The sequence below is a fragment of the Salmo trutta genome, chromosome 16 (genome assembly GCF_901001165.1).
Source record: "Salmo trutta chromosome 16, fSalTru1.1, whole genome shotgun sequence".
Classification (NCBI taxonomy): Eukaryota; Metazoa; Chordata; class Actinopteri; order Salmoniformes; family Salmonidae; genus Salmo; species Salmo trutta.
In genome coordinates this window covers 40493644-40565732 of record NC_042972.1, presented here as the reverse complement: position 1 = coordinate 40565732, position 72089 = coordinate 40493644, and positions in this window count along the sequence as shown.

Sequence of the window (72089 nt, the reverse complement as noted above, 5' to 3'; positions counted from 1 at the left end):
TTTTAAGTGTTCATTCTTTCATTAAACTTCAAATCAAATTAAATGTATTCATATAGCCCTTCTTACATCAGCTGATATCTCAAAGTGCTGTACAGAAACCCAGCCTAAAACCCCAAACATCAATCAATGCAGGTGTAGAAGCACGGTGGCTAGGAAAAACTCCCTAGAAAGGCCAAAACCTAGGAAGAAACCTAGAGAGGAACCAGGCTATGAGGGATGGAGATTATAACAGAACATGGCCAAGATGTTCAAATTTTCATAAATGACCAGCATGGTCAAATAATAATAATCACAGTAGTTGTCGAGGGTGCAACAAGTCAGCACCTCAAGAGTAAATGTCAGTTGGCTTTCCATAGCCGATCATTGAGAGTATCTCTACCGCTCCTGCTGTCTCTAGAGAGTTGAAAACAGCAGGTCTGGGACAGGTAGCACGTCCGGTGAACAGGTCAGGGTTCCAAAGCCGCAGGCAGAACAGTTGAAACTGGAGCAGCAGCACGGCCAGGTGGACTAGGGACAGCAAGGAGTCATCATGCCAGGTAGTCCTGAGGCATGGTCCTAGGGCTCAGGTCCTCAGAGAGAGAGAAAGATTTAAAGAGAGAATTAGAGAGAGCATACTTAAATTTGCACAGGACACCGGATAAGACAGGAGAAATACTCCAGATATAACAGACTGACCCTAGCCCCCCGACACATAAACTACTGCAGCATAAATACTGGAGGCTGAGACAGGAGGGATCAGGAGGCACTGTGGCCCCATCCAATGATACCCACGGACAGGGCCAAACAGGAAGGATATAACCCCACCCACTTTGCCAAAGCACAGCCCCCACACCACTAGAGGGATTTCTTCAACCATCAACTTACCATCCTGAGACAAGGCCGAGTATAGCCCACAAAGATCTCCGCCACGGCACAACCCAAGGAGGGGTCGCCAACCCAGACAGGAAGACCACGTCAGTGACTCAACCCACTCAAGTGACGCACCCCTCCTGGGGATGGCATGGAAGAACACCAATAAGCCAGTGACTCAGCCCCTGTAATCGGGTTAGAGGCAGAGAATCCCAGTGGAGAGAGGGGAACTGGCCAGGCAGAGACAGCAAGGGCGGTTCGTTGCTCCAGAGCCTTTCTGTTCACCTTCACACTCCTGGGCCAGACTACACTCAATAATAGGACCTACTGAAGAAATGATTCTTCAGTAAAGACTTAAAGGTTGAGACCGAGTCTGCATCTCTCACATGGGTAAGCAGACCATTCCATTAAAATGGAGCTCTATAGGAGAAAGCCCTGCCTCCAGCTGTTTGCTTAGAAATTATAGGGACAATTAGGAGGCCTGCGTCTTGTGACCGTAGCGTACGTGTAGGTATGTACGGCAGGACCAAATTGGAAATATAGGTAGGAGCAAGCCCATGTAATGCTTTGTAGGTTAGCAGTAAAACCTTGAAATCAGCCCTTGCCTTAACAGGAAGCCAGTGTAGGGAGGCTAGCACTGGAGTAATATGATCACATTTTTTGGTTCTAGTCAAGATTCTAGCAGCTGTGTTAAGCACTAACTAAAGTTTTTTTAATGCTTTATCCAGGTAGCCGGAAAGTAGAGCATTGCAGTAGTCTAACCTAGAAGTGACAAAAGCATGGATACATTTTTCTGCATCGTTTTATGACAAAGTTTCTGATTTTTGCAATGTTACGAAGATGGAAAAAAGCTGTCCTTGAAATATTCTTGATATGTTCGTCAAAAGAAATATCAGGGTCCAGAGTAAAGCCGAGGTCCTTCACAGTTTTGTTTGTGATGACTGTACAACCATCAAGATGAGTTGTCAGATCCAAAAGATGATCTCTTTGTTTCTTGGGACCTAGACCTAGAACATCTCTGTTTTGTCAGTTTTAAAGTAAAACATTTGCCGCCTTCCACTTCCTTATGTCAGAAACACAGGCTTCCAGGGAGGGTAATTTTGGGGCTTCACCATGTTTCATCGAAATGTACAGCTGCGTATTGTCCGCATTGCAGTGAAAGTTAAAATTATGTTTCAGAATGACATCACCAAGAGGTAAAATATATAGTAAAAACAATAGTGGTCCTAAAAAGGAACCTTGAGGAACACCGAAATGTACAGTTGATTTGTCAGAGGACAAACCATTCACAGAGACAAACTGACATCTTTCCTACAGATAAGATCTAAACCATTTCGTATACATTGTTTGTCTTTTTCTAACATTTTTGAGAGGAATGGGAGATTCGATTTAGGCCGATAGTTTTTATATTTTCTGGGTCAAGGTTTTAGTGAGTTTGGTACACATCCGGTGGATAGGGAGCAATTTATTATATTCAATATAGGAGTGCCAAGCACAGGAAGGAGCTCATTCCGTAGTTTAATTGGAATAGGGTCCATTATGCAGCTTGAAGGTTTAGAGACCAAGACTTATTTTCATCAATGTGTCAAGAGATATAGTATTAAAAAACTTGAGTGTCTCCCTTGATCCTAGGTCCTGGCAGTGTTGTGCAGACTCAGGACAACTGAGCTTTGGAGAAATACGCATATTTAAAGAGGAGTCCATAATTTGCTTTCTAATGATCATGATCTTTTCATCAAAGAAGTTCATGAATTTATCACTGCTGAAGTGAAAGCCATCCTATCTTGGGGAGTGCTGCTTTTTAGTTAGCTTTCCGACAGTATCAAAAATACATTTTGGATTGTTCTTATTCTCCTCAATTAAGTTGGAAAAATAAGATGATCGAGCAGCAGTGAGGGCTCTTTGATATTGCACGGTACTGTCTTTCCAAGCTGGACAAAATACTTCCAGTTTGGTGAAACGCAATTTCCATTCCAATTTTCTGGAAGCTTGCTTCAGGGCTCGGGTATTTTCTGTATACCAGGGAGCTAGTTTCTCATGACAAATGTATTTTTGTTTTTAGGGGTGAGACTGCATCTAGGGTAATACGCAAGGTTAAATTTAGTTCCGGTTTTTGAACTCTGACGTCCTTGCGTAGATGGATGGAATCTGGAAGGGCATCTAGGAATCTTTGGGTTGTCCGAGAATTTATAGCATGGCTTTTGATGATCCTTGGTTGGGGTCTGAGCAGATTATTTGTTGCGATTGCAAATGTAATAAAATGATGGTCCGATAGTCCAGGATTATGAGGAAAAACATTAAGATCACAATATTTATTCCACGGGACAAAACAAGGTCCAGAGTATGACTGTGGCAGTGAGTAGGTCCGGAGACATGTTGGACAAAACCCACTGAGTCGATGATAACTCCGAAAGCCTTTTGGATTGGGTCTGCGGACTTTTCCATGTAAATATTAAAGTCACCAAAAGTTAGAATATTATCTGTCATAACTACAAGGTCCGATAGGTATTCAGGAAACTCAGAGAGGAATGCTGTATACGGCCCAGTATGCCTATAAACAGTAGCTATAAAATGTGATTGAATAGGCTGCATAGATTTCATGACTAGATTCTCAAAAGACAAAAATGCAGTCATTATTTTTTTGTAAATTGAAATTTGCTATCGGAATTGTTAACAACACCTCCGCCTTTGCGGGATGCGCTGGGGATATGATCACTAGTGTAACCAGGAGGAGAGGCCTCATTTAACACAGTAAATTCATCAGGCTTTAGCCATGTTTCAGTCAAGCTAATCACATCAAGATTATGATCAGTGATTAGTTCATTGACTATAACTGCCTTGGAAGTGAGGGATCTAACATTAAGTCACCCTATTTTGAGATGTGAGATATCACAATCTCTTTCAATAATGACAGGAATGGAGGAGGACTTTATTCCAGTGAGATTGCTAAAGCGAACAACTCCATGTTCAGTTTTGCCCAACCTAGATCGAGGACCAGACATGGTCTCAATGGCGATAGCTGAGCTGACGACACTGAATGTGCTAGTGACAGACTCCACTAAGCTGGCAGGGTGGCTATCTCATTGTGGAGCTATGGATTGTCATTCACAAAATTCCATTGCGATTGAAATGGTACTGTAGGCTATACCCAAGTAAGTGCGGACCGACGCCAAAGTCTTTTTTTGGTACTGTAGGTGGTACTGTAGACCGGCCATCCTTTTTTTGGTGTTTTACAAACGGTAGGTTTACCACATCGATCGGCATTCCTAAAATTAAATTTCAGGCGACACTGTAGGCTACACCTCAGTAAGCATGGACTGACGCTGACACCTTTTGGAAACTTTTTTTTTCATCACATCCACGGACATTGTTTTTTGATCCGTTCCAGACCACCCTTGATTTGGCCCAAACATAGACATGATGTCTTTTCAACTTTCATACCGAACCAAAAATGAACCTGATTTCAATGTCCGGAAAATATGTATTTTCAACGTCTGGAAAATATGTATTTTCAACTTTAATTCAGATCTGTGAATGAACCTGTCCGGAAAATACGTATTTTCACCTTTCATTCTGAACCTAAATTGAACCTAATTTCAACGTCTGGAAAATACGTATTTTAGACATCTTTGTAATGTAATTTTGCTTACTGGCATTATTCTAGTTTTGAGGGGGGCAGCAAATTTTTTTTATCTCACCTAGGGTGGCAGAATGGCCAGGACCGGCCCTGTTGGGAAGGTTTTAATTTTTGTTGTGTTCCATCTGTGTGCACTGTATAATCTCTTTTCATTGATGTTGCAACATTAAAATCTGAGGTGCTGTCTTAATAAGTCAGAGAATTGTGATGTTTGTAACAGCACTGTGTCCGTATCCAACTTCAGATGAATCAAAGACATTGACATGCACACTTGAGCTTAAAGCCTATTAATGATTTATCCTACCTGCGAGGGTTGCCAGATGCCCCAGCCACAAATATGCTATGCACCTTCTTCCACTTTGCCAAGTTGAAAATGTTATGGTGAGTGTGTGTGTTTGCACCACAGCCTAACACAGCAGGTAAACAGGGGAACTGAGCATCTGCTCCAGAGCCTCACCTTTAAAACACTGCTGGATTAATAATGAATAGCTGCTAAGAGGCCTGCTAGTTTGTTTTACCCATTGATTTCTCTGGTGTTTGGCATTGATATATTTCCTGTCCCCCTCTGCTGTGAGAGAGTTAAGTTGAGCTTGAATACAGGTTTTTATTGCAGCATCACTTTTCCTAAGGCAAGTAAATTGGTTGTTTATACGTCAATCATGGTGCATTGAGGTGCCGAAAAGCACTTTTCATCCTAATGGCACCCTTGGATAAGAGAAAAATCTAGCTGTGAATATGATGCTCTATTTATGATTTGTCATAGTTTTAATGTGTTTTCCATGGTCTCTCAGGGTGAATTTAATGCAGCATATTCTCCATACACAGCTGCTTGTCCTCTGTTGATTAGCCACAGAGTTGCTTCGGGGAAAGTGAAAGATGGGTGGAATGTGAATCGCTCCATAGAGACATCAATGTGAGATAAAACCAAAGGGAGATAAGCGATCGGTCTCTGAGTACATCTATTGTCACTGACTCATTCTCTGGTACTTCGCCATTTGACGTTATGAAGTATGATGGCATGTCAACACACTTTATGCCTTTCTGAGACAATAAGTGACAACCATGCCCTCTCCACTTCCTCCCTCGCTGTTTGATGTCCCGCAACGCGTTGCCGTGACAGCAACGCCTGTGACATCAGTGTGACAGGCTCTGACGCATTTTATTGTTCCGATCCAGTTCCCACCTTGGAACATTGCACACAAAATATATAGGAACATACAGTATAGAAGTCACCTCTCTCTGTTCAATCTCACATGGACATTTGTCTTTGTCAAAATGTAACAGCAAGATGCTAGCTGGGGCATAACTCATTAAAATGGTTTAAAATAGGTATGAATATGGTAGAATACTGAATGCAGAAATATAGTAATAAGCAAAGTTTTAATCTATGAAGGCCATATCGCATGTATTGCTGTAAGGAATACTCAAGTGCCTTTTTTAGTACTGTACGATCTCCTTCTAGAATAGGAGGTGTTGTTGTCTGTCTCATACAGCTAATTGTTTGGGGAATGCTTTATTAACTGATGTTGAAAGTGACACTTCTTGTTTCTCCGGCGAGGTTAATTAGTTGTTGTTGTTGTTGTCCTACATGGCAGAACATATTCAGAATATCACTTTGCATAAGTGAGTAATTATTCCTTACTCAAGTGGACCCCTTATAGCCCACTGTCAAATGTCCATGTGTTGGGGAACTGTGCAAATTATAGGACTCTTATACCATATGTGACTGACCGACTTGATTTGGTCTTATGTAGCAAATATTGAAATTGTGTTTTTTACATTGGTTAAAAGCAGAGATACAGTGCTACAAAATGGTATATCATACACTGCATTTGAGGAACATTGGGAAAGTAATTCTGCATTGAAATTTGATAAACTTGTAACCTCACTTTTGAGAAAATGGCCTTTGAATGTTTTGGTACCTACAAGAGCGCTCTTCTTTGTCTACATCCATTCAGCATCGTTCACACCCTCGTAAGCTATAGGCTCACCCATCTCTTTAACCTCTCTAGTACATGTGGGACGAACTCGTCCCACCTACGTAACAGCCACTGAAATCCAGTGGCGCGATTTTTGAATCGTTAGAAATGCTATAACTTCAATTTCTCAAACATATGACTATTTCACAGCTATTTAAAGACAAGAATCTCGTTAATCTAACCCCACTGTCCGATTTCAAAAAGGCTTTACAACAAAAGCAAAACATTAGATTATGTCAGCAGAGTGCCCAGCCAGAAAAAATCTGACACCCATTTTTCAAGCTAGCATATCATGTCACATAAACCCAAACCACAGCTAAATGCAGCACTAACCTTTTATAATCTTCATCAGATGACACACCTAGGACATTGTGTTATACAATACATGCATGTCTGTTCAATCAAGTTCATATTTATATCAAAAACCAGCTTTTTACATTAGCATGTGACGTTCAGAAAAAGCATAACCACCGCAAACTTCCGGTGAATTTACTAACAGTTTGCTAAATTACTCACGATAAACGTTCACAAAAAGCATAACAATTATTTTAAGAATTATAGATACATTACCCCTCTATGCACTCGATATGTCCGATTTTAAAATAGCTTTTCGGATGAAGCACATTTTGCAATAATCTAAGTACATAGCCCGGCATTACAGGGCTAGCTATTTAGATACCCACCCAGGTCAGCATCCACCAAAATCACATTTCCTATAAGAAAGATGTTCTTACCTTGCTTGTTCTTCATCAGAATACACTGCCAGGACTTCTACTTCAATAACAAATGTTGGTTTGGTCCCAAATAATCCATCGTTATATCCAAACAGCGACGTTTTGTTCGTGAGTTCTAGAATGCTTCTTCGCGGTGTCGCGCATGGCGCATTGGCGTGTCAAAAATGTCTAAATATTCCATTACCGTACTTCGAAGCATGTCAACCGCTGTTTAAAACCAATTTTTATGCCATTTATGTCGTAGAGAAGTGATAATATTCCGACCGGGAGTATGCATTGAGCCTAAACAGCCGAATAAAATTTCTCCTCAGAAGCGACTCATGCACGCGCATCATTGAAAGGTCCTCCGAGCATCCACTTACAAAAGGCGATAATATGTTTCAACCTGAGGTTCCCTCGTAAACCTTCAGTTATTTCGCGGGCTCTGAGAGCCTATTGGAGCCCTGGGAATTGTCACGTTACAGCTAAGATCCTTACTTTTCAATAAAAAGAGGTAAGACGCACGACTCCTTGTCAGACAGGGTACTTCCTGCTTGAAACCTTGTCAGGTTTTTGCCTGCCATAGGAGTTCTGTTATACTCACAGACACCATTCAAACAGTTTTAGAAAATTCAGAGTGTTTTCTATCCAAACCTGAACAATAATATGCATATTCTAGCTTCTGAGTTGGTGTAGGAGGCAGTTAAAAATGGGAACATATTTTTTCCAAAATTCTCAATACTGCCCCCTATACCAAACAGGTTAACCTCTCTGGGCCAGTGGGACGCTTGCGTCCCACCTACTCAACAGCCAGTGTAATCCCGTGGCGCGATATTCAAATACCTTAGAAATGCTATTACTTCAATTTCTCAAACATATGACTATTTTACACCATTTTAAAGACAAGACTCTCGTTAATCTAACCACACTGTCCAATTTCAAAAAGGCTTTTCAACGAAAGCAAAACATTAGATTATGTCAGCAGAGTACCCAGCCAGAAATAATTAGACACCCATTTTTCAAGCTAGCATATAATGTCACATAATCCGAAACCACAGTTAAATGCAGCACTAACCTTTGATGATATTCATCAGATGACAATCCTAGGACATTATGTTATACAATACATGCATGTGTTGTTCAATCAAGTTCATATTTATATCAAAAAACAGCTTTTTACATTAGCATGTGACTAGCATTCCCACCGAACACTTCCGGTGAATTTACTAAATTACTCACGATAAACGTTCACAAAAAACATAACAATTATTTTAAGAATTATAGATACAGAACTCCTTTATGCACTCGATATGTCTGATTTTAAAAAAGCTTTTCGGTGAAAGCACATTTTGCAATATTCGGAGTAGATAGCCCAGCCATCACGGGCTAGCTATTTTGACACCCACCAAGTGTGGTACTCACCAAACTCCGATTTACTATTAGAAAAGTTTGATTACCTTTGTTGTTCTTCGTCAGAATGCACTCCCAGGACTTCTACTTCAATAACAAATGTTGGTTTGGTTCCAAATAATCAATAGTTATATCCAAATAGCGGCGTTTTGTTCGTGTGTTCAAGACACTATCCGAAGGGTAAAGAAGGGTGATGCGCCCGACGCGTTTCGTGACAAAAAAATTCAAAATATTCCATTACCGTACTTCGAAGCATGTCAAACGCTGTTTAAAATACATTTTTATGTCATTTTTCTCATACAAAAGCGATAATATTCCGACCGGGAGTCGTTGTTTTCGTTCAAAGAGAGAGAAAGTAAACATGGTGTCGGCTCGTGCACGCGCCTCCAGTCTCATTGTCCTCAGATCGACCATTATCCAAATGCGCTAATGTTTTTCAGCCATGGCCTGCAAAGCCACCATTCATCGTTCTGGCGCCTTCTGAGAGCCTATGGGAGCGTTAGAAAATGTCACGTTATGCCAGAGATCCCCTGTTTTGGTTAGAGATGATCAAGAAGGCAAAGAAGTAGTCAGAGAGAGCGCTTCCTGTTTGGAATCTTCTCAGGTTTTTGCCTGCCAAATGAGTTCTGTTATACTCACAGACACCATTCAAACAGTTTTCTATCCAAATCAAACAATTATATGCATATTCTAGTTACTGGGCAGGAGTAGTAACCATATTAAATTGGGTACGTTTTTTCATCCGGCCGTGCAAATACTGCCCCCTATCCCCAACAGGTGGGTTGATACGAGCGTTCTGCCATAACAACTGCAGTCAAGCACCCAAGCTAACTGGCTAACTTGCTAGCTACTTTGAGACACAAATGAGAGAACAGCTCACTGACCATTTTCCTCGCACTAGCAGAGCTGGTTTGGCTGTTTTTATGTTATCCAGAGCGTTGATGACTGCAACTGTGCTGCTGGCAACAATTTGCACTTTTTGCCAATGTTTACTGACACCAGCCATATTCAATGTGTGTTGAGCATTCCTAAATGCGTCAGTTATTCTGCGCTCTGGCACTGTCACGTCCTGACCAGTATTTAGGTATTATTTGTATTATATTTGGTCGGGGTGTGGCAGAGGTATGTTTGTTTTGTATGGCGTTTTTTTGTGTGTGTGGTGTAGAGGGGTGTTTTATTTATGTGCTAAGTATTATTGCTTTAGCCTGTGAAACGGTCCTTTGACTTTCTTGTTTTTTGTGTATGCTTCATTATATCTAATTAAAAGATGAGCATCCACATTCCTTCTGCGTATTGGTCCTCCCTTCAACACGGCAATACATGTGACAGAACTACCCACCACAAATGGACCAAGCAGCGGAGAAGGGAGCGATGGGAATATGATATGGATTGATATGGACTGGAAAAGGAGACATGAGCAGAGTTGAGGATGGGCATTTCCAGGGCTGTGGATGATTTAAGGGAGCCCGAGAGGCAGCCCCAAGATTTTTTTTGGGGGGGGCACACGGGTAGTTTGGCTGGGCGAGGAGTGAGCCCCAGGCCAAATCCCCGTACCTTTTTGGGCAACCAGTGACTGGACAGGTCCCGTGCTTCGGGGTAATGGGTACTGTGGTGAGGCCAAGTATTTTTAGGCCAGTACGCGCAGTACCAGTGCCCCGCATTTGCCAGGGGGAAGTGGGCATCCAGCCAGTAAGAGCGATGCCAGTTCTGCGCTCGAGACCGCCAGTACGCCTCTATGGTCCAGTGCGTCAGCCCAGTCCGACTCGTCCTGTTCCCGCTCCCCGCACTAGCCCTGAGGTGCATGTTCCCCGGCTGATACCTCCAGTACCAGCACCACGCATCAGGCTTCCAGTGCGTCAACCCAGTCCGACTCGGCCTGTTCCCGCTCCCCGCACTAGCCTTGAGGTGAGTGTCCCCAGACTGGCACATCCAGTACCAGTACCACGCATCAGGCTTCCAGTGCGTCAGCCCAGCCTCGAGAGTTCGGCAATAGTGTGCAGTCCAGAGGATCCGACAACAGTGTGCAGTCCAGAGTATCCGGCAACAGTGTGCAGTCCAGAGTATCCGGCAACAGTGTGCAGTCCAGAGTATCCGGCAACAGTGTGCAGTCCAGAGTATCCGGCAACAGTGTGCAGTCCAGAGTATCCGGCAACAGTGTGCAGTCCAGAGTATCCGGCAACAGTGTGCAGTCTAGAGTATCCGGCAACAGTGTCTAGTCCGGAACCGAGGGAGACTGCCTGTGACCCGGAACCGAGGGAGTCTGCCTGCGACCCGGAACCGAGGGAGTCTGCCTGCGACCCGGAACCGAGGGAGTCTGCCTGCGACCCGGAACCGAGGGAGTCTGCCTGTGACCCGGAACCGGGGGAGTCTGCCTGTGACACAGAACCAGGGGAGACTGCCTGCGATCCGGAACCGAGGGAGCCTGCCTGTGACCCGGAACCGAGGGAGCCTGCCTGTGACCTGGAAACAAGGGAGTCGATCAGCAACTCTGAACTGAGTAAGTCTGTTGACAATCCGGAGCTAAATATGATTAACTGTGTATCGAATGAGTCTGCCTACAGTGTGGAACGGAAGAGGTCTGCCTACGATCCGGAACAATGGGAGTCTGCCTATGGCCCGAAACTGTTTTTTTTGTGTGTGTGGTGTAGAGGGGTGTTTTATTTATGTGTTCCTGGGTTTTGGGTGTATGTTCTGGGTTAGTATGTTCTAGGTTAGTTTTTCTATGTGTAGGTTTGGGTGCTGGACTCTCAATTGGAGGCAGGTGTTTCTAGTTGCCTCTGATTGGGAGTCCTATAAGTAGGTGTGTGTTTGGTTTGTCATTTGTGGGTAGTTACATTTTGCACTGCTAAGTATTATTGCTTAAGCTTGTGAAACTGTCCTTCGTCGTTCTTGTTTATTGTGTATGCTTCATTATATCTAATTAAAAGATGAGCATCCACATTCCTGATGCGTATTGGTCCTCCCTTCAACACGGCAATACTTGTGACAGGCACACTCAGAAGAGAGTGCTCTGAAATCGGAGTAAATAGCCAGAGCGAATTTACCAGTTACATCTATCAACAGTTGTCACAGCGACATTCTATTGAAATTAGAGGTCGATTAATTAGGGCCGATATCAAGTTTCATAACAATCTGTAATCGGTATTTTTGGCCACCGATTTGCTGATTTTTAAAAAATATTTTTTAATGTTTTTTTTTTTTACACCTTTATTTAACTAGGCAAGTCAGATTAAGAACACATTCTTATTTTCAATGACGGCCTAGGAATTGGGGTTAACTGCCTTGTTCAGGGGGGATTCGGGGATTCGTTTTTGCAACCTTCTGGTTACTAGTCCAACGCTCTAACCACCTGCCTTACATTGCACTCCACGAGGAGCCTGCATGGCAGGCTGACTACCTGTTATGCGAGGGCAGCAAGAAGCCATGGTAAGTTGCTAGCTAGCATTAAACTTATAATTTAAAACTATCAATCTTAACATAATCACTAGTTAACTTCACATGGTTGATGATATTACTAGTTTATGTAACGTGTCCTGCGTTGCATATAATCGATGCGGTGCCTGTTGGGGCTAGGGGGCAGTATTTTCACAGCCGGATGAAAAACGTACCCAATTTGAACAGGTTACTACTCTGGCCCAGAAACGAGAATATGCATATTATTAGTAGATTTGGATAGAAAACACTCTGAAGTTTCTAAAACTGTTTGAATGGTGTCTGTAAGTATAACAAAACTCATATGGCAGGCAAAAAGCTGAGAAAAATACAAGCAGGAAATGAAACTCTTGTGGCTGTACTTTTTTCAAGTCCTTGCCAATGGAACACACAGAGACTAAGGATTCATTTTGCACTTCCTAAGGCTTCCACTAGATGTCAACAGTCTTTGGAAAGTTGTTTGAGGCGACTATGATGAACAGAGACCGAATGAAAAGGCTGGGAAGTTGGTAACCCAGGGAATGACATCACTTCATTTGCGCACATTCACGAGAGGTAGCTCTGTTCCAAAACATTTTTCAAGACACAGGAATGGTCCGGTTGAAATATTACTGAAGTTTCATGTTAAAATGGCCCTAACGATTGATGCTATACAACGTTTGACATGTTTGAACGAACGTAAATAGATTTTTTTTTAACTTTCGTCGTGACACTTTCCTCGCGCGTCCTACATTTTGAGTAGCTTACTGAACGAGCTAACAACATGGAGTTATTTGGACATAAATTATGAACTTTATCGAACAAAACAACATTTGTTGTGGACCTGGGATACCTGGAAGTGCCTTCTGATGAATATTATTAAAGGTAAGTGAATATTTCTAATGTTATTTATGCATTTAGATTACTCCAAAATGGCGGCTATCTGTATTGCCTAGTGTATTTTTCTGAGCGCAGTACTCAGATTATTGCAAAGTGTACTTTCCCAGTAAAGTTATTTTGAAATCTGTCAATGTGTTTGCATTCAGGAGATGTTAATCTATAATTCTTTGAATGACAGTTTAATATTTTATCAATGTTTATAATGAGTATTTTTGTAAATTCACCGGCAGTTTTGGGGGAGATACATTTTCTGAACGTCAAGCGCCGATGTAAAATGCTGTTTTTGGATAGAATTCTGAACTCGATAGAACAAAAAATGCATGTATTGTCTAACATAATGTCCTAGGAGTGTCATCTGATGAAGATTGTCAAAGGTTAGTATAATTTTAGCTGGTTTTCTGCTTTTGGTGACGCCTGTCCTTGCATTGAAAATGGCTGTGTGTAATTTTTTGTCTATGTACTCTCCTAACATAATTTAACTTTATGCTTTCGCCTCTTTGAAATCGGACAATGTGGTTGGATTAAGGAAATGTTTATCTTTCAAATGGTGTAAAATAGTTGATTGTTTGAGAAATTGAAATTATTAGATTTTTACTGTTTTGAATTTCGCGCCATGTATCTTGTCAGGCAATCCCGTTACCGGGGTAAGAACGGGAAGGGGTGGCCCCAACAGTTTAATTTCTCATCGAATCACAGCCTACTTATGATCCCATGTTCTAAGCAAGGCACTTAAACGTTAGCTTTCTTAAATGGCACATATTGCACTTTTACTTTCTTCTCCAACACTTTGTTTTTGCATTATTTAACCTCTCTGGCGCATGTGGGACGAATTCGTCCCACCTACGTAACAGCCACCTGAATTTAGTGGTGCGATTTTTGAATCGTTTGAAATACTATTACTTCAATTTCTCAAACATATGACTATTTTACAGCTATTTAAAGACAAGACTCTCCTTAATCTAACCACACTGTCCGATTTCAAAAAGGCTTTACAACGAAAGCAAAACATTAGATTATGTCAGGAGAGTGCCCAGCCAGAAATAATCAGACACCCATTTTTCAAGCTAGCATATGATGTCACAAAAACCCAAACCACAGCTAAATGCAGCACTAACCTTTTATGATCTTCATCAGATGACACACCTAGGACATTATGTTATACAATACATGCATGTCTGTTCAATCAAGTTCATATTTATATCAAAAAACAGCTTTTTACATTAGCATGTGACGTTCAGAAAAAGCATACCCCCCACAAACTTCCGGGGAATTTACTAACAGTTTGCTAAATTACTCACGATAAACGTTCACAAAAAGCATAACAATTATTTTAAGAATTATAGATACATTACTCCTCTATGCACTCGATATATCCGATTTTAAAATAGCTTTTCGGATGAAGCACATTTTGCAATATTCTAAGTACATAGCCCAGCCATCACGGGCTAGCTATTTAGACACCCACCCAGTTCAGCCTTCACCAAAATCACATTTCCTATAAGAAAAATGTTCTTACCTTTCCTGTTCTTCGTCAGAATGCACTCCCAGGGCTTCTACTTCAATAACAAATGTAGGTTTGGTCCCAAATAATCCATCGTTATATCCAAACAGCAACGTTTTGTTCGTGAGTTCTAGACACTATCAGAATGCTACATCACGGTCATGAGCATGGCGCATGGCGTGACAAAAAATATTCCATTACCGTACTTCAAAGCATGTCAACCGCTGTTTAAAACCAATTTTTATGCCATTTATCTCGTAGAAAAGCGATAATATTCCGACCGGGAATCTGCATTGAGCCTAAACAGCGGAATGAAATTTCTCCACGGGGGCGAATCGTGCACGCGCCTCATTCAATGGTCCTCTGATCGGCCACTTGGAAAAGGCGATAATCTGTTTCAGCCAGAGGCCGCCTCGTCATCGTTCAGGTTTTTCCCGGGTTCTGAGAGCCTATTGGAGCCCTAGGAATTGTCACGTTACAGCTAAGTTCCTTACTCTTCAATAAACAGATGCAAGACGCACAACTCATTGTCAGACAGGCCACTTCCTGCATGAAACCTTGTCAGGTTTTTGCCTGCCATAGGAGTTCTGTTATACTCACAGACACCATTCAAACAGTTTTAGAAACTTTAGGGTGTTTTCTATCCAAACCTGAACAATAATATGCATATTCTAGCTTCTGCGTTGGTGTAGGAGGCAGTTAAAAATGGGCACATATTTTTTCCAAAATTCTCAATAAAAAACGTACCCGATTTCATTTGGTTACTACTCCTGCCCAGTAACTAGAATATGCATATAATTATTGGCTTTGGATAGAAAACACCCTAAAGTTTCTAAAACTGTTTGAATGGTGTCTGTGAGTATAACAGAACTCATTTGGCAGGCCAAAACCTGAGAAGATTCCTTACAGGAAGTGGCCTGTCTGACCATTTCTTGCCCTCCTTGATCATCTCTAACAAAAACAGGGGATCTCTGGCATGACGTGACACTTCCTACGGCTCCCATAGGCTCTCAGAACCCGGGAAAAAGCTGAATGACGCAATTCCAGGCCCAGGCTGAAACACATTAGTGCGTTTGGCAAGTGCTCTATCAGAGGGCCATCAGACTGAGGCTCGTGCATGAGGGGATAGCATGCTTTTACTTTCACTCTCTTTGTAATAAAAAACGATTTCCCAGTCGGAATATTATCGCTTTTTTAAGAGAAAAAAGGCATAAAAAATGATTTTCAACAGCGGTTGACATGCTTCGAAGTACGGTAATGGAATATTTAGACATTTTTTGTCACGAAATGTGTCGTGCTCGTAACCCTTATTTACCCTTTCAGATAGTGTCTTGAACGCACAAACAAAACGCCGCTATTTGGATATAACAATGGATTATTTGGGACCAAACCAACATTTGTTATTGAAGTAGAAGTCCTGGGAGTGCATTCTGACGAAGAACAGCAAAGGTAATCAAATTTTTCTTATAGTAAATCTGACTTTGGTGAGTGCTAAACTTGCTTGGTGTCTAAATAGCTAGCCCTGTGATGCCGGGCTATCTACTTAGAATATTGCAAAATGTGCTTTCACCAAAAAGCTATTTTAAAATTGGACATATCGAGTGCATAGAGCAGTAATGTATCTATAATTCTTAAAATAATTGTTATGCTTTTTGTGAACGTTTATCGTGAGTAATTTAGTAAATTCACCGGAAGTGTTCAGTGGGAATGCTAGTCACCTGCTAATGTAAAAAGCTGGTTTTTGATATAAATATGAACTTGATTGAACAGACATGCATGTATTGTATAACATAATGTCCTAAGATTGTCATCTGATGAAGATCATCAAAGGTTAGTGCTGCATTTAGCTGTGGTTTGGGTTTATGTGACATTATATGCTAGCTTGAAAAATGGGTGTCTGATTATTTATGGCTGGGTACTCTGCTGACATAATCTAATGTTTTGCTTTCGTTGTAAAGCCTTTTTGAAACCGGACAGTGTGGTTAGATTAACGAGAGTCTTGTCTTTAAAATGGTGTAAAATAGTCATATGTTTGAGAAATTGAAGTAATAGCATTTCTAAGGTATTTGAATAACGTGCCACGGGATTTAACTGGCTGTTGAGTAGGTGGGAGCGTCCCAACTAGCCCAGAGAGATTAAACCAAATTGAACATTTTTCATTATTTATTTGAGGCTAAATTGATTTCATTGATGTATTATATTCAGTTAAAATAAGTGTTCATTCAGTATTGTTGTAATTGTAATTATTACAAATAAATGTTTTTTTTTTTAAATCGGCCGATTAATTGGTATCGGCTTTTTTTGGTCCTCCAATAATCGGTATCGGCGTTGAAAAATCATAATCGGTCGACCTCTAATTGAAATGGTTACTTGCATAGTGGAGTCTTTTGTTAAGACATTTAGCTAGCTAGCTAACTAAACAATGAACCATAATCCCAACTCATGGCATTACTACCTTGCATGAATCTGCAGGTAGCTAACTAACCAGGTTCAATGTTAGCTAGCTAACATTAGGCAATAACTAGCAAAGCAAATGTAATGTTAGCTAGTGAGCCAGCCAGCTAATATTAGCTAGCTAGCTAACAGTACACTTTAACTTGAAATTTAAATTATTTTCTGTCAAAATTGGAAATGTATATCTGAAAATGTAGCTAGCTAGACTATCTTACCCGTATAGATGGAATGGACACTTTTAGTTTGAAGATGTAATCAGGAGACAGGTGTTTTCTCCATCTCCTTAGCTATCATTCTCGAATTTCACTGATTTCAAAACTTGGTCCTCCAAAAAGTGGAGAGCAACACTTATGCAGATCTACAATGCGATATATATATTTTTTAAATGTCCAGCCCACTCATTATCATTCATGGCTAGCGGGAAGTTTGCTCCCTTTTTCTGTGGCTAAACCAACTAGCTTTGTAATATAACAATTTTATTTGTATTTACAGATGGCATACATTGTTATTAAGGCACATGAAAGTTTACATGTTCCAGAAGGCATTTCTGCCTAAAAAAAGTTTTTGTTCAAATGGCTCCCCTGTGAAGTAGTTACCCACGACATACGCCTAGTTTCCTGAAATGAGTCACATATAGGAAATAAATACTACCAAGTACAGTGGTTCCTCATTTAAAAGTTGCGAGCTTACACCGCGAGACTTACAGGTACCCATTATCACAGCTTCATTGCTCCAGACCACCACAAGGGGGAGTTAGAGTTAGTTAGAATATGTTAGTTAATGTAGTTCCAAACGATTGTACATATTTTTTTGTCAAAGTTAATTTAAGAAAATCGCGATTTAGCAAGTTAACTGTTTTAGGGACTCCTGAGAAAACCAGCAAACCAGGCTGTCGTCTTGGGAAACCGTGGATGTAAAGAACCAAGCTGGCTAAAACATTTACTGCAAATTGAATATAAAATTGTGTAAGCTTGCCTTGCCGTGCAATGCAGCTGAAGTAACATAGCTAACGTTAGCTAACTATTTACTTGCTTATTGTGTAGTGGAGTATAAAAATAACTGTTTGCCTATGGATGTGTAGCTAGCTACAGTATGTAGCCGATCTGTGTATGGACCCCAAAACGTTTGGTATGAATATTAATTCAGAACCTATCTATGAACCTCCGCTATCATAGTTGTTGTATCAACTTAAAGTCTGAATGGAATTAATGAAGCCTATGGATTGAGTAGAATATAATAAATGTAATGTGCCAAGTATGCACGTCCTATTTACATGTACTGTAGTTATTACCACACATGAGATCCCCACATTGTAGTCTGTACATTGAATATATTCACTGATCATGTACACTTCCTTGGCAAATAAAAGTGTGGTTCAGGTATGAATCTCTGAGACATTCTTTTTCAGTCATATCCAATACCAGGTGTATCAAACTCCATTATTTGAATGATGCTGTGTCTGCATGTATGTATTACAATTATACACTTCAACAGTGTTTACTGCTCCTGGGACATCAATGATTACACTTTGTAACTATGCAATAGACTAGAAACATGATTTAAGTAAAGGGTGATTTGTAATTCATATATACATAAAGAAAAAAAACAATGCATATCTAACTCCCTTCATCTGCATTAATTTGAGGACATGATAGTATTTCAATGAGATACTTAATTTGGTGTGAGGTGGCAATTACGGGACTGGCTTCCTCTCTCACATCAAAACATACCTGCAGACGAGAGACAGATGGATAGAGAGAGCGCATGATTAAGCCTTGTTTTTTCAGTCATCATAATCATCAAGAGGTGAAATGCAAAACTGACCTTGAATCATTAACTCTGGGACTACTACATCTCTATCTGTACTTCAATGTAAAGCATATCTTTAATAATACTTCCTGTTGACCTCACCTCTCACCTATGATCATGCTGTGCCCTCTGTGTCAGCCAGTTCAGATGCAGGAGGGGTTCACCGACACAGCTGAAATAGCCTAGAGGATTTAGGGAGAAGGGGGAGAGGAAGGAAGTGAAGGAGAGAGACTGTTATTGTGTGTGTGTGTGGTCTCACCTGGTGTCCACACTAAGTAGCCAAAGAGTACTTTATACTGAAAAACAGACAAATGTGGACAAACAATAGAAGATAATGTCATTATTAGACATAAATACCACCTGAAGCTTGATGATGACCTGATCATTTGAATCAGCTGTGTTGTGTTAAGGCAAAAACAAAAAGTACACAGGTGTTTGGAGCATTCCGATATGCCACAGCTGGTGAGGTGTCAGGTTTGCCTCTGAACTTAAAGGGTGATTATTCCAACTCTCTGTGAAATGCTGCAGATCTGCCCACAGACGAGGTAGAAACACATATCCCACACAGAAGAGGTGGATAGAATTCGACAGGTCAAGGTATCCTTCTTTCTCCAAACTGCATGTGAGACAGGTTCCATGTACAACAAGACAGAGGAAGAGAGAAAAAGAACACAGAATAGTTTAATTACCTCTGGTTATGGACACTTTTGCCAGCAATAAAGCTCCCACGGCCTGTTCCTCGGACAGTGAACATTTGGCAATATCTACATTTTCGACCCCTTAATCAGCTCGCACTCTGAAACTAAAGAAAATAGCTTATTTTTTGTAGATATGAAAACAATAACTGAGATATGACTGTTCAATCTAAAATAGCAGATGTCATTTTCAGGATACGTCAATACAGCACAGAAAGCTTAACACCAGACTGGTATTGTGGTTGTTCATTAGGTGATGGGAAATATGCAATATGTATACATAATAATATACTTACCTGTTGTTTCTTGAAAAAAAGCATTGGAATTAAAAGTGAAATGTTTAACCTTTTAACCTGCTTCATTATTTATGTATTACCAGTAGATGAAGAACAACTCCAAATTCATTCATAACTGAAAATGTGTCTAGGAATAAGTAACAATAAAACAGTTTAAATAACTTCTTAGATTTGATGGAGACATTAAACATCTTAGTACCTTATCAATTAATGATTTGTATCAATGTGGACGAGAGACAGGGGTCGTACCATACATAACAGCAGGAACAGAGTATTTTTGCCGAGCAATGCAACGAAGGTGGATCATTCTGGCAATGATACCTGCACCATCTACACACTGCAAAGACTCTTCTCCTATGTACACGATGGCCCATTGCTCTGAGACTTCCTTTGACCATTCTAAAGCTCGCATGGGGCATCCTTGCCTTAATGGCGCTGACTTTCTGGTCTAACTCTTCATCTGACATATCAGAATAGCATTCCCTGACAGACATTGTGTTCTGTCATCCTTCTGTAAACAAAGCTAACCGTTACGTTGTCATGAAATATGATTATGGCCTGCTTATGAGTTACATGAAAGAAAGTTTGATTAATTCAACTGAAAATGGCGAGAACAGACGTTCGTAGCTAAATGCTTTTGGTTAGCTTGAGAATAATAATTGCATGATGTATCAATCTACGGTATGTATGTATCTATGTAATATATTACAATGTTATGAACCAACACTGAATCGTGGGAGCTAACTACTAGCAATGTAAAAGTTGGACAGAAGAAGACCCTATGCTGCTTACCTGAGATGTCATCATCACACAGTCCTTCTTCGTAGGTGTCCCCTATCACTTCCTTTGTGTCGGAAAGAAAGGCTGAACAGTGTAATATTCATACGTGAATACATACTGAATTATAATTGGATGCATTTTACCACCGTATCCTACTGTGCAGTGATTGGTTAAGACCACCCAGACGGTTAGGGCATCATCAGTTGATCGTGGTTGGAGATAGGCGAACATGTAGTTGTAGCTAGTTAATAAAGAGTTATGTTAAGAAACATTCTGTAGTTCTACGTTTTATTATTTTGTACATAGCGTACAAAACAAGACATGGTGTCAGAGTAAATGGTCTTAAAAGATGGATTTTTCTGGAGTTCCTTCACCTCGAATGGACTGGGAGTCTACAAACTTACCCGATGCATGGCGTAAGTACAAACAGCATGTGGAGCTAATGTTCACGGGTCCTCTGAAGGAAAGAGGAGAAGAGGAAAAATGTAGCTACCTGCTCCTCTGGATCGGTGAAAAAGGGAGAGATATTTACAACACATGGACACTTACCGAGGCTGAATCAAAGGTACTGAAAACATACTACGATCGTTTTGAAGCATATGTTGTGCCGAAGACTAATACAATTTTCGCTAGGTACAAATTCCATGAGAAAGTACAGGGAGCTAGCGAGTCTTTTGAACCGTTTGTGACTGAGCTGCGTCTGCTTGTGAAAGACTGTGATTATGCAAACAAGGATGAGATGGTCAGGGACCGTATTGTATTTGGAATACACTCACCGCGAGTGAGAGAGAAACTTTTGAATGTTGGGTCTGAGCTAACGCTGGATAAAGCTATCGACATAGCCAGATCTCACGAGCTAGCACAGGCTCAGATGAAAACCATTTCGCGCCGCAGCACGAGCGCATCACGTGAACAAGCAGTGCACGCAGTCAGGCAGACATCAAAGCACACCTCCGGTGCCCAGAGAGCGTGTTTCAGAACGGAGAGAGACATAACTCCAAAACAGAGCGACACAGACTCAAAACGCCCCAAAACATGTGGATATTGTGGATACAAAGTGCATGGCGAACAAGGAAATTGCCCAGCTAAAGGCAAACAGTGTACTAAATGTGGTAAATGGAATCACTTTGCAAAAGTGTGCAGAGCTTACCGTGGAAAAACAGTACACACAGTGAGTGAAGATGAAATGTCAATCAAAGAGTCAAATGATGATGAACTGTTTATTGATTCAGTGACACAAAAAAGTCACATATCAGAGACAGAGCAAGCCTTTGCTGACATTGAGATAGGAACACAAGGCACAAAGCTAAAGTTCAAACTAGACACTGGTGCACAAGTAAACATTATTCCTCTGAATAAGTACCGCAGATTGACATCTGAGTGCGAGCTACAGCCCACCATGCGCAGACTGACTGGTTATGGTGGTGAACAGCTCCAGTAAAAGGCACATGCACTTTCAAATGCAAATACAAGGAAAGTGACATGATGTTGGACTTTTACGTTGTTGACACTAGAGCACCTGCAGTGCTAGGTCTTAAAGCATGTTTAGACATGGACCTCACCAAGCTAGTTTTATCAGTAACAGCACCAGTAGAGACAGGAAATGTACTGGAGGAGTTTGCTGATGACTTTACAGGAATAGGATTATTCCCAGGAGAATGTACCATTCACCTTCACCCAGACGCAACCCTTGTGGTCTACCCCCCGAGAAAGATTCCCCTTGCTCTCCGTGCCCGTCTGAAGAAAGAGTTGGAGAGCATGGAGCAATCTGACATAGTCACCAAGGTTACAGAACCAACCGACTGGGTAAACGCGTTAGTGGTGGTGGAGAAACCACGCACAGGCAAGCTCCGAGTATGCCTCGACCCAAGAGACTTGAACAAGGCTATCAAACGGCCCCATTACACTTTACCGACGCTAGATGGCATCACACACAAGCTAGCGGGAGCACACTACTTCAGTGTCATGGACGCTAGATCAGGTTACTGGGCTATCAAGCTCACAGAAGAGTCATCTAAGCTCACAACATTCAACACACCGTTTGGACGCTACAAGTTCCGTCGCCTGCCTTTTGGGATTATCTCAGCCCAAGACGAGTTTCAGCGAAAGATCGACGAAGTGTACGAAGGCCTCGACGGAGTTGTGGCAATTGTGGATGACATCCTTGTCTATGGTCGAACCAAAGAGGAGCACGACCGAAACCTCCGCGCGATGCTGTAAAGATCCCGCGAGAGAGGAGTCCGGCTCAACCCAGAGAAGAGCACAGTCGGCGCTACAGAGGTCAGCTACTTCGGACATATTCTCACAGCGAATGGAATCAAGCCAGATCCACAGAAGATCTCAGCCATAAAAGAAATGGAGCCACCAAAAAACCGTGCAGAGCTGGAAACAGTGCTTGGCATGGTCAACTACTTATCCAAGTTCGCACCCAGCCTCTCCAATGCTAATGCACCCCTGCGTCAACTGCTAAAGCAGTCCAGTGAGTTTCTTTGGGACAAGCAACACGACATTGCTTTCCAGAATGTGAAAGACTTGATCACGAGAGAACCAGGACCAATCCTTGCCTACTACGACCCCAACAAAGAGCTCAGACTCCAAGTGGACGCGTCGAAGTATGGACTAGGTGCAGTGCTACTGCAAGAAGGAAAGCCCATCGGCTACGCTTCCAAATCTCTCACAGACTGTGAAATCAACTACGCTCAAATCGAAAAGGAGCTCTATGCCATTCTGTTCGGATGTAAACGTTTCCATCAGTACGTATATGGACGACAAGTCATTGTGGAATCCGACCACAAGCCCTTGAGTCAATCATGAGGAAACCACTAGCTGCAGCCCCGCCAAGGCTACAGAGAATGATCCTTCAACTACAAAAATACGACTTCACAGTCACTCATCGTCCAGGCAAAGACATCCCTGTCGCAGACACACTCTCCAGGAAGTTTCTTACCTACAAGGACAGCAGCCTCAGTGAAGGCATGGACATGCAAGTACACACTGTGTACAGCAACTTACCAGTTAGTGACACAAAACTGAAGGAGATCCAAGCAGAAACAGGAAAGGACTCTCAACTCACACAGCTGAGGGAAGTCATACAGGATGGATGGCCTGAGGAGAGGAGAAAATGCCCTCAGAGCGTCTCAGAATTCTGGAACCATCGTGCTGAACTATCACAGATCAACGGAATCATTTTCAAAGGAGAGAAAATCATTATTCCTACCAGTCTCAGAGAAGAGATTTTGACAAAGATCCATGCTGGACACATGGGCATGGAAAAGTGCAAACAGAGACCACGGGATATTATGTTTTGGCCTGGAATGTGCAACCAAATAGAGGACATTGTTGGTAGATGCGCCATCTGTCTTGAACGACGCCCCTCAAACAACAAAGAGCCAATGTTACCTCACTGTATCCCAGACCGACCCTGGCAGGTCGTGGCAACCGATCTGTTCACCTGGAACAACGAGGACTACATCATAACAGTGGACTACTACAGCAGATACTTCGAACTCGACAAGCTTCACAGCACCACATCTGCAGCTGTGATACACAAGCTGAAAGCAGCCTTTGCCAGGCATGGCATTGTAGAGATTTTAATATCTGACAATGGGCCCTGTTACAAATCAAATGAGTTTGAATCCTTCACAAAAGCATGGGAGTTCACACGTCACCACAAGCCCACATTACCCTCAAAGTAATGGCCTTGCTGAAAAATCTGTGCAGATTGCTAAATCACTCATGGACAAAGCAAAAGCAGACAAGAGAGACCCCTACCTCAGTCTCCTTGAATACCGCAACACTCCAGTTGACAACTTCAAATCACCAGCCCAGCTGTTGATGAGCCGCAGACTTCGCTCAACCCTTCCCAGCACCAACCAGCAGCTGCAACCTGAGGTCGTCAGCTACGAGGAAATGCATGGAAAACGTGCACAGAGACAACAACAACAAAAGCGATACTACGACAGGTCAGCTAGACCACTGCCACCACTGATCAACGGAGAGTCAGTTAGAATCCAGGAGCATGGCCTCTGGAAACCAGCAGTCATCATCCAGCCAGCTGACACTGAACGTTCATATCACGTCCGCACAGCAGAAGGAGCAGTGTACCGCCGCAATCGTCGTCACTTACTGAACACAAAAGAACAACACACTGATGAGATGAACTGTTCCCCTGAAAGAGAACGTGATGGACTAAACACACAAACAGCACAACATACACCACACTTACCTGCAACACCACAAGAGCTGTTGACTGACACAGAAGCATGCTCAACATCATATCGCACAAGGTCAGGAAGAGAGGTCAAGCCCAGAGCTGTCCTCGACCTGTGAAATGTCAAAGGGTGTAGGCGGATCGCTGCCCTAAAAGAGTTCCAGACTGTAAACTTGTTATTGAAAGTTCACTTGACATGCTTTGGTATTGTATTTGTTTGAAATGTTAAGATGTCATTTCTACAGTGAAAGCTGAGTTGCTGAGAATCCCTTGTTTGAAAAGTAACAGTATGTTGGATCATTGTTTCAGAGTATGTTGATTCAGTTGGTGTATTATGCAATATAAATGGTTACTTACCTTGAGTTCAAACTACAGAGCATTCAAAAGAAAAGCTTAGAATATGTAAAACATTTGTATTTTGTTTTAAAAGAAGGGGGATGTAATATTCATATGTGAATACATACTGAATTATAATTGGATGCATTTTACCGCCGTATCCTACTGTGCAGTGATTGGTTAAGACCACCCAGACGGTTAGGGCATCGTCAGTTGATCGTGGTTGGAGATAGGCGAACATGTAGTTGTAGCTAGTTAATAATAAAGAGTTATGTTAAGAAACATCCTGTAGTTCTACGTTTTATTCTTTTGTACATAGCGTACAAAACAAGACAAACAGTATTGGTTGTAGCCAAACTGACACTCAAAAAATGTCCAAAATGGAGGGTGGTTGATAGCGAAATTAAATTGTAGTTTTGTTTTCAAATACATTTTTTGTTCTCTAAATATTTTTGGGGAATAACAAGTTCTGCGCTCTATTACAAAATATTTGATTGCAAAAAATGTTTTTACTTTGAAGCCTCGTTTTTGCTTTCAGAACAATTGTTTTTGACTTGAAAATAAAAAAGTTTTGCTCTCATCAAAAATACATCCATTTGTTGCAGGTTGGGGCGGGGGGCTAATAGCTGAACAACAGACTATTCAACCTTTACAAAAAAATAGTCTAATAGGTGTGAAACCCCCCGTCCTATCACAGAACAGATTTGCCTTAACGACCAAGGGGGAGTTAGAGCGCTGATTATGCTTTTGGCTTTTGGGCACTACTGTCTCTAACTGACAATGAATGGGCAATATAAACCAAATAATAAACTGATAATTGTGCATGACTTCAAATGAAACAAGCAGGGAGCAGGATTCTAACCCTCAACCTTCTTCCACGAAGTACAGCGCTATCGACAGTGCACCAAAACATGCTCAAGTCGCAGAGTCGATAGAGCGCGTCCTCACCATAGCTTGCTACTTACTCAATGTAATAAAGTAATGACTTTTCAAATAAGTTACCTTACACGGTATGTTGGCTGACAATTTGTTAGCTACGCTGTCCTTACGAACCACATAGCATATCATTACAGCAGTATGTACCGGTATGTTAGCTATCTACCTAACGTTAGTAGTTATACATCAAACTTGATAGCCTATAGTTGATATGCTATCTAACTACCCAATGTTTATTGACTTGATTATTCCCGTCATTCTTAGCTTAGCTAAATGGTATAGTCGGTGTGCGTTCTCAATGGACATTCGGGTGCTTTCGTAAATTCACCCTGGCTATCTACTCCGTTTTCAGAGCACTCTCGTCTGAGTGTACCAGAGCACAGAATAATGCATTAACACGTGTTGAATATGGCCGGTGTCAGTAAACGTCGGCAAAAAAAAGCGTAATTAAATTGTTTCCCGCAGCACAGTTACAGTCACCAACGCTCTGGTTAAAACGAAAACTGCCTTACCAGCTCTACTAGGGCGAGTAAAATGATCAGAGTGGTCTCATTTGTGTCTGGAAGTAGCTAGCAAGCCAGCCAACGTTAGCTTGTGTGCTTGACTGTCTCTGCCCAAATGTCCAGTGTGCGCTCCGAGAGCGAAACGGTCTGAATATTTCTATTTCCCATTTCATCCTAACAGAAACCCAGAGGGTTTTTGCATTTTTCATGGAATAGAAACACCATAATATTAATCAAATTAATTAAGCAAGTATCAGTCAAAAGTTTGGACACACTTACTCATTCCAGGATGTTTCTATATTTTACTATTTTCCACATTGTAGAATAACAGTGAAGACATCACAACTATGAAATAACACATATGGAATCAGTTAAGAAATCATTCTTATTTACAAGGACAGACTACTCCTTCCTCCCTGTTGGGGATTGAACCCCAGGCTCCCATCCACAGGACACAGGGATTCTTTAGCTAAATAGCCCAGTACTGTACTGCCGACCGTCACGTTGTACAGCGCTATATTTTCCGTTCCATCCTAACAGAAACCCAGAGGGTTTTTTGTTTTTCATGGAATAGAAACACCATAATATTAATAAAATTAATTAAGCAAGTGCCAGTCAAAAGTTCAGACACACCGACTCATTCCAGGATGTTTCTATATTTATACTATTTTTGACATTGTAGAAAAATAGTGAAAACATCACAACTATGAAATAACACACATGGAATCAGTTAAGAACTCATTCTTATTTACAAGGACAGCCTACTCCTTCCTCTCCGTTGTGGGATTGAACCCTGGTCTCACGCATGTCTGCAATATTGGGGCAGCAGGTAGCCTAGTGGTTAGAGCTTTGGACTAATAACTGGAAAGTTGCAAGATTGAATCCCCGAGCTGACAAGGTAAAAATCTGATCTTCTGCCCCTGAACAAGGCAGTCAACCCACTGTTCCTAGGCCATCATTGAAAAAAATAATTTGTTCTTAACTCACTTGCCTAGTTAAATGAAGGTAAAATATAAAAATATGGAAGACTATCAAATGCTTCTTAAAGATGCCCTCTGGTGGTCAAACTAGCAATAACTTGCAGTAACAGAAAAGATGGCTGAGAATTAAATGACATGCCACAGAATGCTGAGGCAGCATGCAAGGTGTGCTGCAGTATGATGAAACTTTTAAAGGAGGAACCACTGTAGGACAGCGCAAATACCCTTAGTTGTTGGTGTATGGAAGATTTCACAGGACCTATTTTGGGTGCCAATTTTGAAAAATGACAGTTGAAGTGTTTCAAAGCCTGAGCTTATCGCAGATTAAAAAAAATAGCAAATTAAGATTTGTATTTAATTGAAAATAGCATTAATAATAAGGTAACACAATTACATTATATCAATCAGGGATATGAAAACTACTAGCTTGACGATCGAACTATAATTGATACCCCAATCTTTCTCTCACATAAAATTGTCAAAGCCCTGCATTTCTACCTATTCTAAATGATCAGTTACCGAGTTTAAGGTATTACAGTTAGACAGGCAAATTACATTTAAAGGGATATTTCGGGAATTTGGCAACGAGGCCCTTTATCTACTTCCCCAGAGTCAGATGAACTTGTAGATACCATTTGTATGTCTCTGTGTGTAGTTTGAAGAAAAGTTGCTAACAAGAGATAGCGCAATTGCTAACTAGCGTTAGTGCAATGACTGGAAGTCTATTGTATCAGCTAGTATGCTAGTAGATAACATAGACTTTCAGTGTGAAACTACTTCTAACTTCCTTTATACTGCACACAGACATAAAAATTATATCCACAAGTTCATCGGACCCTGGGGATGTAGATAAATGGCCTCATTGTCAAATTCCAAAGTATCCCTTCAATGATGACACCATTGTATAAAAGTAATCTCATGAAGAAATTCGCACTGATTATATTACTAATATTTAACCATTATATATTAAGGATGACAAAAGCATAATTTGTCAGGAACAAGGACGGATTCTAAGATTGTGACTGTTAAAGTTTGTTATTTCCTGATATTGGGAGGCTGTTGTTTTTAAAGTGATGACCCAAACAGAGAAGCGTAGACAGCTTTCCATGGTTGAGTGGCTGCATCACTGAGCAGGATAAAGCTGGTGATTAGTACACTAAAGAGATTTAGCCAGCGAATTATCTGACACAGCTATGGAAGCATTGCAAGCAGGGCATGGAAACTGGTAGGAACGTTGATATAAAGCCTATGTCAGCCCGTAATATTTGAACAGTGCTTAGATGGTAGGTCTTGCGTGCTATTAATCCACAAAGAAAACTGGAAAATATTGTTTTGGTTGCGGTCTGTTTGTTTGTGATCTGTCATGAGTGAGTGGAGAGGATGGGAGTGGACTGTTTTGTCCAACCTGGATAAAGTCAGCCTAAACAGTCCTTGCCTGGAGCTGATGTAGGTGAGGGGACTATATGATTAGGCTGGCGGTAGTGTAGGAGAAGTCCGTGGGAGTGGGGTTATGAATGAGTGAGTAAGTCGAAGGGATGCAGAACTTTTTTTGGCAGACCTAGGTATGAGGTCTGCTGATAGTGTAGAGTGAAGCTCGCCCAGCATGCACAGGCAATGACACAGTCATTATTAAGATGAATGCAGAACTGCACCTCAGTCTCCAGGTGCCTCAGAAAAGGAGAGAAGGGAAAAAGAGGGAGGGAAAGACAGAATATTTCTATATCAGTTAAACAGAGTGAATGTTCAAAGCATAATAAGCAGGCATTACAGAATTATTATTTAAGAGAAACAAAATGTGACCATGGTATCCAATCTGTATTCAGTCTTTTCAAAATACTAGGTTTATTGCCTGTATTATAGTCAACAGTTGGTCCTCCATTAATATATATTTTTTTAATCATAAACGTAATTAATCTTACATCTAGATGTTCCGCTAGCGGAACGCCTCGCCAATATCCAATGATAGAGCGTGGCACGAATTACAAACTCCTCAAAAATCCCCAAACTTCCATTTTTCAAACATATGACTATTTTACACCATTTTAAAAGACAAGACTCTTCTTTATCTAACCACATTGTCCGATTTCAAAAAGACTTTACAACGAAAGCAGAACATTAGATTATGTCAGGAGAGTACACAGCCAGAAATAATCACACACCCATTTTTCAAGCTAGCATATAATGTCACAAAAACCAAATCCACAGCTAAATGCAGCACTAACCTTTGATGATCTTCATCAGATGACACTCCTGGACATTGTTATACAATACATGCATGTTTTGTTCAATCAAGTTCATATTTATATCAAAAACCAGCTTTTTACATTAGCATGTTTTGTTCAGAACTAGCATACCCACCGAAAACTTCCGGTGAATTTACTAAATTACTCACGATAAACGTTGACAAAAAACATAACAATTATTTTAACAATTATAGATACAGAACTCCTTTATGCAATCGGGGTGTCCGATTTTAAAATAGCTTTTCGGTGAAAGCACATTTTGCAATATTCTGAGTAGATAGCCCGGCCATCATGGCTAGCTATTTTGACACCCACCAAGTTTGGCACTCACCAAACTCAGATTTACTATAAGAAAAATTTGATTACCTTTGCTGTTCTTCGTCAGAATGCACTCCCAGGACTTCTACTTCAACACCCACTGTTGTTTTGGTTCCAAATAATCCATAGTTATATCCAAATAGCTGCGTTTTGTTCTTGCATTCAAGACACTATCCGAAGGGTGACGCGCCGGCGCATATCGTGACAAAAAAAATTCAAAATATTCCATTACCGTACTTCGAAGCATGTCAAACGCTGTTTTAAATCAATTTTTATGCGATTTTTCTCGTAAAATAGCGATAATATTCAGACCGGGAGACCTTGTTTTCATTCAAACACTGAAAATAGAAAATGGAGTCTTCACATGCACGCGCGCACCCGTCTCATTGTTCTCAGAACGACCACTTTCCAAAAGCCCTACTGTTTTTCGCCCAGGGACTGCAGTCATTATTCCCCATTCTGGCGCCTTCTGAGAGCCTATGGGAGCCTTAGAAAATGTCACGTTACAGCAGAGATCCTCTATTTTCCATAAAGAGGCTATAGAAGGACAAGAAATGGTCAGAGAGGGCACTTCCTGTATGGAATCTTCTCAGGTTTTGGCCTGCCATATGAGTTCTGTTATACTCACAGAAACCATTCAAAGAGTTTTAGAAACTTTAGGGTGTTTTCTATCCACATCTACTAATTATATGCATATTCTAGTTTCTGGGCAGGATTAATAACCAGATTAAATCGGGTACGTTTTTTATCGGGCCGTGAAAATACTGCCCCCTATCCTAAACAGGTTAACTTCTGATGTAAAAAAACTTTCTCTTTCACTCCTTTATATACTATGCTTCTGTGTATAACAATGTTCCAAGTTTCACGCAGACTCTAACAATCCTAAACTCTCTTCCAGTCAGTATTGACCTATAGCTCTGCAGCTGACTCTATTGCTCTGGACATTATGCTCCAGGTCCTGGAGTGGACAAACAGACATTGGAAATAACTGCTCCCACCCCCAAAAGAAAAGAGACCCCACACATGAACACATATACACTCATGTACACACTTGTACACAGACGCACACACACCTGCTAGTACACTCACGTACACACTCATATGCACACGCACCTAGTAGAGGCAAACAGCCTCAAACAGCCTCATATGAGTTTTGTTTTTTATAAAGTGTTTTAATTTCCATGATGAAGGGCAGATGAGTGGTAATTCTCCCTGGACGGGCTGCTCTGAGACGTGTCTTTGTCTGTGTGTGTCTATCAGATGTGAGCTAACCTGAGCGCCGGCACCACCTGTTGCTTTCCTGATTGCAGTGAGCTGAGAATCAGGACTGGGTCACAGAGGACTGACAGAGACCTAAACACTACTGGCAGGTTCAGCAAAAGAAGCAGTCAGCAAGCAGTCAGCCACTCAACAACAAAAACAACAAAATCAACAAAAACAACAACAGATACAGCTCCTACATCTCTGTCTTTTAAAGACACCATGCTTCGCTATCTTGTTTGATCACGTTTTAGCTATTACACTTAGCAGTCACGTCTCACCAGTGTCTGAATATTCCTGCCTTTGCCCTCCTCCAAATGAAACCACAGCAGTTGGTCCTGCTAAGGAGGGTGTTACAGTACATGGTTTACGGATGGCTGTGACGAATTTGAGGCGTTTAAGAAATACATATCAAGGTGTGTTCTTGAGCGAGAGCTAGCATGAAATCAAAGGGGAACAAAGACACCCAGCAGTGAGAAAAAACCATACAAGATCCAACATCTCTACCACAGAGTTATGGAGGATAGAAATGTGAGAATATCCAAGCCCACTTGTTATACCTACAGCAGCATTTAATACATTAAAACAGGAAAAGTGCTGCATTAACCTCTTGGGCTCACCCTAGGATAGGGGGCGCCACAGCGCATTTTGAAAAAATTGGTGCCCATATTCAACGGCCTACTAATCAAACTCAGAAGCTAGGATATGCATATAATTAACCTGTTAGGGCTAGGGGGCAGTATTTACACGGCCGGATAAAAAACGTACCCGATTTAATCTGGTTACTACTCCTGCCCAGTAAATTATGGCTTTGGATAGAAAACACCCTAAAGTTTCTAAAACTGTTTGAATGGTGTCTGTGAGTATAACAGAACACATATGGCAGGCAAAAACCTGAGAAGATTCCTTACAGGAAGTGGCCTGTCTGACCATTTCTTGCCCTCCTTGATCATCTCTATCCAAAACAGGGAATCTCTGCTGTTACGTGACACTTCCTACGGCTCCCATGGGCTCTCAGAAGGCGGGAAAAAGCTGAATGATGTGATTCCAGCCCCAGGCTGAAACACATTAGTGCGTTTGGCAAGTGCTCTATCAGAGGGCCATCAGACTGAGGCTCGTGCATGAGGGGATCCCATGCTTTTACTTTCGCACTCTTTGTATTAAAAAACGATTTCCCGGTCGGAATATTATCGCTTTTTTTGAGAAAAATGGCATAAAAATTGATTTTCAACAGCGGTTGACATGCTTCGAAGTACGGTAATGGAATATTTAGATTTTTTTTTTAATTTACCATTCGGATAGTGTCTTGAACGCACAAACAAAACAGAGGATATTTGGATATAACTATGGATTATTTGGGACCAAACCAACATTTGTTATTGAAGTAGAAGTCCTGGGAGTGCATTCTGACAAAGAACACCAAAGGTAATAACATTTTTGTTATAGTAAATCTGACTTTGGTGAGTGCTAAACTTGCTGGGTGTCTAAATAGCTAGCCCTGTGATGCCGGGCTATCTACTGAGAATATTGCAAAATGTGCATATTGAGTGCATAGAGTTCTGTATCTATAATTCTTAAAATAATTGTTATGCTTTTTGTTAACGTTTATCGTGAGTAATTTAGTAAATTTTTTGTAAATTCACCGGAAGTTTGCGGGGGGTATGCTAGTTCTGAACGTCACATGCTAATGTAAAAAGCTGGTTTTTGATATAAATATGAACTTGATTGAACAAAACATGCATGCATTCTATAACATAATGTCCTAGGTGTGTCATCTGATGAAGATCATCAAAGGTTAGTGCTGCATTTAGCTGTGGTTTGGGTTTTTGTGACATTATATGCTAGCTTGAAAAATGGGTGTCTGATTATTTCTGGCTGGGTACTCTGCTGACATAATCTAATGTGTTGCTTTCGTTGTAAAGCCTTTTTGAAATCGGACAGTGTGGTTAGATTAACGAGAGTCTTGTCTTTAAAATGTGTAAAATAGTCATATGTTTGAGAAATTGAAGTAATAGCATTTCTAAGGTATTTGAATAACGCGCCACAGGATTCCACTGGCTGTTACGTAGGTGGGACGATTTCGTCCCGCCGACCCTAGAGAGGTTAATGGTTATCTGTAGGAGACAGATGGCTTTGGAATGTGTTGGGTGGACAGGAGGAAGTCACAGGATTGCTATAGAGGAAGCGGATGGACATCTGTGGATTAGGCGAAGGAGGGGTTGAGGTCAGGTTAGATCCCCTGAAGGGAGAAATTATGGTTTATTACCCTATTACCCTCTTCCTGTCAAACCACAACATGTAAGGATTGGAGAGAAGGTGGAGTGCCTAAAGTGGAGTGTATATATACTTGTGGTGGTGGAAACATGTTTTTGTCTGAATCCAGCAGTATCGACCCTTTGGGAAGAATTAAACTTGGTTATGCTTCTCCAGTGCCCGTGAGTTATTTCCCCTGAAAATTAGAACCTAACAGGATGAATACAAAATGTTCATCCCCTAGAGCAGCGTTTCATACAACAACAATGTGTGCTGTTGGGTACTGGAGGACTGGAGTTGGGAAACACTGAGCTAGTGCACCTGGCATTAGTGGAAACCATTACATTTCCATTTGATAGACAATCAAAAGAAAACCATTACATTTCCATTTGCTATACAACTTGAAGTGCATATAGTCAAACCTGTGAATCACTGCCACCGCTGGACTAGGATGGTCTTGATGCAGTGTAATTGGCAAGTGTGAATGAAGTCTCTGAGGCATAACAAGTGACACATTAAAAGGCTGTTTCTCACCGTTAGCAGACCCGCTATGACACAATACTTTGATCTGAGATGAGACACTTAATGCAAACTAATTTACATAATGTTTGTAGAGAAACCATGAGTGTTAGTTGCTAGACTTTGGCGGTATGTGAGTTTACTATGCTGGAACAGTATCATTTCCATGTCCAACTAGGAGTATTATAGGTTCCCAGCAACAGAATGGCCATAATGGATTGACACAAATCTCTAAATACTGTGTCTGTGGTGACTTGTACTGTCCATCTGATGCCTGTTAGGCATCATAGGAGAGGCCATCTTTGTTTTGGCAGCCAGAATCTAACCTTTAATGTGTCCTTAGAGCAGGGATTCACAGCTCCTCTTGAGAGGCACAGCTTTTTAAATGTACATTTAGGAGACTATGTACAGTCACCATAAAAAATATGGTGGGGAAGGGCTCTTCTCAAATAGGGAAGTTTGTTCTGCTCAGTAAAGCCCCAAACATAAATTGTCTGCAACACTGAAATGGGCAACAACTATTTGAATTAATGAGGAGCCGGAACACACCTCAATTCAAACTGTTAGAAAATACAACTAGTTAAAAATAATTTGAAATTGACAAGTTGAAACAGCCTATGTATAATTAGCAGGCAGTGCATGTTAACTGTACTGTTGCGTAACAATCACATTTTAGAACAGTGAGTGTATTCTGACATCCAAATCAAATCAAATTGTATTTGTCACATGCGCCGAATACAACAGGTGTAGACCTTACAGTGAAATCCTTACTTACAAGCCCTTAACCAACAATACAGTTGTTATAAAATAAAATACAAATAGAGATATAACAAATAAAACAATAAAATAAGAGTAGCAAGGCTATATAGTGGGGGTTCCGGTACAGACAGTTCCGGTGCATGTGCGGGGGCACTGGTTAGTTGAGGTAATTAAGGTAATATGTACATGTAGGTAGAGGTAAAGTGACTATGCATGGATAATAAACAGAGTAGCAGCAGCGTAAAAATGGGGGGTGGGGTGGGGACAATGCAATTAGTCCGGGTAGCCATTTGAATAACTGTTCAAGAGTCTTATTACTTGGGGGTAGAAGCTGTTAAGAAGCCTTTTTGAACTAGACCTGAGGCTCCGATACTGCTTGCCGTGCAGTGGCAGAGAGAACAGTCTATGACTAGGGTGGCTGGAGTCCTTGGCAATTTTTTGGGTCTTCCTCTGACTCTGCCTGGTATAGAGGTCCTGGATGGCAGGAAGCTTGGGCCCGGTGATGTACTGGGTCGTATGCATTACCCTCTGTAGTGCATTGCAGTCGGAGTCCGTGCATTTGCCATACAAGGCGGGGATAAAACAAGTCAGGATGCTCTCGATGGTGCAGCTGTAGAACTTTTTGAGGATCTGAGGACCCATGCCAAATCTTTTCAGTTTCCTGAGGGGAAATGGGCATTGCCGTGCCCTCTTCATGACTATCTTGGTATGTTTGGACCATGATAGTTTGTTGGTGATGTGGACACAAAGGAACTTGAAGCTCTCAACCTGCTCCACTACAGCCTCGTCGATGAGAATGGGGGCGTGCTCGTTCCTCCTTTTTTTGTAGTCCACAATCAACTCCTTTGTCTTGATCATGTTAAGGGAGAGGTTGTTGTCCGGGCACCACATGGTCAGGTCTCTGACCTCCTCCCTATAGGCTGTCTCATCTTTGTCGGTGATCAGGCCTACCACTGTTGTGTCAACAGCAAACTTAATGATGGTGTTGGAGTTGTGCCTGGCTGTGGAGTATTGCGTGAAAAGGGAGTACTGGAAGGGACTGAGCATGCACCCCAGTGTGGCGAATGTGTTGTTACCTACCCTTACCACCTGGGTGCGGCCCGTCAGGAAGTCTAGGATACAGTTGCAGAGGGAGCTGTTTAGTCCCAGGGTCCTAAGCTTAGTGATGAGTTTGAGGGCACTATGGTGTTGAACTCTGAGCTGTAGTCAATGAATAGCATTGTCACCTAGGTCTTCCTTTTGTCCAGGTGGGAAAGGGCAGTGTGGAGTGCAATAGATATTGCATCATCTGTGGATCTGTTGGTGCGGTATGCGAATTGGAATGGGTCTAGGGTTTCTGGGATAATGGTGTTGATGTGAGGCATGACCAGCCTTGCAAAGCATTTCATGGCTACAGACTTGAGTGCTACGGGTCGGTACTAATTTAGGCAGGTTACCTTAGTGTTCTTGGGCACAGGGACTATGGTGGTCTGCTTGAAACATGTTGGTATTACAGACTTTGACAGGGAGAGGTTTAAAATGTCAGTGAAGACACTTGCCAGTTGGTCAGCGCATGCTCGGAGTCCCCTTCCTGGTAATCTGTCTGGCCCAGCGGCCTTGTGAATGTTGACTGTTTAAAGGTCTTGCTCACATCGGCTGCAGAGAGGGTGATCACACAGTCATCCGGAACAGTTTATACTCTCATGTATGTTTCAGTGTTACTTGCCTCGAAGCGAGCATAGAAATTATTTAGCCTGTCTGGTTGGCTCGTGTCACTGGGCAGCTCTTGGCTGTGCTTCCCTTTGTAGTCTGTAATATTTTGCAAGCCCTGCCACATCCGATGAGTGTTGGAGCCAGTGTAGTATGATTCGATCTTAGTCCTGTATTGATGCTTTGCCTGTTTGATGGTTCGTCGGAGGGCATAGCGGGATTTCTTATAAGCTTCCGGGTTAGAGTCGCGTTCCTTGAAAGCGGCAGCTCTACCCTTTAGCTCAGTGCGAATGTTGCCTGTAATCCATGGCTTCTGGTTGGGGTATGTGCGTACAGTCACTGTGTGGACGACGTCCTCGATGCACTTATTGATAAAGCCAGTGACTGATGTGGTGTACTCCTCAATGCAATCGGAAGAATCCCGGAACATATTCCAGTCTGTGCTAGCAAAACAGTCCTGTAGTTTAGCACCTGCTTCATCTGATCACTTTTTTATAGACCGAGTCACTGGTGCTTCCTGCTTTAATTGTTGCTTGTAAGCAGGAATCAGGAGGATAGAGTTATGGTCAGATTTGCCAAATGGAGGGTGAGGGAGAGCTTCGTACGCATCTCTGTGTGTGGAGTAGAGGTGGTCTAGATTTTTTTTTTACCTTTGGTTGCACATTTAACATGTTGATGGTAATTTGGTCAAACTGATTTAACCCTTTCACACGTACCATCACACGGGTGTGATCGTTCTACAGTGGTCCCTGAAGCGTATGATCACAGAACGCTTATTTATAATGGCTAGTTTCAAATGACGCAACAATCAGCATTTGAGCTGGCCACACTTTTTTTCAGAAACTATTTACACAAACACAGTCCTTGCAAAGTTATGTCCAGAATCTGACCAGTTTATTTTTGGATGCAATGTTCAGATATTCACAGAAGTATCTATAGCATAACACAATCATCCAAACCGACAGACGTTACGTGAAACCCAGAATGCATTGTATGTCAACAAACATGGCTCCACACATAGCTGGAATTAGCTTAGCTCATCATAATCAGTACAACCTTCAAAAAAGTATTTTACACAAATACTATGTACCCATTACATTCTATGCAAGAATCGGATTGCATGATTTATCACCGGTACTTGAAAACGTGAATAAAAGTAAATATATCAATAATTACCACACAAAACATTTTCTGATAGTGATTTATTGATACAAATGGCACGTGCAGGCAGTTGATCACGTAACTTCTCACTTCCACTCTGAGCCATTCAGTGTTGTTGTTTATGTATGTAGCTACTGATATAAGCTGTAGCATTAGCAATGTCTTTCAAAAGGAGACAACTCACAAATGCAGAAATTCTGGAGATTTAAAAAAATTCTGACAATGAGTCTGAAAGTCAGGAATCAGATTCTGACAGTGACAGTGAGGAGCTGCCCCCCAGCCATTGAGAACCCTGAATCTGAGGATCCCTTGTCCACTGACAAAGTACTAGTTCCCTTTGAAGATGCTGGTGGTGATAGAGGCAGAATGACAGTGGATGAAGTACCGGAGTTCTGTGGAAGCTGGAAGGCTGCCAGCCATTTCACCCCTCCTGTCCCTGCTGTTTGCTTTGATGAGTCCCAGTCTGGAGTGCAACGCCCCTTGCCATTTCCATCTGAGGCCAAGTGCTTCAAGTTGTTTCTGACAGAGGTGCTGGTGAGAGACATAGCAGAGACCAATCGCTATGCCTTGGAGCTACAGGAGAAGAGAGAGCCAGGAGTGGGGGGGACAACCACAATTAGTGAAATGTATACCTTCCTGGTGACAGTCCTTCTCATGGGATAGTAAAGAAGAACTCCCTAAGAGAATACTTGAGCACAGATCCTGTGTTTGCAACTCCCTTCTTTGCAACTCTCTTTTCCCAAGACCTCTTCCTAGTTGTGCTGCGATGACTGCATTTCATCAACAATGCTACTGCCATCCTAAATACAAAAAAAGAAATGTTAACCTGTTTGAGATAGGGGGCAGTATTTTCACGGCCGGATAAAAAACATACCCGATTTAATCTGGTTATTACTCCTGCCCAGAAACTACAATATGCATATAATTAGTAGATTTGGATAGAAAACACCCTAAAGTTTCTAAAACTGTTTGAATGGTGTCTGTGAGTTTAACAGCTGGCAGTAAAGTGGCATGACACACAAGACATCCATGTCCTCTCCACTGTCAATACAGCAACCATGTCAGCCACAGGGAAGGTGGAGCACCTGACGGGAGAGAGAAAAATCAAACCAGACTGCGTGCTTGACTATAACCTCAAAATGGGGGCAGTGGATAAGCCGGACATGATAAACAGCTTTGTGGAATGCACTCAGAAAACGACCAAGTGGTATTAGAAGATCTTTTCCATTTTTCCAGGGTAGCTTCAAAATACAACAAGCCAATACTTCTGACACAATTAACATTGTTTTACAGCGCTAATAGAAGAATGTAGCAAGCTACATAAGCACGATTGAATATAACACCATAAAGGTTATGAAATGAGTAACGTTACCGTGCGTGTCCGCGGTTATAAGGAATATACACAAAAATGTTATGCTATATTAGAAACGACATAACACGACATGTAAAAACTATTAGAATGTAATAAGGCACTTATTTTGATAGAAACGCACACATTTCCAAAGTTATTATTGGTAACGAAAACAACTATGACTGCGATGCAGGCTACAGATAGAAAATGTGAACACGTGTGTGCAGGACGGGAGATGAGCAAATGTCTGCAATTGGGAAGTGTTTGGGGAATTTGGTCCAGGATAGAAATGTCAATAAAATTAATTGGTCCGCAAAAGTTAAAACTACTACATTTATGTGAATGAATGAGGCGGAACACACCTCAATTCAAACTGTTCTTATAAATATAACACTTGTAACATTTGAAATTGACAAGTTGAAAACAGCCTATAAATAAAAACAGGCTGCGTGCCTTGGTTTGATGGCAGCGCGGATTAAATGTACTGTTGCGTAACAATCACATTCTGGAATGGAGAGAACGTTCTAACATCAAGTGCATAAAAAAACTCACGCTGGGGCGACCGTTAGAGATATTTGGAACTCACACATGAAAGGGTTAAGTTTCCCTGAATTTAAGTCACCAGCCAGTAGGAACACCGCATCTGGATGAGCGTTTTCCTGTTTGCTTATGGTGGAATACAGCTCATTTAGTGCGGTTTTAGTTCCAACCACGCTCTGTGGTGGTTTATAGACAGCCACGAAAAAAACAGATGAAAACTCTCTGGGTAAATAGTGAGGTCTGCAGCTTATCATAAGATACTCCACCTCAGGCGAGCAAGACTTTGAGACTTCCTTAGATATCATGCACCAACTGTTGTTTACATAAATGCATAGGGCCCCCACCCGATGTCTTACCAGAGGCTGCTGTTCTGTCTTGCCGATAGAGTGTGTAACCCGCCAGCTCTGTGTTCTTAAAAGACAGATTATTTCACTTATAATTCACTATATCACAATTCCAGTGGGTCAGACATTTACATACACTAAGTTGACTGTGCCTTTAAACAGCTTGGAAAATTCCATAAAATGATGTCATGGCTTTAAAAGCTTCTCATAGGCTAATTTACATCATTTGAGTCAATTGGAGGTGTACCTGTGGATGTATTTCAAGGCCTACCTTCAAACTCAGTGCCTCTTTGCTTGACATCATGGGAAAATCAAAAGAAATCAGCCAATACCTCAGAAAAAAAGTCTGGTTCATCCTTGGGAGCAATTTCCAAGCGCCTGAAGGTACCACGTTCATCTGTACAAACAATAGTACCCAAGTATAAACACCATGGGAACACGCAGCCGTCATACCATTCAGGAAGGAGACACGTTTTGTCTCCTAGAAATTAATGTACTTTGGTGCGAAAAGTGCGAAACAATTCCAGAACAACAGCAAAGGACCTTGTCGAAATGCTAGAGGAAACAGGTACAGAAGTATCTATATCTGTCACGGATTTCATCGTGGTGTTGAAGGGAGGACCAAAATGCAGCGGGTATGTGGATACTCATTCTTTTAATGGAAAAACGAAAAACATCCACAGGAAAAACAAAACAATAAACAGTACTCACGACTAGACAGTGTAGCAGGCTCAATAAACGCAGTGCTCACAAACAATTCCCCACAAACACACAGACAAACACACCCAACTAATATAGGACTCCCAATCAAAGGCAACACCACACACCTGCCTTCAATTGGAAGTCCACCCCAATTAATTATACATAGAACAACCCAACCTAGACAGAACATACAAAACACAACCTCTTCTGCCACGCCCTGACCAAAACTTATACACCTACTCCACCTGCTGGTCAGGACGTGACAATATCCACAGTAAAATGAGTCCAATATCGGCATAACCTGAAAGGCCGCTCATCGAGGAAGAAGCCACAGCTCCAAAACCGCCATAAAAAAGCCAGACTACAGTTTGCAACTGCACATGGGGACAAAGATTGTACTTTTTGGAGAAATGTCCTCTGGTCTGATGAAACAAAAATAGAACTGTTTGGCCATAATAACCATCATTATTTTTGGAGGAAACGGGGGGATGCTTGCAAGCCGAAGAACACCATCCCAACCGTGAAGCACAGGGGTGGCAGCATCATGTTGTGGGGGTGCTTTGCTGCAGGAGGGACTGGTGCACTTCACAAAATAGATGGCATCATGAGGGAGGAAAAGTATGTGGATATATTGAAGCAACATCTCAAGACATCAGTCAGGAAGTTAAAGCTGGACTCAATTGGGTCTTCCAAATAGACAATGACCCCAAGCATACTTACAAAGTTGTGGCAAAATGGTTTAAGGACAACAAAGTCAAGGTATTGGAGTGGCCATCACAAAGCCCTGACCTCAATCCTATAAATGATTTGTGGGCAGAACTGAAAAAGCGTGTGTGAGCAAGGAGGCCTACAAACCTGACCCAGTTACACCAGCTCTGTCAGGAGGAATGGGCCAATATTCACCCAACTTTTTGTGGGAAGCTTGTGGAAGGCTACGCGAAACGTTTGACCCAACAATTTAAAGGCAATGCTACTAAATACTAATTGAGTGTATGTAAACTTCTGACCCACTGGGAATGTGATGAAAGAATTAAAAGCTGAAATAAATCATTCTCTCTACTATTATTCTGACGTTTCACATTCTTAAAACAAAGTGGTGATCCTAACTGAACTAAGACAGGGAATGTTTAACTAGGATTCAATGTCAGGAATTGTGAAAAACTGAGTTTAAATGTATCTGGCTAAGGTGTATGTAAACTTGCAACTTCAACTGTAGATATCCCATAGAAAATCTGACGTTTCCAGGTACAATAGTCATTTACAACATTAACAATGTCTACACTGTATTTCTGATCAATTTGATGTTATTTTAATGGACAAAACAATTGCTTTTCCAAGTGACCCAAACTTTTGAATGGTAGTGTATATTAATCAATTTCATCCACTTGTCATACATTTTGTTTTGTTATACATTCAAAGTGTTGTGTTTCTGTGATACTCAGTTTTACGAACTAATAACTAGCCTATGGATATTGTTGCACTTGCTTTGTCTCGAGGTCCTACTGTAGGCTTATTTACAAGCGCAGTCGATTCAGACAGTTAACTTGAGTGGCAACAAATCTGCCCAATTATCTGATTCGCTTTCTTTACACCCACTTCTGTTGATCCTCCCACTTTTGTTGACACACACTTTCAGACAGACTCCATGTATGCAATTACCCATGACTCGATGACATGAGCAAAGCAATTGTGCTTACCACAGTGATTCGATAGTATTCGGTCTCTATTTGGCCGCTTTTTTTGTTCAGTGCAGAAACATTGATATCGTTAGTGGCCTATGCTTACTGTGTGTCACTCAGCTCACGAGATAGCTGCAAGACACACTATTGGCGATACATTTAACATTTGATTCAACGGTATAATTTCTGTCACATCATTAGTTTATAGCTTCATCATTATCTGCAGTAGTAGGTTTAGGCTTTGCGTTTTATCCATGTTTTTATGTGTCATGCATTTTACAGTAGTCTGTCATGCTGGCATGAATGATTCGGGAGACAGGCGCAGGAATGCGTAATAGTTTTTTTACTGTACCCCAAATTACGGCGTGGCGTGTAAGGGCACGGGGACGCACTGCACTAGCAGCCCAACGACACCGGTCTCGAGGACGATCACAGGAATGCAGTGTGGGTCGATCAGGACCCGATGCAGCTGCCGAAGTTGCGTCGTCGTCGGACGGGCCAGTTGCTGCTGCCAAAGTTGCAGCGGCGTTAGACGCACCAGTACCAGTGGTGTCGGACGGACCGTTTCTGACGGCGTCGCACGGGCCAGTTTTGGCTGCATAAGTGGCGTCGTCGAACGGACCCATTTTGGCGACGTCGGACGGCCCAGTTGCAGCTGCTGAAGTTGCGGAGGCGCCTGATCGACCAGGCGCAGCATCGTCAGACGGGTCATTCTTACTGTCTCCCTTAGTGGTCGATTATTCTGTCATGCTGGCATGAATGATTCCGGAGACAGGCGCAGGAATGGGTAATAGGTTTTTTTATTATACCCCAAAGGGCACAGGGATGAAGACCAAACAAACACGTAACAAAAACATGTTTTACCTTTGGAGTCAAATCTGACTACCTTTGGTGCTTTTAGGGTAAAAAAAAAATAGAACATTAATGTATATTTAAATTTGTTTGATTTTATTTTAAGAATCTTTAGGGGTACCAATAATCTTGACACTATTTTTTCTCTGAGCAATTGTATTAGTATCCAATAATATAATTGTCAATATTTTTTGGGACAACAATATAGCTCACTATTTGTGTTATTATTATTTATTTTTTATCATCTTTATCTACAGCTACATGGTTGGTTTGTGTTCTTCAGCTGAAAAGGGGTAATACTAGAGTATTGTTTGCTCATTAATGATTGGTGCATCCCAGATACAAACTAACAACATTATCAACAACTGAAGAAGTGGGGAAATAAATGTTTACTATAACAAATACTTTGACATTGACAATCAGGTGTAAGGCTTTCGTGTAAGAGCAACACACATAAGTATCTCAATTGAGAATTTGGCCTACAAAGCACAACCCTGTGTCCCTCTCCCAGTCTTCTTCTCAGTAAAATTGCACAACTCTTGCTCCAGCTCTGCCAGGCTGTCGGTCTGGGAGGCAAGCTGCATGTAAGAGGTGATGAGAAAGTTGGGCCCGACCAGCCAGCCATGACAAAAATAGATTACTCTGAGAACGAGACAGACAGACTGCCATGAAAAAAATAGATTACTCTGAGAACGAGACCGTGTGTTCGTGTGCGTGTGCATGTGAAAAGGAGAGGTAGCGAGAGAGACAGTGAAAGCAGCAAGGGAAATAACGATAGAGAGTAGAATGACTGATACCTTAATCTTGGTTATTATTTCAGGTCCAGTCTTCATAAGCACTACATAAATGTGTAACAAATCATCCGTATGGCAAATCAAATCAAATTGTATTAGTCACATGCGTCGACTACAACATTTCACCTTACAGTGAAATGCTTACTTACGAGCCCCTAACCAACAATGCAGTTTAAAATAATACGGATAAGAATAAAAAATAAAAGCAACAAGTAATTAAAGAGCAGCAGTAAAATAACAATAGCGAGACTATATACAGGGGGGTACCGGTACAGAGTCAATGCGCGGGGGCACCGGTTAGTTGAGGTAATATGTACATGTAGGTAGAGTTATTAAAGTGACTATGCATAGATGATAACAACAGAGAATAGCAGCGGTGTGAAAGAGGGGGGGGGGCAATGCAAATAGTCTGGGTAGCCATTTGATAACGTCTTTAGGAGTCATGGCTTGGGGGTAGAAGCTGTTCAGAAGCCTCTTGAACTAGACTTGGCGCTCCGGTACCGCTTTCCGTGCGGTAGCAGAGAGAACAGTCCATGACTAGGGTGGCTGGAGTCTAACAATTTTTAAGGCCTTCCTCTGACACCGCCTGGTATAGAGGTCCTGGATGGCAGGAAGCTTGGCCCCAGTGATGTACTAGGCCGTTCGCACTACCCTCTGTAGTGCCTTGCGGTCGGAGCCCCGAGCAGTTGCCATACCAGGCAGTGATGCAACCAGTCAGGATGGTCTCGATGGTGCAGCTGTAGAACCTTTTGAGGATCTGAGGAACCATGCCAAGAATTTTCCTGAGGGGGAATAGGTTTTGTTGTGACCTTAACGACTGTCTTGGTGTGCTTGGACCATGTTAGTTTGTTGTTGATGTAGACACCAAGGAACTTGAAGCTCTGAACCTGCTCCACTGCAAGCCCATTGATGAGAATGTGGGTGTGCTCGGTCCTCTTTTTCCTGTACTCCACAATCATCTGCTTTGTCTTGATCACTTTGAGGGAGAGGTTATTGTCCTGGCACCACACGGCCAGGTCTCGGACCTCCTCCCTATAGACTGTCTCGTCGTTGTTGGTGATCAGGCCTACCACTGTGTCATCGGCAAACTTAATGATGGTGTTGGAGTCGTTCCTGGCCGTGCAGTCATGAGTGAACAGGGAGTACAGGAGGGGACTGAGCACGCACCCCTGGGGGGCCCAAGTGTTGAGGATCACCGTGGCAAATGTGTTGTTACCTTCCCTTACCACCTGGGGGCGGCCTGTCAGGAAGTCTAGGATCCAGTTGGTGAGGGAGGTGTTTAGTCCTAGGGTCCTTAGCTTATTGATGAGGTTTGAGGGCACTATGGTGTTGAACGCTGAGCTGTAGTCAATTAATAAATAGCATTCTCATATAGGTGTTCCTTTTGTCCAGGTGGGAAAGGGCAGTGTGGAGTGCAATAGAGATTGCATCATCTGTGGATCTGTTGGCACGGTATGCAAATTGGAGTGGGTCGAGGACTTCTGGATAATGTTGTTGATGTGATCCATGACCAGCCTTTCAAAGCACTTGATGGCTACAGACGTGAGTGCTATCGGTCGGTAGTCATTTAGGCAGGTTACCTTAGTGTTCTTGGGAACAGGCACTATGGTGGTTTGCTTACAAGGTTACAAAAGCGTGCCACAGGGTTGCTGGCCCATGTTGACACCAATGCTTCTTACAGTTGTATTGAGTTGGCTGGATGTCCTTTAGGTGGTGGACCATTCTTGATACACACGGGAAACTGTTAAGCCTGAAAAACCCAATAGCATTGCAATTATTGACTCACTCAAACCGGTGCGCCTGGCACCTACTACCATACCCCGTTCAAAGTCACATAAATATTTTGTCTTGCCCATTCACCCTCTGAATGGCACACATACACAATCCATGCCTCAATTATCTCAAATCTTAAATGTCCTTCTTTAACCCGTCTCCTCTCCTTCATCTACGCTGATTGAAGTGGATTGAACAGGTGATATCAATAAGGGATTATAGCTTTCACCTGGATACACCTGGTCAGTCTATGTCATGGAAAGTGCATAGACTTTAGTGTTGCTAATGTTTTGTACACTCTTTGTATTTACAAGTCAATGTATTAACTAGTATGACTATTTTAAATACAGGTGATATATTATGTTACTGTACTTACAGTACTTTCTAGTCTTACAGCATCTCATTGAATTATTCATGTTTTGCAGATCTAAATTTGCCCAGGTTCGAACGTTACAGTCCCAAAGAATGTCTGGAGGGCAGCCATGCAACCAGGCCAGTAGTTCCACTGCGATGGCAAAGCACTGTTGGGTGCTTTAGATGTTGACATGTTTCTCAAAAGCAGCCTGAGTGGTATGTACAGAGATTGCATTGACCGTAGAATTAGAATCAAAGAAGATCCAATCACATGGGCTAATTTTGGGGGTCTCCATCTCAGAATGCACGTATAAGGATACCAGGCGTTGTGTCGGAAATACATTGCCTGTGAAAAGAGGCAAGTTTCTGTTCACCCCAGTCAACACTGATTCGGATGGGAATGTCCATTCTACTCATTCAAATGTTATGGGACAATGTCTGTGGTACAGTATGTATATGTACCTATTATTTGTAGAGTAATTATCTTCAAACCTAACTCAAATGTATATGTCTGGCTGTGTCATTATGACTTTGGATAATTATTTATGGCACATTTAAATTATTTCATTTGAACAATTCTGTGGCAAGCAAAAAGGGGAGAAGATGGGGAGAAAAAGGACAGATTGGATCCTGAAAAAGTGACCGCAATAACTGGTGAGTAGGTTTTTGTTCATCGATTGCAAATGAGCATTTGACAGTGTGTGGGTATTGTCATGATATATAAAAAAATAATATGACTTTTAAATGATTCATGGCATGCTAAATTCAATAATCTCCAAACTGCATGCTGAGACATAAAAATGGTATTCATGAGTTAATCTCTGGGTAAGTAGAATAACGAACTAAGGCTCTAAACCTCGCAGTATACCCTATAACATGGTTGGTCAATTTAAATTCAATAAATTGAAGATGTTTAATCTGGGACATGTGGGACGCTAGCGGGATGCTAGCAACCACATTGTCCGATTTCAAAAAGGCTTTACGGCGAAAGCATAACATTAGATTATGTTAGGACAGCGCCTAAACAAGAAAAACCACACAGCCATTTTCCAAGCAAGGAGAGGCGTCACAAAAACCAGAAATACAGCTAACATTAATCACTAACCTTTGATGAACTTCATCAGATGACACTCCCAGGACTCAATGTTACACAATACATCTATGTTTTGTTCGATAAAGTTATTATTTATATCCATAAACCCCATTTTACATTGGCGCGTGATGTTCAGAAAATGTATTGCCTCCAAAACACCCGGTGAATGAGCACATCAATTTACAAAAATCCTCATCATAAATGTTGATAAAATTTACAACAGTTATTGAAAGAGTTATAGATACACTTCTCCTTAATGCAACCGCTGTGTCAGATTTCAAAATAGCTTTACGGCGAAAGCATATTGTTCAATATTCTGAGTACAGAGCTCAGCCATCAAAGCAAGCTATACAGTTAAGTCAACTAAACTCAGAAATAGTATTATAAATCTTCACTTACCATTGCTGATCTTCGTCGGAATGCACTCCCAGGACTCCCACAAGAAATTTTTGTTTTGTCGATAAACTCCATATTTATGTCCAAATACCTCCGTTTTGTTTGCGCGTTCAGATCACTAATCCAAAGGCATAATGCAAAACCCGAGACCAAAAGTGAAAAGTTCCATTGCTGTTCGTAGTAACAACATGTGGTCCCGTGTGGCTCAGTTGGTAGAGCATGGTGTTTGCAACGCCAGGGTTGTGGATTCGATTCCCACGGGGGACCAGTACGGGTGAAAAAAAATTATGAAATGTATGCATTCACTACTGTAAGTCACTCTGGATAAGAGCGTCTGCTAAAATGACTAAAATGTAAATGACTAAATGTCAAACGATGTTTACAATCAATTCTTAGGGTCTTTTTAAAAGAAATCTTCTATAATATTCCAACTGGACAATAGCGTATTCATTACAGAGGAAAAAGAAGGAGCGGCGCATAGTAAACAACTCACTGGTCCCAGGCTTGAGACAGCTCTTATTCTCTGCCCAGTAACAGTAGAAGCATGAAACAAGGTTCTAAAGACTGTTGACATCTAGTGGAAGCATTAGGAAGTGCAAAATGACCCCACAGACACTGTAGTTTGGAAAGGCAATCAGTTAAAAATCTGCAACCCACTTCCTGGTTGGATTTTTTTGTCAGGTTTTTGCCTGCCATATGAGTTCTGTTAAACCCACAGACATCATTCAAACAGTTTTCTATCCAAATCTACTAATAATATGCATATCCTACCTTCTGGGCCCGAGTAGCAGGCAGTTTAATTTGGGCACGTTATTCATCTGAATTTCCGAATGCTGCCCCCTGTCACCAAGAAGTTTTAAGGGATAGTTCATTTTTGTACACCTTATAGTCAGATGGCTAACAAAAAAAAACGATGGGGGCAATGAGCCAAATCCCCTGAAGTTAATAGTGGCTAGTTAAACAACTCTGAACCATTGATGATTTTTTTCCTGGCCCACTTTCAGGGTAAGGAACCATCTGACTGACTATATGGTGCAAAAAAGTTAACTATGCATTAATTAAATTTACAAATCAATAATTGCAAATAGGGCATTAATGGTCAAATATTTCTTAATCACTTTTTTAGGATAGGGGACAGCATTCGGAATTTTGGATGAAAAGCGTGCACAAAGTCAACTGCCTGCTACTCAGGCCCAGAAGCTAGGATATGCATATAATTGGTAGATTTGGATAGAAAACACTCTAAAGTTTCCAAAACGTTTACAATAATGTCTGTGAGTATAACAGAACTGAAATGGCAGGCGGAAACCTGAGGAAAAGCCATCCAGGAAGTGCTATTATTTTGAAATGGGTGTTTTTCCATTGAAAGTCTATCCACCATATAAATGGTTATGACCCAGATTGCATTCCCTATGGCTTCCACTAGCTGTGAAGAGTCTTTAGATATTGTTTCAAGCCTTTATTCTGAAAAAGGAGGGAGAATGAGCAGTTTCAATGAGAGGCCAGTGGAAAATACCCAACCTGTTTGTTGTGCAATCCCAAGAGCGCGCCTTTCGTTGTTTTTCTTTTATATTGACAACGCTATTATCCGGTTGAAATATTATCGATTATTTAGGCTAAAAACAACCTGAGGATTGATTATAAACATCGTTTGACATGTTTCTAAAAACCTTTACGGATACTATTTGGAATTTTCGTCTGCCTCTTGTGACCGCATTTGAGCCATTGGATTACTGAACAAAACGCGGCAACAAAATTGAGGTTTTTGGATATAAAGAGGGGCTTTATCGAACAAAACAAACATTTATTGTGTAACTGGGAGTCTTGTGAGTGCAACCATACAAAGATCATCAAAGGAGTCAATCACCACCTTCCGGAGACACCTGAAACCCCACCTCTTTAAGGAATACCTGGGATAGGATAAAGTAATCCTTCTAACCCCCCCCTAAAAGATTTAGATGCACTATTGTAAAGTGGTTGTTCCACTGGATATCTTAAGGTGAATGCACCAATTTGTAAGTCGCTCTGGATAAGAGCGTCTGCTAAATGACTTAAATGTAAGGTAAGTGATTAATTTTATTGCTATTTCTGACTTTTGTGACTAATCTACTTGGCTGCTAACTATTTGTAATGTTTTGTGTGCTGAGTGCTGTCCTCAGATAATCGCATGGTTTGCTTTTTATTTTTGATTCTTCAAAGTAGCCACCCTTTGCCTTGATGACAGCTTTGCACACTTAGGGAATTATCCCTAAGATAAAGAAAAATGTAAGACAATTTTAAACCATCTTTAAAATAATACAAATACATTAAGTTTCAAAAAGTCCAGCAATTAAATTATATTGAACATTACACAGGGCTGTGAATAGTTTAGCGTGTCCCTGAGCTGGCGAATGAGTGATTCTTGCCACTCTGCCTGCTGGAGATACTGCATGTTGGTTCCAACTTTAAAATTAACAAACAACGAAGTTAGCAGGGCCCGGTTTCCCAAAAGCATCTTAACCTCTCTGGCGCATGTGGGACGAACTCGTCCCACCTACGTAACAGCCACTGAAATCCAGTGGCGCAATTTTTGAATCGTTAGAAATACTATTACTTCAATTTCTCAAACATATGACTATTTTACAGCTATTTAAAGACAAGAATCTCGTTAATCTAACCACACTGTCCGATTTCAAAAAGGCTTTACAACGAAAGCAAAACATTAGATTATGTCAGCAGAGTGCCCAGCCAGAAATAATCAGACACCCATTTTTCAAGCTAGCATATCATGTCACATAAACCCAAACCACAGCTAAATGCAGCACTAACCTTTTATGATCTTCATCAGATGACACACCTAGGACATTGTGTTATACAATACATGCATGTCTGTTCAATCAAGTTCATATTTATATCAAAAAACAGCTTTTTACATTAGCATGTGACGTTCAGAAAAAGCATAACCCCCGCAAACTTCCGGGGAATTTACTAACAGTTTGCTAAATTACTCACGATAAACGTTCACAAAAAGCATAACAATTATTTTAAGAATTATAGATACATTACTCCTCTATGCACTCGATATGTCCGATTTTAAAATAGCTTTTCGGATGAAGCACATTTTGCAATAATCTAAGTACATAGCCCGGCATCACAGGGCTAGCTATTTAGACACCCACCCAGGTCAGCCTCCACCAAAATTACATTTCCTATAAGAAAAATGTTCTTACCTTGCTTGTTCTTCGTCAGAATACACTGCCAGGACTTCTACTTCAATAACAAATGTTGGTTTGGTACCAAATAATCCATCGTTATATCCAAACAGCGACGTTTTGTTCGTGAGTTCTAGACACTATCAGAATGCTACATCACGGTCTTCCGCATGGCGCATTGGCGTGACAAAAAATGTCTAAATATTCCATTACCGTACTTCGAAGCATGTCAACCGCTGTTTAAAACCAATTTTTATGCCATTTATCTCGTAGAAAAGCGATAATATTCCAACCGGGAATATGCATTGAGCCTAAACAGCCGAATTAAATTTCTCCTCAGGAGCGAATCGTGCACGCGCCTCATTCAAAGGTCCTCTGATCCGCCACTTACCAAAGGCGATAATGTGTTTCAGCCTGAGGCTGCCTCGTCAACCTTCAGGTATTTCTCGGGTTCTGAGAGCCTATCGGAGCCCTGGGAATTGTCACGTTACAGCTAAGATCCTTACTTTTCAATAAACAGATGCAAGACGCACGACTCCTTGTCAGACAGGGTACTTCCTGCTTGAAACCTTGTCAGGTTTTTGCCTGCCATAGGAGTTCTGTTATACTCACAGACACCATTCAAACAGTTTTAGAAAATTCAGAGTGTTTTCTATCCAAACCTGAACAATAATATGCATATTCTAGCTTCTGAGTTGGTGTAGGAGGCAGTTAAAAAAGGGCACATATTTTTTCCAAAATTCTCAATACTGCCCCCTAGCCCATTAACTCTTGACGGTCTCCGTCCCGTATGCGGGATCAACATCCAGCGTACAATCATTTCGCCACATTCATAACTGAACAATAGAATTTATTTATTTTTTATTTTTTTCAAATATAGGACTATTTTATATCGTTTTATAGATACACCTCTCCTGAATCAAACCACGTTGTTCGATTTCAAAAAGGCTTTACAGCAAAAGCAAAACATTAGATAATGTTAGAGGAGTATATCGTCAAAGTATTCACATAGCCATTTCCCGGCCATTTTCCGACCAACCACATGCATCACAAATAACCAAAAAACAGCTAAATGCAGCACTAACCTTTGACAATCTTCATCAGATGACACACCTAGGACATCATGTTACATAATACATGCATTCTTTTGTTCGATAACGTTCATATTTATATATAAAAACAGCATTTTACATCGGCGCGTGATGTTGACTAACTATTTTCCCTCAAATGCATCCCGTGAAACAGCGCTACAATTTACTAAATTACTATTCGAAAACATTTTTAAAATGTAATATTGTCAATCTAAGATTTATAGATTAACATCTCTTGAAAGCACCTGCAATGCCAGATTTAAAAATAACTTTACTGGGCAATCACACTTTGCAATAAAAGGGGATGCGATACTCAGAAAAATAGGCTACCGTTACAGGTCAGCGCCATCTTGGAACAATCGCATATCAAATCTACTCTTGTATACTATTGTCAATAATCCCTTACCTTTGATTATCTTCATCAGAAGGCACTTCTAGGAATCCCAGGTCCACAACAAATGTATTTTCGTTCGAAAAAGTTAATCCTTTATGTCCCAATAGCTTGTTGTTGTTAGCGTGTTCTGAAGGCTGCACCAAAAGTTCCGTCATCCGCGGGACTCCTCTCTTACCAAAATGGGAAAAAAAAAATATTTAAGTTCGTTCAAACATGTCAAACGTTGTATAACATAAATCTTTAGGGCCTTTTTCAACCAGAGCTCCAATAATATTCAAGGGGGACGATTGCATTGTCTTTCAAAACGTTTCGAAAGGGGAGGGTAGCCAGGGGCGCCGGCATCATAATGGTGATGGCCCTCCCCATGTGACCACTTTCCACAGACTCTCATTCAGTCAGTTTTCACAGTAGAAGACTCAAACCACTTTGTAAAGACTGGGGACATCTAGTGGAAGCAATAGGAAGTGCTCAATGAACCATAGCTCACGGTGTGATTTATAGGCAAAGTGATGAAGTTGAGTCCGCAATTCAGAATTCCACATCCTGTTACGATCTGTCTCGGGGTTTTGACTGCCATATGAGTTCTGTTATACTCACAGACACCATTCAAACAGTTTTAGAAACTTTAGGGTGTTTTCTATCCACAAGTATTAATTATATGCATATCCTAGCTTCTGAGTTTGAGTAGGAGGCCGTTTAAAATGGGCACAAATTTTTTTCAAAAATCGCTGTAGCGCCCCCTATCCTAGGCGACCGTCAAGACTAAATTCACTGGACCTGGGTCTTTTGCGAAATGCCTTTGTCATTGTCACACCATATGGATAAGGGCATTTATGTAATGCACCAGAAATACTCTAAATGGTGAGATGGGAAACTCTGTATCTGGGGGCGGGGTTTAGCTGAGCCTGCTAGCTAACAAAACATCATATTGGTATATTTTTTAACCTGTACTTAACAAGGCAAGTCAGTTAAGAACAAATTCTTATTTACAATGACTGCCTACCCCAGCCAAACCCTAACCCGGATGACGCTGGGCTAGTTGTGCGCTGCCCTATGAGACCCCCAATCACAGCCGGTTGTGATTCAGCTTGGAATCAAACTAGGGTCTGTAGTGACACCTCCAGCACTGAGATGCAGTGCCTTTAAACCGATGCACCACTCAGGAGTCCAACTTATGGAGCCCATCACTCAAGCTTGCAAGCTTATGCTATTAACATTAGCTAGCCATATAATATGCAATTGCTGTGAAGTCACCTAAACTATTTGAAATAACAATAGTGGTATTTTGGGATTTTTGGGGGATTCCCAATAGCTGTTGCAAAAGCAGCAGCTACTCTTCCTGGTGTCCACACAAAACATGAAACGTGACATAGTACAGAACATCAATAGACAAGAGCATCTCAAGGACAGAAATGCATACATTTTTATTTTAACGGCACACGTAGCCTACATATCAATACATGCACACAAACTATCTAGGTCAAATAGGCGAGAGGCTTTGTGGCGTGAGATGTTGCTTTATCTGTTTTTTGAAACCAGGATTGCTGTTTATTTGAGAAATATGAGATGGAATGGAGTTCCATGCAATAATGGCTCTATATAATACTGTACGCTTTCTTTAATTTGTTCTGGATTAGGGGGCTGTGAAAAGACCCCTGGTGGCATGCCTGGTGGGGTAAGTGTGTGTGTGTCAGAGCTGTTTAAGTTAATTATGCAAAGCATTTTTGATTTTCAACACATTAGTGTTTCTTATAAAAATAAGAAGTGATGCAGTCAGTCTCTGCTTAACTCTTAGCCAAGAGAGACTGGCATGCATAGTATTTATATCAGCCCTCTGATTACAATGAAGAGCAAGATGTGACGCTCTGTTCTGTGCTAGCTGCAGCTTAACTAGATCTTTCCTTGCAGCACTCAACCTAATGGCGAGTGGTGTCAAAAAGCAGAGCATCTCTTTATTACGGAGGGACCTCTCTCCATCTTTACAATCATTGAATCTATATGTTTTGACAATGACCGTTTACAATCTAAGGTAATGCCAAGTAATTTAGTCTCCTCAACTTGTTCAACAGCCACACTATTCATTACCAGATTCAGCTGAGGTCTAGAACTTAGGGAATCATTTGTATCAAGTACAATGATCTTAGTTTTAGAGATGTTCAGAACCAGTTTATTACTGGCCACCCATTCCAAAACAGACTGCAACTCTAAGTTAAGGGTTTCAGTGACTTCATTAGCTGTGGTTGCTGATGCGTATATGGTTGAATCATCAGCATACATGGACACACATGCATTGTTTAAGCCCAGTGGCAGATCATTGGTAAAAATAGTAAAGCGCAGAGGGCCTAGAGAGCTGCCCTATGGTACACCACACTTTACATGTTGACATTAGAGAAACTTGCATTAAAGAAAACCCTTTGAGTTCTATTACATAGATGGCTCTGAATTCATGATATGGCAGAGGTTGAAAAACCATAACACATATGTTTTTTCAACAACAGGTTATGGTCAATAATATCAAACGCTGCACTGAAATCAGTACAGCTCCCACCATCTTCTTATTGTGAATTTCTTTCAACCAATCCTCACTCATTTGTGTCAATGCAATACATTTGAGCGCCCTTCTCTATCAACACGCTGAAAGTCAGTTGTTAATTTGTTTACAGAGAAATAGCATTGTATTTGGTCAAACACAATTTTTTCCAACAGTTTTCTAAGAGCAGGCAGCAAGCTTATAGGGCTGCTATTAGAACCAGTAAAGGCTGCTTACCACTCTTGGGTAGCGGAATTACTTTGGCTTCCATCCAGACCTGAGGACAAAGACTTTCCTCTAGGCTCAGATTAAAAATATGAGAGATAGGAGTGGCTATGGAGTCAGCAACTATCCTCACTAGCGTTTAATCTAAATTGTCAATGCCAGGAGGTTTGTTATTATTGATTGATAACAAAAAATAATTACCTCTCCCAAACTAACTTTACAAAATTCAAACTTGCAATGCTTTTCTTTCATTATTAGTTTTTTATGCATGAGTACGATAGCTCACTGTTAGTTGTTGGCATTTCCTGCCTAAATGTACCCACTTTGCAATTAAGTAATTATTAAAACAGCTGTCACATCCTGACCAGCAGAGGGAGCAATTGGATTAGTTTTGGTCGGGATGTGGCAGGGTTTTTGTGTGTGTGAATGGTTGTGTTGGTGATTAGGACTCCCAATTGAAGGCAGGTGTGTTGAGTTGCCTTTGATTGGGAATCCTATATAGGAGTGTGTGTTTTTCTTTGGGGTTGTGGATAATTGTTTCTTGTTTAGTGTGGTTGCACCTGACAGGACTGTTGGCTGTCAGTTTTCTCAGTTTGTTTTTGTTATAGTGTTCTTTCTATTAAATTCAAGATGACGAACACTAACTCTGCTGCATTTTGGTCCTTTCCTGAAGACAGCTGTGACAGCAACATCAAATAGTTTTGTGATGAATAAGCCATCTGATTCGATGAAAGATGGAGTTGAACTTGTCTTTCTGACCATAATTTTATTTAAAGTACTCTTAAGTTTTTTTCCATCATTCTTTATATCATTGATCTTGGCTTCATAATACAGTTTCTTCTTCAAATTTCTCAATTTGCAAGTCAGCCAGTCAGATGTGCAGCCAGACTTATTAGCCACTCCTTTTGCCCCATCTCTTTCAACCATACAGTATTTCAATTCCTCATCAATTCATGGAGCCTCAAGAGTTCTAACAGTCAGTTTCTTAACAGGTGCATGTTTATCAATAATTGGAAGAAGCAATTTTATAAATTCGTCAAGTACAGCGCCTGGATGTTTGTTATTAATCACATCAGTCCAACAAATGTTTTTTACGTCATCCACATAAGAGTCACAGCAAAATACTTTGGCTTTCCTGGATATAGCCACTATATTGTGATCACTGCATCCAATGGGTACGGATTTGTTTATTTTCTTTTATTTCACCTTTATTTAACCAGGTAGGCCAGTTGAGAACAAGTTCTCATTTACAACTGCAACCTGGCCAAGTTAAAGCAAAGCAGTGCGAGAAAAACAACAACACAGAGTTACACATGGGATAAACAAACGTTCAGTCAATAACACACTAGAAAATCTGTACACAGTGTGTGCAAATGGAGAAAGGAGGTAAGGCAATAAATAGGCCATAGTGGCAAAGTAATTACAATTTAGCAATTGACAATGGAGTGATAGATGTGCAGATGAGGATGTGCAAGTAGAAATACTGGTGTGCGAAAGAGCAGAAAAAAATATATGGGGATGAGGTAGGTAGTTGGTTGGATGGGCTATTTGGGGATGAGGTAGGTATTTGGTTGGATGGGCTATTTACAGATGGGCTGTGTACAGCTGCAGTGATCGATAAGCTGCTCTGACAGCCAATGATTGAAGTTAGTGAGGGAGATATGTCTCCAACTTGATTTTTTATTTTTTTTTATACAGCTTTAGAACACAGTTCTACAGTATTAGTAAAAATGGGATCGATACATGTGAATGTTGTTCCTGTCTATTAATAACCTGAATCAGACTACAGGCACTGGTTACAGTGAGAAGCTTCCTCTTGAGCAGATAGCTTGATGAAAACCAGTTAATATTCAGGTCCCCAAGAACATAGTCCTCTCTGTTTACATCACATACACTATCAAGCATTTCACACATATTATTTAGATACTGACTGTTAGCACTTGGTGGCCTATAGCTACACCCCAAAAGAAAAGGCTTTAGATGTGCCAAGTGATCCTGCAACCACAACACTTCAAACACACTTGACATAAGATCTTCTCTAAGCATTACAGGGATATGGCTCTGAATACATACAGTAACACATCCCCTATAAGCATTTCTGTCTCTTCTATAGATGTTATATCCTTGTATTGCTACAGTACTGCTGTAACATCAAATTAATTATCTAAATGAGTCTCAGAAATGGCTAATATATGAATGCTACCTGATGTTATTGATATCATGAACCCTATTTGTAAGACTACATATATTAACATGGGCTTTTTTCAGGCCTTTCCTGGGCAGTTTATCAGAGATATATATAATACTGAAAAGAGCAAACAAAGCAAGAGAAAAAAATACATTCAGCAGTCCATTAATCAATTGATTTGTGTGTGTGTGTCAGTGGTGGTCAGTGCTGTTTATGATGAGGGAGGACAATATTATTTTTTCATGAGCATGGCCTTATTTCTATTACAGCATGTTGGATGACTGTCATTCATATTCCATTCACCCAGTTCAATGTAACATCAATAGGTTTAGGCTACTACAAGATACTAGAATTTTCAATATACCCATCATGAGGTTGCTACAACCTAGCCTATGAATTAAAGTTTACCACGTAGGTGCACACAGGTCGAGATAAACATTTTAGATGACAGACAGTGACACATGGTCAGACAGTGACACATTCAATAACACCTTGCACACTCTTGATTGCATCTATCTTATCTAGGGTGAAATCATTAATCCAACATTTGCAATCGAGTGTTTCTATTGGACAAATTGAGGTATTTTTATCCCTGTTTCACTTGCTTCCATTTAAGAAACATTTTTCAACAAAATCGGCGGAATGAATGCACCCCTTGATCGCACATAAACACAGTTCACTTTCATAGCAGCCACATTGTATTCATTCTAGCCTCTTTGCACTTTCCTCCTCTCCCCTGTTCCCTTCTGGAGTCCCTCCTGGACTACAATGAACAACACAACAGCTGTATGTGACCAGGTGAAAAAACCTTTCCAAGCCAAACCATGTCATAACCGCTACATACAGCCTACATAATTTTCCCCATATTAGCTAAAGTAACTTCCTAGTCAACATAGCTAATAGAACTAATGCGTTAGTAAACCTGCTACAATCATGCAGTCTATAGTCAGTAAGCAGTTACACTGGCGGGCAATAAATTAAAGTCTTCTTGACTTGGAAGAGATTCAGTGTTGTGTTGGATAGTCATAGCCAGCTAGCTAACATAGCATCCCTCTATTTGAGCCGGGTGTTTGAGTAATTCAACTAGCCAGCTGCTTTTGTTAGCTAAGTTGTCACGTCTACTCCCGCTCCTCCCCTCCAGTGTTCAACGTCGCAGATATGCTAACCACCATCATTAGAGCACACCTGGCATTAATCATTACGCGGACCTGCACGTCATCATGAGGCACACCTGGACTCCATTACCTCCCCTATATCTGGCACTGCCTTAGGTTCTTTCCCCAGTCAGTATTGTTCCTGTGTTTTTGCGTAGACGCTACTGTTATGTTGTCCTGTTCCATGTTTGTTGTGTTATTAAACGTTTCACCTGCACCTGCTTCTCGACTCTCAGCATCTCCGTTATAGAATACTGACTCCAGCAGGAAAACAGAATATTTCCCAGACGGTTGACAAGCAGGGATACCTTCTATCTGGCACAACAGGGGATGGCTATGGAAGAGGTTCTTCACAGTGTGCAACGTTCATACCCAGGAGGCGTTGCCGTCAACTAACGGAGGATATTCTACAACCAGTCGAGCCAGCACTACAGCCCTTTCAGCAACCTGCTCAGGTCAGCGATACCCGTTTGTCCCGCCCGGATAAATATGACGGTACCCCATCTAAACGCCGTGGCTTCCTACTTCAGTGCTCCCTCTACTTTATGCACCAGATGGAAGCCCCCACCACTGAGACGTCCAATGTTGCCATGATTATTTCTCTGCTGACTGGGCGGCCGTTGGAATGGGCCACGTCCATCTGGGAGAGAGGAGAGGAGGAGCTAGATTTATATGAGGTGTTCATGGCTCTGTTCAAATGCATCTTCAATCATCCCCTGAAGGGCAGAGACGGGGGTGAGCGCCTACTCCAATAATGGCAGGGGGACCAGACGGCTGCTGAGTACGCACTCACCTGCCGGACAGTAGCAGCATCCAGCGGATGGAACGAGCCATTGCTTCGTACGTTGTTCAGAAGAGGTTTGCTTGAGGAGATCCAGATGGAACTGGCTTGTCGAGACAACACTCTCTCCTTGAATGCATTCATTTTGATGGACATCCATCTGGATAACCTACTTTGGGAGTGTCTGTACTCTCTTTGCTTCTCTCCCTCCCATAGTGAACACACTGGATCAGAGCCTGAACCCATGGAGGTAGGGGTCACACGCCCCTCCGCGGAAGAGCGACGCAGACGGAAGCAGCTGGGGCTCTGTCTGTATTGTGGTCAAGGAGGGCACCAGCTCCAGCGGTGTCCTGCACTTCCAAATCCGGGATCCACAAGAGCAGAGAGACGGTCATGTGATCTTCCACCTCCTGGGGCAGGAGTGAGTATTCCATCTTCATAACTTTCTGCTAAACTATTTTTGGTGTCCATCACACTAGTTGACTGTCCCTCATGTACTGTATCTACAGCATTAGTGGATTCCGGTGCCGCAGAGAACTTTATTGACCAGACCCTTGCCTCCTCTCTTAAAACTTCTTAGGGCTAGGGGGCAGTATTGAGAATTTTGAAAAAAATATGTGCCCATTTTTAACTGCCTCCTACACCAACTCAGAAGCTAGAATATGCATATTATTGTTCAGGTTTGGATAGAAAACACTCTGAATTTTCTAAAACTGTTTGAATGGTGTCTGTAAGTATAACAGAACTCATATGGCAGTCAAAACCCTGAGACAAATTCTGACAGGAAGTGGATACCTGATGTGTTGAATTACCTTTAAGCCTATGCCATTGAAACACACAGGGGCTTATTAATTGTTGAGCACTTCCTATGGCTTCCACTAGATGTCACCAGTCTTTACAAAGTGTTTTGAGTCGTATACTGTGAGATCTGACCGAACAAGAGCCATGGAACGGTGGTGGCCGATTAGACTCTGGCGCGCGAGTTCATGTTGGGTACTCTCGTTCCAATACGAGAGTAGGTTCATGCTCTACAACATTCGCAGAGTACGACCCTGCCTCACACAGGAAGCGGTGCAGGTCCTAGTCCAGGCACTTGTCATCTCCCGTCTGGATTACTGCAACTCGCTGTTTGCTGGGCTCCCTGCCTGTGCCATTAAACCCCTACAACTCATCCAGAATGCCGCAGCCCGTCTGGTGTTCAACCTTCCCAAGTTCTCTCACGTCACCCCGCTCCTCCACTCTCTCCACTGGCTTCCAGTTGAAGCTCGCATCCGCTACAAGTCCATGGTGCTTGCCTACGGAGCTGTGAGGGGAACGGCACCTCTGTACCTTCAGGCTCTGATCAATCCCTACACCCAAACAAGGGCACTGCGTTCATCCACCTCTGGCCTGCTCGCCTCCCTACCTCTGAGGAAGCACAGTTCCCGCTCAGCCCAGTCAAAACTCTTCGCTGCTCTGGCACCCCAATGGTGGAACAAGCTCCCTCATGACGCCAGGACAGCGGAGTCAATCACCACCTTCCAGAGACACCTGAAACCCCACCTCTTTAAGGAATACCTGGGATAGGATAAAGTAATCCTTCTAACCCCCACCCCTAAAAGATTTAGATGCACTATTGTAAAGTGGTTGTTCCACTGGATATCATAAGGTGAATGCACCAATTTGTAAGTCGCTCTGGATAAGAGCGTCTGCTAAATGACTTAAATGTAAATGTAAAAGAGAATGCAATCGTCCGCCTTGAATATTATTCATGTTCTGGTTAAAAAAGGCCCTAATGATTTATGCTATACAACGTTTGACATGTTTGAACGAACGTAAAAAAATTTTTCCCCTCGTTCATGAAGTGAAGTCCGGCGGGCATAGATCATGTGCTAACAACACGGAGCTTTTTGGACATAAATTATGAGCTTTTTCGAACAAAACTACATTCGTTATGGACCTGGGATTCCTGGAAGTGACATCTGATGAAGAGAATCAAAGGTAATGGATTATTTACATAGTATTTTCGATTTTAGATCTCTCCAACATGGCGGTTAGTCTGTATCGCAAAGCGTATTTTTCTGGGCGCAGTGCTCAGATTATTGCAAAGTGTGATTTCCCAGTAAGGTTATTTTTAAATCAGGCAATCCGGTTGCGTTCAAGAGATGTAAATCTATAATTCTTTGAATGACAATATAATATTTTACCAATGTTTTCGAATAGTAATTATTTAATTTGTTGTGCTGATTTGACTGGCGGTTATTGGAGGGAAACGATTTCCTGAACATCAACGCCATAGTAAAACGCTGTTTTTGGATATAAATATGAACTTGATAGAACTAAAAATGCATGTATTGTCTAACATAATGTCCTAGGAGTGTCATCTGATGGAGATTTTCAAAGGTTAGTGCATAATTTTAGCTGGTTTTCTGCTTTTGGTGACGCCTGTCTTTGAATTGACAAAACATTACACACAGCTATTGTCAATGTACTCTCCTAACATAATCTAACTTTATGCTTTCGCCGTAAAGCCTTTTTGAAATCGGACAACGTGGTTAGATTAAGGAGATGTTTATCTTTCAAATGGTGTAAGATAGTTGTATGTTTGAGAAATTTGAATTATGACATTTAATTGTTTTCAAATTTGGCGCTCTTGATATTTCACCTGTTGTTGATAGGGTGTACCAGGGGTGGCACGCTTGCATCCCACATAGCCCCTAGAGGTTAACCTGTCTGGGCTAGGGGGCAGTATTGAGAATTTTGGAAAAATATGTTCCCATTTTTAACTGCCTCCTACACCAACTCAGAAGCTAGAATATGCATATTATTGTTCAGGTTTGGATAGAAAACACTCTGAATTTTCTAAAACTGTTTGAATGGTGTCTGTGAGTATAACAGAACTCCTATGGCAGGCAAAAACCTGACAAGGTTTCAAGCAGGAAGTACCCTGTCTGACAAGGAGTCGTGCGTCTTGCATCTTTTTATTGAAAAGTAAGGATCTTAGCTGTAACGTGACAATTCCCAGGGCTCCAATAGGCTCTCAGAGCCTACGAAATAACTGAAGGTTTACGAGGGAGCCTCAGGTTGAAACAGATTATCGCCTTTTGTAAGTGGCTGCTCCGAGGACCTTTGAATGATGCGCGTGCATGAGTCGCTTCTGAGGAGAAATTTTATTCGGCTGTTTAGGCTCAATGCATACTCCCGGTCGGAATATTATCACTTCTCTACGACATAAATGGCATAAAAATTGGTTTTAAACAGCGGTTGACATGCTTCGAAGTACGGTAATGGAATATTTAGACATTTTTGACACGCCAATGCGCCATGCGCGAAACCGGGAAGAAGCATTCTAGAACTCACGAACAAAACGTCGCTGTTTGGATATAACGATGGATTATTTGGGACCAAACCAACATTTGTTATTGAAGTAGAAGTCCTGGCAGTGTATTCTGATGAAGAACAAGCAAGGTAAGAACATTTTTCTTATAGGAAATGTGATTTTGGTGGATGCTGACCTGGGTGGGTATCTAAATAGCTAGCCCTGTAATGCCGGGCTATGTACTTAGATTATTGCAAAATGTGCTTCATCCGAAAAGCTATTTTAAAATCGGACATATCGAGTGCATAGAGGAGTAATGTATCTATAATTCTTAAAATAATTGTTATGCTTTTTGTGAACGTTTATCGTGAGTAATTTAGCAAACTGTTAGTAAATTCAACGGAAGTTTGCCGGGGGTTATGCGTTTTCTGAACGTCACATGCTAATGCAAAAAGCTGTTTTTTGATATAAATATGAACTTGATTGAACAGACATGCATGTATTGTATAACACAATGTCCTAGGTGTGTCATCTGATGAAGATCATCAAAGGTTAGTGCTGCATTTAGCTGTGGTTTGGGTTTATGTGACATGATATGCTAGCTTGAAAAATGGCTGTCTGATTTTTTCTGGCTGGGCACTCTGCTGACATAATCTAATGTTTTGCTTTCGTTGTAAAGCCTTTTTGAAATCGGACAGTGGGGTTAGATTAACGAGATTCTTGTCTTTAAATAGCTGTAAAATAGTCATATGTTTGAGAAATTGAAGTAATAGTATTTCTAACGATTCAAAAATCGCGCCACTGGAATTTCAGTAGCTGTTACGTAGGTGGGACGAAATCGTCCCACATACCCCAGACAGGTTAACATAATCTCATACCCTCTCTCCTCTCCTTTCCGTGTTCAAGCCCTTGATAATCGGCCACTAGGATCCAGAACCATCACACACATCACCCAACCATTAACCCTTACAGTGGAGTCCATTCATCAGGAGAACATCCCCTTATTCATCACCATTGCATCAGTTCACAAGATCATCCTTTGCCTCCCTTGGCTTCAATGCCATGACGCCACTATCTCATGGTCGAGGATGAGAATCACAGACTGGTCACCCGAATGCCGGAGGACCTGCTTCCCCATCTCCTGTGGTTCCACGTCGGTTGAGAGTCCTGTGGTTCCCATTCAGCCCAACATCCCAAGGGTATTCCAGGATCTGCGGGAGGTATTCTCCAAGACCCTCTCCCTCCTAATCGCCCCTGGGAATGTGCCATCGACCTGCCCGGCAGGGTGTGCGCCTGCGCATTTACCCTTTGTTGGTGGCTGAGACCCAGGCCATGGAGTATTACATCCAAGAGGTGCTCCAACAAGGTTTTATCCGCACTTTCTTCTGCGCCGGCTGGTTTCTTCTTCATGGCCAAGAAGGATTGAGGGTTACGTCCATGTATTAATTACAGAGGACTCAATAAAATCACCACGAAGTACCGTTACCCTCTCCCGTTGGTGCCGGCAGCCATCGAACATAAAATCTAATTTGCATCCGGGAGGGGGATGAATGGAAGACTGCGTTTAGCATGATGTCTGGCAGCTACGAGTACTTGGTGATGCCAATTGGCTTAGCCAATGCTCGGTCAGTGTTCCAGGCATTCGTTAATGAGGTGTTCAGGGACATGCTCGGACGTCAGGTGGTCGTGTATATTGATAACATCCTGGTCTACTCGGCTACCCTGGAGGATCACATCACTCACGTTCGAGCAGTCCTGGAATGCCTCCTGGCTAACCACCTGTTCATCATGGCTGAGAAGTGCAAATTTCATCAGAAGGCTGTATACTTCTTAGGCTACCAAAACAGCCCGCAGGGTTTGAGGATGGATGACAAGAAGGTAGATGCGGTCAGGTCATGGCCAGTTCCAACCACCATAAAGGGGTTACAATGGTTTTTGGGGATTGCCAACTTCTACCACCTTTTCTTCAGGAACTTCAGCTCCGTCGCCGCCCCTCTCTCCTCTGTTGTGTGTTTGGGCACCATTAAACTGAAGAGATGTTTATCAAATAACTCCCTGTAATTATTACGCGATTAAACTGATTCATCGTTTAACCTCCCTGGGCAAGGTGGGAAGCCTCCCCCTTTTTCCTCCAAACATAACGATGGTCATTATGGCCAAACAGTTCTATTTTTGTTTCATCAGACCAGAGGACATTTTTCCAAAAAGTACGAACTTTGTCCTAATGTGCAGTTCCAAACCATAGTCTGGCTTTTTTACGGCGGTTTTGGAGTAGTGACTTCTCCTTTGCTGAGCGGCTTTTCAGGTTATGTCGACATAGAACTCGTGTTACTGTGGATATAGATAGTTTTGTGCCTGTTTCCTCCAGCATCTTCACAGGGTCCTTCGCTGTTGGTCTGGGATTGATTCGCACTTTTCGCATCAAAGTACGTTCATCTCTAGGAGACAGAACGCGTCTCCTTCCTGAGCGGTATGACGGCTGCGTCCTCCCATGGTGTTTATACTTGCGTACTATTGTTTGTACAGATGAAAGTGATACCTTCAGGTCTTTGGAAATTTCTCCCAAGGATGAACCAGACTTGTGGAGGTCTACAATTTCTTTTGATTTTCCCATGATGTCAAGCAAAGAGCTGAGTTTGAAGGTTTGAAGGTAGCTGAGTTTGAAGAGCGCCATATTCAAAACCAAATCTAATAATTTCTATTTCTCAAACATAGGACTATTTTACACCATTTTATAGATGCACTTCTCCTGAATCGAACCACGTTGTCCAATTTCAAAAAGGCTTTGCTGCGAAAGTAAAACATTAGATTATGTTAGGAGAGTACATCGACAAAAATAACCACACAGCCATTTTCCAAGCAACTAGCATGCATCACAAAAACACAAAACACAGCTAAATGCAGCACTAACTTTGATGATCTTCATCAGATGACACTCCTAGGACATCATGTTACACAATACATGAATTTTTAGTTCGATAAATTTCATATTTATATATTAAAACAGCATTTTCCCTCATACTGCCGGTGAATCAGCGCCACAATTTACAAAAATACTTGTCATAAACGTTGGTACAAAATTAAACTGTCATTCAAAGAATTATCTCCTTTATGCAAATGCTATGAAAGATTTCAAAAAAGCTTCACGGGGAAAGCACTCTTTGCAATAATCTGAGTACACTATGCTATACAGATAGCCGCCATCTTGGAGTCATCTAAAATCATACATTGCATTAGAAATATTCCCTTACCTTTGATGATCTTCATCAGAAGGCACTTCCAGGAATCCCAGGTCCACAACAAATGTTGTTTTGTTCGATAAAGTCCATAATTTATGTCCAAATAACTCCTTGTTGTTCGCGCGTTCAGTTCAGCTACTCCAAATGTAGGAAGCGCGCGTACGACGTCGCGACGAAAAGTAAAAAAAAAATTGTATTTACGTTCGTTCAAACATGTCAAACGTTGTAAAACATCAATCTTTAGGGCCTTCAGAACGTGAAGATTCAGTAATATTTCAACCGGACGGTTCCTGTGTCTTGAAAAAGGTTTTGTAACGGAGGATCCACTCTCATGAACGCGCGCCAAGAAGTGATGTCATCCCCTGCCTCAACAACTTCCCCTCCTTCTCATTCGGTCTCTGTTCATCGTAGACAATTCAAACAACTTTGTAAAGACTGTCGACATCTAGTGGAAGCCGTAGGAAGTGCACAATTATTACTACATCACTGTGTATTCAATAGGAAACGACTTGAAGAGAGCCCATGCATCCAGATTTCCACTTCCTGGTAGGATTTCTCTCAGGTTTTTGCTTGCCATATGAGTTATGTTATACTCATAGATAACTTTCAAACAGTTTTAGAATCTTCAGAGTGTTTTCTATCCAAATCTACTAATAATATGCATATCCTAGCTTCTGAGTTTGAGTAGGAGGCAGTTTAATATGGGCACATATTCTTTCCGAAATTGTCAATACTGCCCCCTATCCTTAAGGATCTGTAAGAGTTAAGCAGTGCTTGTGCCACGCTTTGTAAAGCACAGGTTTATGTCATATTTGACATTGGTGGTTATGTCACAGTTATACCCCATTTACGTACCCTTCATAGAGCATAACATACGGTTATAGATGATTTGTGACACATTGATGTAGTGTTTATAAAGGCTTTATGAAGCCTTTAAGCTGCACGTCATTTAAATTGGGGCCTTATTTCAATTAGGTAATTTCCTTTGATGGACACCTGTCACTTTTCATTTTTAAGTGAGACAAGAAATGATACTGTAACAGATCCGACCATAATTCCAATTTATGCTACTCAGTGTGTAACAGTGAAAGTTAATCCAGGAGGATGGATTTAGTGCACACTTCCAAAAAGTCCACTTGTTTATTTGCCAGAAAGTCATTATCATTGTTTTGTTTTTGTGCCAGTGTTATAAGGAAAACAAGTAGGGGTATTGTGTATGTTTATCTTGAAGCAAAAAATTACCATCCGTGAAACATCAATTTTCCCAGTGTTTTTCTTTCTTTTCGGCATGAGTGTGGGCTGTCTCCTTAGTCTCTTTTGCATAAATACATGCATTATGTTTAGGTCCTGGGGTTGTACGGGTAATTCATATCACTAACACAGTTACTGTTATGGCAGACCCCTCACAGTGAAATACGCAACCAAGAGGGAAAACACAGAGGGCTTTTTAGTTTTTTAATAGATAGTGTAGTGGGTTTTAATCCTACAGCAGAAAAAGAGTGATATGACAATGAACATGTTAATTTATTATTATGGCTATGCAGTATGAAAGTGGATGCCCTCATTTAATATTATTATTGATATCAAACTAGACAATTACTTTTTTCTTTATGTAATCTTTAAATACATTGTGATAAAGTATACAACTAACTAAACGTGTGTTTGTCATTGAGAGTAGGGACAACTATGGGGGACATTTGAGAGGAATGGAAGCATCACAGTGTGACCAGAGAAGTAGGTATGTGGGACGCAGCTCAACAGGAGGACTGAGGAAATCAAAGTGCTTTGAATACTGAATACCATTAGGCTACCCACACGTGTCACAGAGACACTGCATGCTAAAACATAGCCTTGGAGCAAATTTCTTAGCTAACCATGATAACCAATGCTCAGTCTATGAAATAGCTTGTCCATTACGGCTAAATCTACACTACCGCTCAAAAGTTTGGGGTCTCTTAGAAATGTCCTTGTTTTTGAAAAGGCACATTTTTTGTCCATTTAAAATAACATCAAATTGATCAGAAATACAGTGAAGACATTGTTAATGTTGTAAATGACTATTGTAGCTGGAAACGGCAGATTTTTTTATGGAATATCTACATAGGCGTACACAGGCCCATTATCAGCCACCATCACTCCTGTGTTCCAATGGCACGTCGTGTTAGCTAACCCAAGTTTATCATTTTAATAGGGTCATTAAACATTAGAAAATCATTTTGCAATTATGTTAGCACAGATGAAAATTGTTGATCTGATTAAAGAAGCAATAAAACTGGCCTTCTTTAGACTAGTTGAGTATCTGGAGCTTCAGCATTTCTGAGTTCGATTACAGGCTCAAAATGGCCAGAAACAAAGAACATTCTTCTGAAACTCATCAGTCTATTCTTGTTCTGAGAAATGAATGCTATTCCATGTGAGAAATTGCCAAGAAACTGAAGATCTCGTACAACGCTGAATACTACTTCCTTCAGAGAACAGCGCAAACTGGCTCTAACCAGAATAGAAAGACTGAGCTAGAGGACAAGTACATTAGAGTGTCTAGTTTGAGAAGCAGATGCCTCACAAGTCCTCAACTGGCAGCCTCATTAAATAGTAACAGCAATACACCAGTCTCAACGTCAACAGTGAAGAGGCTACTCCGGGATGCTGGCCTTCCAGGAAGAGTATCTCTGTCCAGTGTCTGTGTTCTTGTGCCCATCTCAATCTTTTATTTTTATTGGCCAGTCTGAGATATGGCTTTTTCTTTGCAACTCTGCCTAGAAGGCCAGCATCCTGGAGTCGCCTCTACACAAAAACAAGTACATTTCGTAAGTGACCTCAAACTTTTGAACGGTAGTGTATGTTTTCAGGCCTTACAGTTCTATTGACCGATAGAGCACCATTTTTCAAAATTATAGGATTTGTCCTTCATCTGCATGGTTTCTTTAAATTCGATTATCAGCACCTGTCTGTGTCTGAACAGATCCCCATTGTCAATGAGTGCATTAAGATCACAGTGTGAAAACTTTATTCACCTGAAACCCTGAGCCACAGTTGTTGTTTTTAACGTCTTGTCTTTATCTGTCTACATGTTTGTTGTCTGTCTGGCTTTATAAATACATGTGTTTGCCCTCTGAAAGAACGCTCTTAAGGCTATGTGAGGTATTTGTAATTGGCTCATTTCTTTTTTGATCTTTTCTCAGATGAACACTATACAAGCTGTGCTCTCGCTATCTCCAGGAGGTGGACAATACAAATATAAAAACAAGGACATTTCTAAGTGACCCTAACTTTTGAACAGTAGTGTATAAAGTTGTATTTTCTAACAAAAAAAGTCAAACACAGCAGCACCTGTGTCATTTCCCTCTGAAGGTGGTATTTGATGTTGTACCAAACAAATATCTAAGTCTGGCACTACTTCCAGGTGAATAGAAACTTAAAAATTGCAGATTTCTGTCTCTTTTCAGGCCATCTGTTGGGCTATCACGGGCATTGTTCCTCTCTTGAAGAATGTCCTCTGAAGAAAGATTTGTTTTAAACGACCATTTATGCTGGAATAATAGATATAAATTACTTTTTAATTTTACTCTTCATGAAGCCGCACAACAGTTTGAATCCCACTAACTAGTTGACAAATCACTGCAGTCAAAGTCCTCAAAGGAAGTTCATATGCTGACGTTATAGGTAAATCATTCATGTGTTAATTGACTGCTTTGAGGCACATAGTAATAAAGAAATAAGATCATTTACACCTTTTACTCAAGTTGAAATGTGTTCTAATTGCATTTTCCCTCCATGCACACCGAGTCAGTGGAAATCCAGCACTCTTCTCAATACAGGTTACATTTCACAATTCCAGATAAAAGTTTAAATTATTGCTTTGACTAATGTGAATAAATGATGCCCTGGATTAGCATTCCGGTGCTTTCCCTGGGTTGGCTTTGCCAAGGAAACAAGCTTCTTTTCCAAATGGCTGCTATTGAGCTAGCTATTGATCACTCCCTCTCACCTCTAGGTGCTGAGAGTAGCATATCAACACTGTACTGGGGAAATATGCTGCAGCAATGCCTGTGAAGCACCAGGGTAAACTGTGGAGAGAAATCAGTACCCTTGTTATATTTATACAGTATGCTAATGACTGTATGTCATATCTACCTCATTTTTACCTAAAGCCAATCTTTTCCTTTCAAGTGGTACATTTTCCAGCAGGTAATTTTACAAATTGATTCTGTCTGACTATGGCACGATCCTTCTTTTAAACATGCCGCTTCTTAACATTTACCAACTCTGAATGTCACTGAATATTGTTTCAACAACTGAAGATGGCAGATAGTATGTGATATTTTGATGTACCTTGGTTGGGCAGTGATGCACCGACAGTAGGCATACGGTATACTTTTTCCTGTCATGGTGCTGTGCATGGTCCTGACTCAGCAATCCTGCTGTTGCTGAACAAACAGCAGGGCTTTCTCTGCTGCAGATATCATGTTAGTTTAAGATTAAATACAATGGCTTGCGAAAGTATTCACCCCTTTTGGAATTTTTCCAATTTTGTTGCCTTACAATTTGGAATTAAAATAGATTTTTTGGGAGTTTGTATCATTTTATTTACACAACATGCCTACCAGTTTGAAGATGCTAAATATTTTTTATTTTGAAACAAACAAGAAATAACACAAAAAAAGAGAACTTGAGCGTGCATAACTATTCACCCCCCCCCCAAAGTCAATACTTTGTTGAGCCAACTTTGCAACAATTAGAGCTGCAAGTCTCTTGGGGTATGTCTCTATAAGCTTGGCACATCTAGCCACTGGGATTTTTGCCCATTGTTCAAGGCAAAACTGCTCCAGTTCCTTCAAGTTGGATGGGTTCCGCTGGTGTACAGCAATCTTTAAGTCAGACTACAGATTCTGAAGTGGATTGAGGTCTGGAATTTGACTAGGCCGTTCCAAGACATTTAAATGTTTCCCCTTAAACCACTCAAGTGTTGCTTTAGCAGTGTGCTTAGGGTTATTGTCCTGCTGGAAGGTGAAGCTCTGTCCCAGTATCAAATCTCTGGAAGACTGAAACAGGTTTCCTTCAAGAATTTCCCTGTATTTAGCGCCATCCATCATTCCTTAAATTCTGACCAATTTCCCCATCCCTGCCGATGAAAAAGATCCCCACACCATGATGCTGCCACCACCATGCTTCACTGTGGGGATGGTATTCTCGGGGTGATGAGAGGTGTTGGGTTTGCGCCATACATAGCGTTTTCCTTGATGGCCCAAAAAATCAATTTTAGTCTCATCTGACCAGAGTACCTTCTTCCATATGTTTGGGGAGTCTCCCAGATGCCTTTTGGCGAACTCCAAACATGTTTGCTTATTTTTTTCTTTAAGCAATGGCTTTTTTTCTGGCCACTCTTCAGTAAAGCCCAGCTCTGTGGAGTGTACAGCTTAAAGTGGTCCTATGGACAGATACTCCAATCTCCGCTGTGGAGCTTTGCAGCTCCTTCAGGGTTATCTTTGGTCTCTTTGTTGCCTCTGATTAATGCCCTCCTTACCTGGTCTGTGAGTTTTGGTGGGCTGCCATCTCTTGGCAGGTTTGTTGTGGTGCCATATTCTTTCCATTTTTTAATCATGGATTTAATGGTGCTCCGTGGGATGTTCAAAGTTTCTGATATTTTTTATAACCCAACCCTGATCTGTACTTCTTCACAACTTTGTCCCTGACCTGTTTGAAAGCTCCTTGGTCTTCATGGTGCCGCTTGCTTGGTGGTTACCCTTGCTTAGTTCCCCTTGCTAATTCTGTGACTTCTGAAGGTAATTGGTTGCACCAGATCTTATTTAGGGGTTTCATAACAAAGGCGGTGAATACATATGCACACACCACTTTTCCTTTTTTGTTTTTTGACAGAAGTCATTTTTTTTATTTCACTTCACCAATTTGGACTATTTTGTGTATGTCCATTACATTAAATCCAAATAAAAATCCATTTAAATTACAGGTTGTAATGCAACAAAATAGGAATACTTTTGCAAGGCACTGTACTTTGGGCCAGATTAACTAAGTAAGCATTGGCACCAGAGCAAGTTGAAGCCTTTTATTTTTAATAGGGTATAAAACAATAAAACATGCAATGAATGAAGGCCATGTTTTATTCTTTAACGTAGTACTGAATAGCATGCTGATTATGTTCCTTCACAATGGATTCGTTCTGAACCACAACAGGAACCAAATCACAGTCACTGAAAGGAGGCACATGTTGTTTCCATGACAATCCCAGAGAATACTTATGGAACACATTTCTGTCAGTTTATGGAGAGTTCATGCAATGTACTTTACACCCAATCTGAACGAGATACGACTTCATGATGTGTAATATTTGTAAGAGAGAGTGTGACATGGATAGAGAGAGTGAAGGACTAAAACAGGAGATAACAGCAAGGGAGGAGAAAAAGAAAGAGAAAGAGAGAAAGATCTACAGGAGGAGATTAAAATACCTGAGGCCTCTATATACCTATTGTATGTGTCCCTGTATCCATGAATAAACAGAAT